The following is a 68,910-nucleotide window of genomic DNA, read 5'->3' on the forward strand; positions in this document are numbered from 1 at the left end:
GATTGTGTTAGGGCAACTGAAACATGCAAAACAATAAACTTGGATTCTTATGTCATATACAAAAATTAACTCAAAGTGGATCAAAGAGCTACAAGAAAGAGATCAAACTCTGAAACTCTTGGGAGAAAACAAAAGGGAAAATCTTCATGTCATTGGATTTGGCAAGGACTTCTTGGTTGTGACACCAGGAGCCCAGGCCACAAAAGAAAAAATACATAATTTGGACTCCACAAAAATGAAAGGCTTCCGTGTATCCAAGGACACTATCAACAGGATGAAAATGGAAACCGCGAAATAGGAGCAAACATTTGCAAATCATGTATCTGATAAGGGGTCGAAATCCAGAATATATGAAGAACTTGACTACAAAAAAGCAAACAACCAGTGTCAACCTAAAATAAGAGGTAAACTGAGGCAAGCTCAAAATTGTAAAATGATGAGTTTATTCGGGAATAGCAGAGAAATTGTAGTTCAGGACATGAAACCATTATAGCTACAGGCAAGTCGATTGAGGGTTTGGGGTTTATTTATGGGCAGGGGATGTAAATAGAAGAGGGAACATACAGTTAGAGTCTGTTAGAAATAAAAAATAGAGACCAGTCCTAAAATTGCCAAAGCAGACAAAACCAGCCCAGTATACAAAGAAAGCCCCATCCACCCTACTTGGTAAAACCCACCTGGCCTGGTCACTTCTTGTTTTTTCTGGAAACCATGAGCAAAACTTCCCTTGTGAAGTTTCTGTTTTCTGCAAAGCATGCATTTATAGACATCAGTCTCTCAGTCCTTACCAGTCTTTAAGTTTTATTTTCCCGAGATCACATGTGTGATACTGTATTTCTTCTGGTTGCATTTTAGATCGAAATTTTCTCTTTCTTTTAAAGCTTTATTTATTTATGCATACAAGAACTGGGGTGTAGGACAGAGGTGGGGGGGGTGAGAGGATTCACCAGAGACAAAGTGGGGAGCAGAACAGGCAGATATACTGAAATACACTGCTGAGGGGAGCAGCGGTCGAGTCAGGAGAGGTCTGCTGTGCCCTGTGGGTAGCTCCCTGGCCGAGGATCAAACTCATGCTGCAGTAGCTGTGGATAGCTTCCTAGTGCTGCAGCTTGACTCCTTGCATCGCCAGGGAGGGCCTAGATAGTCCTGTGATTTCCCAGGCCTCAATGATCTTCCTCTCAAAGTTGACATTGTACCCAAGTCAGGCTGCAGTGCTGGGCACAAGGACTGAGATTTGAACCTCTGGGTTTCCTTCCAGCTTGCAAGTGCTTGGGTTCTAGCTTGGTCTCATCACCCACACGAGAAAAGAGTGACTTGATGCAAAAAAAACCTCCCAGGAACAATAGAAAGAACCTTTCAGGTGCACGCAATGCACAGATGCATTTTTGCCTTGCTTTTCTCGGACGAGCCACACTTGATGCCAAGTGAAGTGGGCAGCCCTGCCTCTTGGGCAGGTGGATGAAAACGTGTTGATTTGTAGCTTTGCTAGAGTGGGAACAGTTCCTCCCAGAAGCCCTGGGTCTGGGTCTGCTGCCCCAGAGGGGAAATACCGGGCTTCCCAGCGTGCCTTCGAGAAAAGAGCTGATTACTATCTTATTACATATTCATGAGAATCTTGCTGCTGTTTTCAATTAATTTCTTGACAAATTCTGGTTGTCCCTCTTTTTTTTTTTTTTTTTTTTTTTTTTGAGGACAGTAGGACTCTGGGTGACTCATTAAGAAGGTGAAATTATGTGCCCAGTTGGGAGCTCTGGGGAGCTCTTGGTGAAATTAACTTGAGTGCTTTGGAGCGAGATTTACATTGCAGAATGGAACGGGCTGCCCGCTTGGCAGGCGCTGCCTTGCCACCCTGGATGCTGTTGTAGTTGTTCCCATGGTGTGCGATGTCCCCCAACGCCCTCGAGCTTGCTCACCCCAACCCTGGATCCCTGTGTCCAGGGTGCCTCAGCTGTGGAGGTCCAGCTACTTTCCTTGGCTGTGGGTCTCACCAACTTGCAGGGGAACCCATCTAGCCACCCCCTTCTGACCCAGGTTACCAAACCTCCCCACTTGAAAGCACTTACACAGCATTTCAGAAAGAAGCTGCCTGCTGCCTGCGTTGGCAACCGTTCCAGACTCTTGAGCATCAGCTCACATTAGTCATGGGCACATATGGGCCTGGGCCCTGCTGATGGAGCCCCGGGGTCTCTGGTCTTCTGTATCCCCTGTGCTCTGGTTGGAGGTGCAGCTGGGCATTTGGATGGGGAATAAGGGTACCCCCTACTATACCATTTCTTGGGGTCCCCAGATTGCTTCTCATTCTCTCTAGACCCTCACTCTCAACAGAGGAGACCAAACTCTCTTCCTGGTACCATAACCCTCTGCTGCTGGCTGCCAGGCTCCCTGCACACAATAACTCACCAGCATGAACACAATAGCCCACCTTTCTCTTGTGAGTACTGCTCTTCAGGTGATGCAGGGAGAGGCCTGTCTCAGGGAAGAGAAATCATCTGTCTCAGGAGGCCAGTAAATGGGACAGAACGAGCATGTGAGCACAGTTCTGCATCAGCCCAGCCTCAGGTTCTATGCTGTTCTTCTCATTTCTGCCCTCTTATAATCATTTTAAAATAACATTTACTTCATTTTCAATTACAAAAGGAACATATGCTCATCCAGAAGATTAAGAAGGTTTAGAGATATATGAAGACAAAAGAACCACCCAGACAAACAAAGCCAAACCCAAGGTCATTAGCAATTCCTCTCTGCCAGGATAAATGCTAACATTTCAGTTCCTTTCTTTTCTATCTTTTCTCTGTGTGCCTGTGCATGCACACCCTCCCCCACCCCTTGCAAAATGAATTACATTGAACACTTTTTTGTTTCCAGTTTTTTCCACTTAGCAATATAATGTTGACATTTCCCCTCATTAATAAATGATCTTCAGTCTCATGCTCATTAACTCTCATCCAAGTCCTGGTCTACCCGACTTGGTATTTTCTGTGTCCAGTCACATGCTTCCTGGGCTGCACCTCTGGGGAGGCAAAGCCTTTTCCAGCAGATGAGCTGGTTTGTGAGTGTCTGTGAATCAGCCAAACTCTATTCAGGTGGACCTGTTGTCTTGTTCAAAACCCCTTGGGGGGAGAGAGAGAAAGAGAGAGAGAGAGACACACACACATTCATGAGAGAGTGCCCTTTCAAGGATGCTCCAAGGCCCCCTCCACCACCATAGTCAGTTTCCAAACAGAGGGGTCTGTGTGGAGGATGAGCCACTTCCTCATAGGAGGGCTGAGCCTTTGCAGCCACTTCAGTCCCTGTTTCCGACAGGGAGTAAGTTATTGACCTGTAAAACAGTCAAAGTGCACTTGTATAGAGATGATGGGAACCACTCACCTTAACACCCAAACCACTGACCTTGAGATCTTGAGATGTGAAGGTGCCAGGTATTTTGTTCAGAGCTGAAAAGAGCTGCTTTGGGAGGGTAAAGACTAAAATAACCGACAAAAATAACTGAAGAGTATTTCATTGTTTTGGAAAATTCTTTGAACCTATAGGAATCATCCTGACTCCAAGCATACATGACACACAGCCTCTGCTCGGGATGGCCAGGTGGTATAATCACCTTCTTGATCCTAAGCCTGTGGTTATTTCATTTGTATTTTCAGTACAAATGGATAGTGAGTAGAGTTGCTGGTTAGAAAATAAAATGGAATGAGTGCCAGTATTTCCCACCTTGTTCTCAGGGCAGACATCACCAATCAATCACTGCATCCTTCATCCTTTCCCATGGAGCCCAGGATGGCTTCAGACTCAATCTCAGCACATTTCTTGAAGAAGCCATTGTGAGCAATGGTCTGTGGAATGAAAGCCTCTGTCAATCCTGAGTTAGTTTATATTCACAGACAGGAATTGTTGTCAGATTCTGATTGGATAGAATACTTAAGAGGCCTTCAAGTTTTTGTTTTATTGTCTTTTCTCCATAAGAATGAGAGCAGGAGGTGGCTAGGGGGAATGGGGAGGAACTTGTAAAGAGAAGTCAAGGAGTCTTTCCTGTGCTGTTATTTTCTGATTCAAGAATAAATGTATCTCTGTTCATACTGTCACATGCTGCCAAGCCCTTCTTCCTGGGGCCAGGGGAGGGGCAGAGCTCTGTCCTAGTGCCATGCAGCTGGTCCAGGTCCTTGGCTCATGCAGTGACCCCAGTCTCAATGCTTCCGGAGACCCCTCGTCAAAAATCCAGCCATACTGCTCCAGGATCCTCCTCCTCAAGGAAAGGCACATTCAGCTGCTAAATCCTATGTGGGGCAAAAAGAGGGAAGCAGCTAATGTCCCTGTGCTGAAGAAGGTCCCCGATCGGCCACCGCGAGAATGATTTGTTTTTAATTTAATTGCTTTTACTTATTAATGAAATATTTCAAATGCATCAAAGAACATGCGTTCAAGAATAATATTAAATCAATCACCTACATAAGAACTTTGATTAAGGAATTGAAGGATGTGTCTTTGATGAGAAGAGCATGCTGAGCCCCTGAACTGGGCCAGAGGTTCCTGGGGGTTCTCCCGGAAGATGCAGCTGACTTATTTTAGTGGAAATTGGCCAGCGCAGATTTATCACCCAATATGAAGCTCAGGCTGGCCGGATTCCCACAGCAGCTTCCGTTTATTGTCGTGTTCAGTCAACACCAAGTGGAGAGAATAGCCCTGTTCTGTTGCTGAGCCCGGATGCCCCCCGACCCGCCTCATGGGCAGGCAGGTCCGTCAACACCGTGATCTTGGGAGTTATGGATTGTCAGTCACAACCCCCACAAGTGTTCCTCCTGTGTGGGGTTTGGGGGATTCTGCAGCTCGCACTGTGCTGCTCTTTGCCACCTGGCGAATGATTTGTTTTCATCTGGCAACTCATAGATCACAGTCCCCTGGTACATCTTTTGGGGGTGTAATAGCAAAGCACAGAGAGAGCAGGAGCCCTGGAGCTTGTACTGGCTTTTCCAGGGGAAGAGCTCCCAGCAAGAGACCGCTGGCTGCATGTTTCTGAGAGATAAATGGTTCTGGGCGGGCTCCCCGAGGGGTCTATCTTCCTCAGCGCCCAGGGCCCTGGGCTTTGCCCCTAGTTTAGTGGGCTGGGACCTCGCACCCATGTGCAAGTATAATGTTGCACTCCAAGCTTTAGTATCATGTTTGTTGTTATAACAACCATCTAGATGCTGCCTACTGGATACCCCCGGGTTGCTGTCCACTCCAAAGCACAGCTGCCTCTGCTCTGCTCCTGCTCCACACCCTTCAGAGGCCCTGTCACCTTGAACTTGGTTACAAGTTCAAATTGGGTCTCTTGGGTTCTCCATGAACCTGCTCACCTCTTAGGTCTGGCCCCTTGCTACTGCCTTTTTACATCCAGCTTTAATGCCAGACACTAAACTGGGTTCATCTCTGCAACTCTCCCTACCCCTGTCCCAGTTCTCTGTCCCCCAGCAAAAAAATTGGGGTCTACTTATTCCCAGGATACTTTCAGTTTCCCCACCTCCCAATCTGCCTGTGTTTGTAATAATGCTGACCCTGCGATTGGCTGTCACCCACATAACCGAGGGGACAGATGCTGGGGACAGATGCCTGGGACTCACGGGGGCCGCGATGCTGCTTTTGGTAATGACCCGCACGTGCTGGGAAACGGAGGCCCAGGAGGAATCTGGCCTGGAAAAAGGTGGGTGACTGAGGTCACACTCTGGGGTGCATGCGGGGAGGAGGAGGCACGCTGGGCAGAGGCCGCAAGTCCTGCCCTCAGCGCTCATGGGCTCTGCGCCGGAGCCCGGCCGAGGGTGCCCCATGTCTTGTGCTGGGGGCTCCGCATTGCTGCTCCAACGGCCTGTGGTTTTCAGAGGGGCGTCCTGTCCATTCTGGGGCTGTGAAGCCAAGGGCCAAGGAGGCCACTGAGAACCCTGGGGCAGGATTAGGGTTTTTCCACCCAGCCGCTTCCCCTGACCCTTTTTGTTTGTTTGTTTTTGCTCACACTCCCACTACGCCTGGGAGGAAGCCGGTGTAGACTGGACGGATGGCAGCTGACGTGAGTACTGACCCCTGGGAATCCTCTCCGAGAAGCCCCTTCTCACCTGTGCAGAGGGGGAGTTCCCTTCCAACTGCTCAGGAAAGGGGTCCCGACCCAGTACAAGTTTTTTGTTTCTGCTTTTAACAATTGTGCTCCTGGTCTGCCAACTCTGGGGAACTACCCCCGCTTAGCTGGGAGTCATTAGTGCAAAGAGGCTGATGTCGTCTGGCTGTCTCCATGCTGGAGACCTCCCTGTCCTGTCATTAGTTGGCGGTGCCAGGACTGTTGATGGCCGCTGCCACTTCAAAGGCATGGCTGGGATCCCACAGAGGCAGGGCTTTGACATTTATAGGGGAACCAATGAGTTAATGAACCAGAGAAGTTTCTGGTGCCTGGGGGATCATCTTACTGGAAGAAAAACCCATCCCAGCTAGGAATGCCCAGAAAGTCGTTGGAAATACTCAGCATGGGCTCACCCTTGCCCCACACTTTATGTTGATGTGACCTCATGACTACACCGGCTGAGGCTCTGAGTGTGTCCTGGGACAGGAGACCAGGGAAGGTTGCTTGAAAGAAGGGCTCCACCTTAGCAGGACTGGCTCTGGCACTGGGCTTGCCTTTCTGGACCCACCTTCAGGGCCTGGAGGGAAAATTCCAGACCAGTCACCTGGTGGTTTTCCAACAACTCATAGCGCAGGTCATCTGAAAAGGCGGACTCACTTGGAGACCAATACATAAGGCAGCTGATGGTGGAGTTGCGGTTAGACAGGGCGGGGGGCCCTTGGCTGGACCTCATTAGCTGTGGGAGGTCCCCCTTCCTTGCAGGACAGTCCCTGAGGCAGTGTCTGAAACCCTTACTTTGTAGAGGAGGAAAATGAAGTCCTGTGAAGTCGAGTGGCATCTTGGCTTGGGTTCCCTGGAAGCAGAGCCTGAGGCATAAGCTTGGTTGCTGGGGTTTGGGAGGTGATTCCAGAAACTAGGAGGGAGGAGTAGGGAAAAGGAGGGAGGAAAGGAAGGAATCCCAGGAAAGAATATGTTCTCTGGGTTGGGGGCTGGACTCTTCCAGTGCTTTCCAGGTTGGAGTGTTTACCCTGTCCCCCTAGTTGAGGGGTTTCCCAGGGGTTAGGTGGGGACTAACTGCATATGCAGGCTGAGCTCCTGCAGTGCAGAAAAGGCGCTGGGGCCTCTGGTGGGGAGAAATGACCTTGTGCAGGTAGAGCCCATCAGCACAGGTAAGTGGGTAAGTGGGAGCTCAGGTGGCCTAGAGCCCCTCAAATATGAAGCTCTGTGTGGATCCCACCAAAGGGCAGGACATGGGGGCTGGACTGGAGAGTAAGAATGAGCCAGGTGTCTGGTTTTCTAGGGCCAGGTGGGAGGGCCCCAGAGTGGGAGAAGAGAAAGGGGTGGGATAGTAATGATGGGGTGGGAGGAGACAGTGGGGTTTATCAGTGTCCTCTTGGCCCCTCCTTCCATCCTGACTGGCTGATAGGCCAGCCTGGGGGTTTCGAGGTGAGCCCCGTCCTGTGCTGCACCTGCCAGGGACTGGAGGCCCAAAACGAACTGCTGGGCCAGCTGCTGGGTCTCCTCCCTGGCTCTCTGCCAAATCAATTTCCTTTATGTATTTTTTTAAATTTATTTTTTATGTATTTTTTTTTCCTTTTCAATTTTAGAGCTGAATGGGGAGGGCTCAGGTGGGAATTGGCCTTGGATTTAGGAGCAACTGGGTGCTGCGGGGTGATCTCGTGTCAAGAGCCTTCATTTAGTTGCATTTGTTAAGACCCTTTATCTGATCAGGTGATGCCCACAGGTTGGCGCGGGATGGTGACATGTCTTTTGGGGAGGCTTTCAACCCCCTCCAGAGTCTAAGACTCTGCAGTTACGTCCTGTGCTACAGGGCACCCGGGGGGAGGGTATTCTTGTTTTTAGGAGAGAAAATGGAGGTTCAGAGAGGTGTGCTGCTCCTCGCCCAGGTTAATCTATCGGGGAGTGGCTGGACGGATGGAGCAGGGAGCTTCGGGACTCTGGGAAACTCGCAGGCTCCCAGCTGAGCGTGTGCTGGTGCCGTGTGCTGGTGCCGTGTGCTGGTGCCGGTGCCTGAGCAGGGCCGCAGAGGAAGGCTGTGCAGCAGGCAGCCCAGAGGGTCCAGCTCTTCCCTGCGCTCGGCTGGCTTTGAGCCAGTTATTTCCCAGCCTGGCAGAGGGCACAGGCAGCCTTCCCTGGTAGGATGAAGCAACACAAAAAAAGAGCCTTCCCCCTCCCAACCCTCTCCCCCCACTGCCCTGGATGGCAGCGGGAGGTCTGGCTTGGGTGGGGGGGGCTTCCTTCTTGTGCAAGTCTGCGGTGTGGTTCTGGGTCCTGGTGCTCAGCTCCATCCTGTTTCCCAAGACCCCAAACAATTCAATGCCCCACTTAATAGTCTTCATAAAATTGCCTTTTTGCTCAAGGTGGCCAGACTGGACCCTGTCATTTGCAAAGAGGAAGCTTGAACAATATAAATGCACTCGGGGGTGAGGATGATAAAGGGATCCTAGAGAAAAGGGGTGTTTGGAATTGGGGTGCCAGCAGAGTATCGAGCCAGCGACATCCAAGGGGCTATCGGATGTAGGGTCAGGAGCCTGGAGGGGCCTGGGACGGGCACACGATTGGGGATCTGCAGCAGCTGGGTGGCCTTGAAGTTCATTGGGTGGAAGGATAAGAGGCCACAGAGTGTGTAACCCCAGCAACAGCCTCCTCTGAGGGATGGAAGGGAGCAGAGGAACCAGGGGGAGATGGAGAAAGCGGGCAGGGCCAGAGAATCCATGTGATGAAAAGGCAGCGATGAATATAAAGAAGGAGCAGCTGCTTGAGCCAAAAGCTGGAAAAGTGCTAGCCAGGTGAGGCTGGGCCCCGATGCTGCCGATACTGTGGTTATGTTATAGGGCAGCCCTAACAGTTAGAGGGATGCAGGTGACAGGGAAAAAAACCATGTCGCTGGTGTGCTGACAGCAGAGGCCAGGAAGGAGTGGGTTGGGGACAAGACAGGAGAGGGGCAGTGTAAACTCTCTTTCTAGAAACTTACTGAATAGGAAAGAAGAGGAATAAGGTCCAGCTGCAGGGGGGAGTAGGGTGAGTGGCAGGAGTAGCTGCAGGGGGGAGTAGGGTGAGTGGCAGGAGTAGCTGCAGAAGGGTGTAGGGTGAGTGGCAGGAGTAGCTGCAGCGGGGAGTAGGGTGAGTGGCAGGAGTAGCTGCAGGGGGGAGTAGGGTGAGTGGCAGGAGTAGCTTCAGAAGGGTGTAGGGTGAGTGGCAGGAGTAGCTGCAGCGGGGAGTAGGGTGAGTGGCAGGAGTAGCTGCAGAAGGGTGTAGGGTGAGTGGCAGGAGTAGCTGCAGCGGGGAGTAGGGTGAGTGGCAGGAGTAGCTGCAGCGGGGAGTAGGGTGAGTGGCAGGAGTAGCTGCAGCGGGGAGTAGGGTGAGTGGCAGCAGTAGCTGCAGGCAGGCATGGGGGTTGGAGCTGTGTTGGGATGATGGGGCAGTCAGGCCCAGGTGCTGGGGTGTTTCCTCTCCTGTGCTTGACTCTCTCAGATGCTATTATAATGGTGTCCACTCACTACCGACCTCACCAGGAGGCAGAGTACAGGGATCTTGCCGAGGCTGGAGACCCCGTCACACCGCTGGGGTCAGCTAGCTCGAGCGGGGCCTCAGGTTTCGGCACTGGGAGGAAGAGGGTCCTCAGTGTTTTAAGACCCAGAGTTCTGAAGGTGGGGTTGCTGAGGGGAGACATTTTCTCTGGGTCGCGGGACCCAGGACCCTGGGGTGGAGTCTACCGGATCCAGATTAGCAGCCAGTTTCCAGGGTGCCCCGTTTCCAGACGGGCCCCACCTCCGTCGGTCTGGCCCAGAGACCGTGCCCGCCTCCCTGTTTAGTTTGCTGCTGCTGCTCTCTGGGGCACCCCCCTCACACATGTCAGCTCTGGGCTTCTCTCTCTGAGCCACACGGGCCTGTGGCCTCACACCTCACTTTCTCTAAGTGTCCCCAGTTCCCAGCTGTTCTTGTGCCACGGGCCCCGCCGAAGTCCTTGAATTCTGCTCAGAAAGGTGCGTCTAAATGCAGAAAATACATAAGATCGCAAAGGAAGCCAATTATATTGAAATACGGTTATCAAATTTTATATTGCAAGAAATTTATGGCCATAGACGTGCTTCTTTCTTGACGAAGGTAAGCGCGGCCGGGCGGCGGGTCTGACACCGCGCTCTCAGGCAGCGGGGAGCAGAAATCTGATCTGCAGCCTCCATAAAAGGATATTAAAATGCCCGTCATTTTTCTTGGTGACAGGACTCACGCCGCATGAGAGCTTCTGTGCTTGTGACCGACACAGAGAAGAAACTGTAAAATTCACTTAGAAGTGCGTGAGAATAAAGAAGCAATTCCTTTCTCTACCCAACTCGGTGAATCTTCTGAGTTTTGTTCATGAGCTCCGTAGCGGGGCGTGCCTCTAGGTTAGGAGCCCCTCGTCTGCGTGCTTGTGCCCCCTTCGTCACCAGCAAGGGACCGCAGTAACACGGTCACCTTTTAACATGCGCTCAGCCATCACCAGGAGAGGGTCAGGTGCCCACAGCCGGCGGGCCTGGCACGCGCTGCCTGTCTAGCTTGCGAGCCAGACCTTGTGGTGAGCTGGAGGGGCCTCGCACCCCCTGGGAGTCAGACTTCTCCAAGTGTGAAGGTGAGGCGTCTCAGGGAGCCAGCCAGGTCGGGGCTGAATGAGCCTGGGCCTCCCTGCGACTTTGCCCTGTGTCTGGGAGACTCACCACACACACACACACACACACACACACACACACACACACACACACATACAGACACACACACACAGACACACCCCTGCAGGAAGGTGACGTTGGCATTCACGAAAGCAGAGAAGTAGCGGGGGGCCGTCAGGTGTGCCCTTCGTGAATCCCTGCATCCCAATGCCCAGCAGCAGGCTGCCCCTGACCCCCACAAAGAGTCGGAAAGATCCCGGAGCACCACCTCACTAGCTCGCCCCTCCCTCACGGGGAGCCAGTATGACATCAGCACTGGTCACCATTTCCCCACTTGTCACCTTTCACGTTGCCTTGGACTCCTTTTGTCGCCTCTGCTTCCTGCCTGCTTGGTCTGGGGTGTTTCTCTCCTTTTCCTTTTCTGCACATTAAAGGCACCGTAATTGAACTAAAACATGTCGGGGTCACTGCTGACCTCCCCCTGTACTCAGGAATGGGGGATTCTAGAGAAATCAGACCGCATCATAGAGCGCCTGCTGCTGACACATGGAAGGCAATCAATGACTATTTGCTTCGTTGAGTTATTTGGCTGAAGCACCCCTAAAGCTCTCCAAAGGGTCTTCTGGAATTTTCACCAAGTCACCATCTCCCTGGCCTTCCTTCTAATTAAACTGGCTTTTCTTCAAGCACCAGCATTCAAGATAAATGAAATGCTTTCAATCAACGTTATTGGTTTTGTTTGCAACAGTATGTCTCGCGTCCATTCTGCACGCAATTGTGTGGGATTATTAGTTTTGTGTAGGGTGCAGGGAGGAAGGGGTGAGAATGGAGATGGGAGCAGAATGGGGAGGCCTGCTGGCTTGACAAGCAGCCCCTCCCTCACGCTGTCCCTGCTGGGGATCTGTTCGAGGAGGCCGTTGGCCCAGGGCACACAGAGCACTGGCCGCTTCTGAGAGCAACTCACAGCTCCCTGAGCCTTCTCCTCCAGGAGGCCCCCGGGTCGGGGAGGTGTCTTGGTGCACCTGGCTCAGATTCAGTGTGCAGGTGAGCTGTACAGAATCATAATTTTGATTGTCATTTTGCAGGAGAGTTTTATATTCAGGTAAATAGGCTCTTTTTTAAAAAAAATTTGTTTTTATTGACTTGTCAATGTTTTCCACCGTTGTTGGCATTTTGGAAGTATGGGGTCTCCCCCTTCAGGTGTTGTCCCTGTAGTGCACTCACCACCAAAGCACCTACCAACAGCCATCCTGCTCTCGTCCCACCCTGTTGTCACCCCTCCCACCTGCCCCTCTGGATGCCTCAGATCTGTGATCAGCTTGTAGGGATTGTCTTTGTCTGACCCTTTTTTCATGTCTCCATATTCCACATGGAAGTGACATCATGTGGTATTTATCTTTCTCGTTCTGGTTTATTTCATTTAGGATAAATGAAACTGTTCTAGCTCCATCCATGTTGCTGCAAGTGGCATGAGTTATCCTTTTTGACTGCTGAGTAGTATTCCACTGTGTGTGTGTGATCTTCTTGAACCACTCATCTGTTTGGGAGCATTTAGGTTCTTTCCATAGCTTGGCCATTGTAAACAGTGCTGCAGTAAACATAGGAGTGCTGCAGGTTTCCTTTTGAATTAGTGTTCATCTTTTTATAACAAATATTGCCAACAGTTAGCAAACATTATGTGCCAAGTATTTGTGCATGGCACTTCACAGACATCATCTCACTTAATTCGTCACATGTAGCCAGAGAGATCCTTGCAAAGTGTAAATCACACCGTGTCCCTCCTCTGCTGAAAATTGTCTGAGGACCTGTCACGCTTGCAGTCAGCCAGCCACCACGTTGACAGGGCAAGGCCCTGGCTCCTACTCCGGTGCCGGCCCTCCTCTCCCCTCCCCTCCTCACGGCACTCCTGGAACTGTCCAAGAATGTGCTGCCCCAGGACATTTGCCCTGGCTCTTTCCCGGTGACTCTGCCCAGCTCACTCTCGCTTTTTCAGTCTTTCTCGAGTGTCTTGTAGACTCTCAACCCATCTAAAATACCACCCACTGTCATGCTCTGTCGTCTCCCCTGGCCTCCTTTTTACTAGCTCTCAGTCCACCCGGGCATTTCATTAAATCTGTTTGTTGATTAGCTGTCTGCCCCCAGGAGCTGAAGTTTCCTCCGGGCACCACCAGGGACAGCAGCTGCACTGCTGTAATCATAAGGAGACGTACAGGACGCCTCGTTTAGTTGTGCTTCCCTTTATTGTACTTTGCTGAGAATGTGTTTTTAACAAGTTGAAGGTGTGTGGCGACCCCGCACCAGCAAATCTATCAGCACCGTGTGCTCACTTCGTGTCTCTGTGTCACATTTCATTAAGGTATGTTCATTGCACACTTACTAGACTACAGTAGAGTTTACAGTAGTGTAAACTTTTTTACACTATACTTTTTACACTATACTGTATGCAGTATAGTGTAACTTTTATGTGCACTGGGAAACAGAAATATCTATGCAACTCCTTTCATGTGGAGACCTGGTACCGAATTTGTAAGATCCCTGAGGTGTGCCTGGAGAGTCAGTGAGTAAATAATAGACAGAATCTTGCACAGCCCCCTGATGGACGTACTGCCATCACCCCGGGTTACAGATGAGAAAACTGAGGCTGAGCAAGAGTCAACACTATTTCCAGGGTTCTAACGCTCATGAGCAATCTGGGATCAGGAGTCAAAGTGCTTGCCTCTGGGGTCCAGTAGTGGCCCCTGGGGTCCAGCAGTGGCCTCTGGGGTCCAGAAAAAGCAAATGTGAATAAATTTGGGAAATTCTACCAAATGCATCCCCCCCGCCCCACTTTGGTGTTTCAAATGCTTGCTAGCATAGGAAAGTCCCTACAAGGTGCTGCAGTCCACAAGCTGGGTAGCTTGTGTCGTATTTCCCGAAGCTTTGACCGCAGGGAATCTTTCACGTATCCGTGTGTGCAGTAGCTATTAACATATTGCAAAACGCACTTTGGGAAACAAAGGCCCTCCTGCTCGTGGAGAGAAGCTGTCTGACAATGATCCTGGGACCTTGGGGCTCCCCGCTGAAGTTGACTTCCCATGAGGCTGGTGTCTGAGCCATTCCCAAGCTCACCCCGTGAAGCAGGAAGGCAGCAGCGTGGTTCCAGGCACCTCGGAGCTGGACCCCAGCCTGAGCTTCCACCTCTGCAGGCACCTGAGTGCGGCTCAACTTCTGCGCTGCGCTCCTGCACCAGGAGCCTGTCCTGAGCCTGACAGAGAGCACCTGCTCTCCTGCACGCTGCAGGGAGGACCATTCCCACAAACCTGGCTTTGTTCCTCACTACCTCATGTCGCCCCTCAGAATTTTAACCTTCTGGAGGGCCCGGGTCAGCGCCTTTCCCACTCAGGTCCTCTGAGCAGCCCTGTGCCGAGCGGACGGTGAGCATGCAGCAAGAACGCAGCCGGCTCCCGTGGCTGGGGTGAAGGGAGCCGAGCTTGGTGCATGGTGCAGGATACAGGGCAATGATGTAAACGCCTTAACTCATTCCCAAAGCCCTCCCCCTGCGCGGGCAGAACGGGGTGCCCCAGGGGCACAAAGGACTGTGCAGGGAGATGCATATAACGGAGAGGATCTGAGTTCCTGGGAGAGTCAGGGCGACTGTCCGTCCACTGATGTCTTTCTTTTTATTGGCTTGGGTGGTGATTTGAGGCCATTAGGGATTCAGGTCTCATCTTTGGCGTGGAGAGCATCTGAGTAACAGGGAGATGGGCCAGGGGGGAGAGGAGACTGGCGGCCACAGGCAGCCGGGATCGGACATATAAATCTGGGAGGAGAGAGCGGCAGGCGAGTCTGGCCTTCCCAGCTCACAGGCACGCGGCTGAGCGGGAGGCAGCGGGTGGCAGCGGAAGCAGCGCAGCACCCGAGGGACCATGCGCGGGGCCGTGCGTGTCTCGGTGGTGCTGCTCCTGGTGACGGTGTCGGACGGTGCGGTGATCACGGGGGTAAGTCTCCCACCCTCTCAGGGACAGCAGGAGGGCCAGGAGGCACCCCGGAGGCAAACTGCCGGCATGGGGAATTAGCCTGGGCGGACTTCACAGAGGGGTTCCATGTGATGCGAGTTAGACCTCACTCTGCCAGCCAGGCCTGCCTTGGAGCAGCTGTGCATAAATCAAATCCTATGTTCATTGTGTTGGGAGAGCGTTGAAAATTGTGAGGTTTCGTCCCTTGGTAAAATGAAGATTCCTCCGGTGGACTGAGGGATTCCTTTATAAAGTGGATTAGCACCCCCTATTTTATCTTTTGTGTAAATTTTGGTTTGCATATAGGGGCTGGTCCCCTCTCACGTCTGCTTTCTTTACTCTGCAGAAGCGTGTCTTGAAACTCTTTACGTTTATGTTTGCTCGCTCCGTGCCCAGTTTCGGTAGAAATACCAGGGACACCAACACTGGGCTGCGGGCGCCCAAAGCAAGCGTTGCCCACCAGATAGAAGTGGGGCTCAGCGCACGGGCCCCACAAGGCTAGAATCCCTGACACTCGGGCTGTGGTCTCTGTGGGGAGTCTGGCTTTTCCTGGAACCCCCTCAAATGCAGCCCACAATGCGCATGGTGGTAAGACCATTCTTATTTTTTTTTAAGAATTTATTTATTTATTTATACATACAAGAACTGGGTAAGTGTAGGCCAGAGATGCGGGGGGTGAGAGGATTCACCAGAGACAGAGTGGGGAGCAAAACAGGATGATTAACTGAAATACACTGCAGTGAGGAGCAACAGGTGAGACAGGAGAGGTCTGCTCGCCATGTGGGTCAGCTCCCTGGCTGGGGATCGAACTCAGGCTGTAGAGGTGACAGCGCTGAGACTTAACCCCTAAGCCACCAGGGAGGCCCGGGAATAGCGGTTCTACCATCTCCACACTCCCCTCTCCCTGGGCAGGGGCCACCTGATTCAGGCTGAATGGTCCCTCCTCCCTGAGCAGGACAGCAGCGCCCCACCTCTGTGGCCTTAACCCCGGGCGGTCAGGGTGGCTGGTGTGTGAGATGTGCTTTCCCTGGGCTGGAGAGCAGCAAGCCCAGGTGACCGGCACCTGCGCCTCCCTGGGTGACAAGCAGACTCGACATCCCCCAGCTCCCCTCCCGGGGCAGAGTCCGGTCTTGTCAGGCCTCCCCGGCCTTGGTGGGAAAAGAGCGAACCAAACCCAGAAGAGCCGCCAAGCTTTCTCTGGAAGCAGAAAGTTTGGGGGCTTCTCCATTGGGGTCCCCCTTGAGACTTTAGAGGGTCACAGCCCTGTTGTCCTCAAGGCAGGCTTCTATTTAGAGAGGCTTGTGTGGACTTCTTTACAATGGCACCTTCCAGAAACCAGATGGGGACACTCCCTACACCCCCTGTTCTGGGAGCACGACCCAGACGGCCCATCCCCATTTGGGGGTCAGGCTGGCCAGCACAGAGCACTGGGGGGACATCTGCTGCACTGCAGGTGAGGCTGGGCTTCTGGTGAAGCCAAGGGCAGGGCAGCTTGGTGAGGGGAGCACAAGGTACCAGCCTCGGGCCGGGCAGAGAACCGCACCCTGACCACCTCGGGGCTCAGGCTCTCCTTCCCCTTCTAGGAATTCAGATTAATTCAGTCTCACCAGCATCCACTGAGCATTTATGGCTGCTAGAAAAGCCAAGTCTCCCCCCATCAGACGGGGAGCACCGCCTCCTCATGGAGGGGCCCCAGAGCTACTTGCCGGTTCCTCAGATCCACTCTGAGACCCCGCTGAGCTCCGAGGCCCCTGCCCGCTCAGGGGCAACCAATGCACAGGTGATGCTGAGGCAAGGGTGCTGCCTCAGCTGCTGCCCCCGAGTGCCTCTTCCCTCCTGGTTTCTCTCTGGCGGCACTAGTGGGTACTAATGGCCCCTCTGTCTCTCCCTGCAGGCCTGTGAGCGGGATGTCCAGTGCGGGGCAGGCACCTGCTGTGCCATCAGCCTGTGGCTGCGTGGGCTGCGGATGTGCACCCCGCTCGGGCAGGAGGGAGAGGAGTGCCACCCTGTCAGTCACAAGGTACTTCTCAGCCTGGTGCCCTGTGGGGGTGCACAGCCCTGGGCAGAAGCACCCCGCAACTGCAGTTTTTAGCCCCAACCCTGACACTTCCCTGGTGCTGGACACTGCCTCCTGGCTCCTGGGGGCAGCTGGGGTGGCACGGGGGCACTGATCATACTGCCTGTTAGACCCCAGCTTGTCGTTTGCTGCGGGGGTCTTGGGCAAGAGCAGTTCTGGCCCCCAGTTGCCTCATATGTAGGTGGATTACCCTAGAGTCTCTTCAGATCTGACAAACGCGCTTTGCTCCCAAGAACTTTCCAGGAAAACGTGAAATAAAACCTGTAAAATGGGCTTCCAGCCAGTCCTAGGCTAGTGGGTAGGAAGCCAAGTCTAGGGTCAACACTGCAAGGAGGCGCTCACTCTTCTGGGCCCTGGGCACTGAGGCCCCGTCCTGCTGCCACCCCAGACAGCCAGTTCCTGGCCCAGAGTGCACAGACGGGTCACAGACCTTTGTTCCAGAATCTTCAAGTGGATGCAACTGCTGGACCTCAGCCTAGGGGACCTCGGTGGGGCAGGGCGGGGCCTCGGTGCGGCAAGGCCTCAAGGGACTAGCAGAGAGGCCTCAGGCTTGTGGGGCCAGGATTTGAGACCCGTTCCCCAGCCTCTTCTTTGGCAGCTCCCTGTGGTTCAGGAGCCCCTCAGTCTCCTCTGTGGATGTGCCTGCTACTAGGAGCCCTGTCCTCAGAGCATTCTCTAGACCCAAACATGGTCCACCTAGGGGATGCAGAGGCCCCAAGGAGGGGGGGTGGTGAAGGGGTAGGCAAGACAGGCCAGCTCAGGAGTTCTTGTCACCTTGGGGTGCTGAGGTAGATCAGCTGCAGTTCTATTTTCCCAAAGTGCCAACAGTGGCCATAGAAGGTAATGCTGAGTGTTTACTGTGGGCCTCTCCTCAGACTCAGTGCTTTTTGCAAATATATAGTTTAAACTTCTTTAAAATTTACAGGTGAAGTTGAGGCACAGGTGGGCTAAATAACCTGTGAATGCCCTCTCAGCTGGGAATTGGTAGAGCTGGGATTTGAACCCAGGCAGTCTGACCCCACCTGTGCTCCCAGCACTCCCATTCAGACCCCCCTGAGGAACCTCCTGGTTCAGCACTGCTCTGGGGGTGAGTCACAGGGCAGAGATGGGCTGTCCTGCCCAGCCCTACCCCCGCACCCACCAGTGTTGAGCCGTAAGGTGCGTTTTGTGTGTGAGTGTGTGTGCTCTGCATGCTGGGTCAGTCAGGGGACCCCTGGTAGGCAGTGTTGAGGTCTCAGGGTTGGCGGTGGACACTGCAGCGTCTAGCCTGATCACAGTGCTGAGAGCCAGGTTGCCTGAGTTGGGTCCTGGCTCCTTCACGCATTGGCTGTGGGGTCTGGGTCTGCTGCTCAGCCACTCTGCACCTCAGTTTTCTGCTGTTAGCTGTCAGTGTTGTGTTGGGGGGCCCTGTCAGAGCTCCACCTCTCTCTGGTGACGATAGCATGTCTCTTCTTCCTCCCCAGGTCCCCTTCTTCAGAAAACGCCAGCACCACACCTGCCCCTGCCTACCCAACCTGCTGTGCACCAGGTACCCGGATGGCCGGTACCGGTGCTCCACAGACTTGAAGAACATCAACTTTTAAGAGCTTGTGGGCCCTGGGACCCGCCAGGCCTCTTCCTGAGCACTCCCAGGCCTGTGGACTCTCCTGCTGCATGGCCCGTTTCCTCCCAGCTGCCACCTCTGTCCCTCCCCCCAGCCCAGCTGGCTCCCTCCCGCCTAGCACGCAAACACAGGCACCTCCACTGACATGGCCTCCAGGCCACGTGAGGGTGTCCCAGCTGCAGCTGTGGCCCTGGAGGTGGCCTGCACAGCTGCCTGAGAGGCTGCAGGGAACAGCAGGTGTGTCTGAGCCCTGCTCCCCCCGCCTTGTCCACTCTTCCTCTCCTGGGAGGCCTGCCGTCCTCCTCTCTCCCTGCGTGTGCCCTCCCCTCTCCCCAAAACCTGACCACAGCCCCCTCCCCCTGCACCCCTGAGTCACAGGGTCTGGATGAGCAAGACTTACGGAAGTTTAGAGCAGTTTGTCTGGGACTGGGTGCCACTAGGCACCCCCCATCAGGACCCCACCGGAGGCTCACCCAGGCCCTGAGGCTCATCTAGGGCAGGGACTCGAGTTGTGACCAGACCTGCCTGCTGCAGAATAAAAGCATGAACAAGGTGCTGTGGCCCTGGTGTTTCTGCCCTGTGGCTGGGGGGGTTCCAGGGCAGCATGCCAGGACTGGCTGAGTCTGGTTGGGGGGCGCGGATTGGCCCTCCTAGCTCTAGGGCCATTCTCTGGAGACAGTGGATTTCAGGGTGTGTTTTTTTTTTTAATTTTTTTTTAAAAGACTTATTTTATTTATTTATACAAGCACTGGGTACAGTCAGAAGCGCGGGAGGGTGAGAGAATTCACCAGAGCCAGAGCGGGGAGCAGAGCAGGCAGACTGACGAAGTACACTGCTGAGGGGAGCAGCGGGCGGCAGGAGAGGTCTGCGCGCCATGCAGGACCCTCCTCCGGTGGCTGGGGAGCAGCCGGGGATCGAACCTGTGCTGCAGAGGCTGCGGGCAGCTTCACAACCCAGCGCTCAACCGCTGCGCCACCAAGGAGGCCCTGTTTTTTTTTTTTTTTTAAAGATCCATTCATTCATATAAGAACTGGGGTACAGGCCAGAGGCACGGGAGGGTGAGAGGACTCACCAAAGACAGAGCGGGGAGCAGAACAGGGAGATCTACTGAAATACACTGCTGAGGGGAGCAGCGGGCAAGACAGGAGAGGTCTGCTGCACCCTATGGGCACCTCCTTGTCTGGCCGGGAATCGAACCCGCGCTGCAGAGGCTGCAGACAGCCCCACAGTTCTGCACTCAATCCGCTGCGCCACTAGGGATGCCCCAGGGTATTTTTTTTTTAAAGCTTTATTTTTTTTTTTTAAGATTTATTTATGCATACAAGAACTGGGACACAGGCTAGAGGTGCGGGGGGTGAGAGGATTCACCAGAGACAGAGTGGGGAGCAGAATAGGTGGATTGACTGAAATACACTGCTGAGGGTAGCAGCGGGCAAGTCAGGAGGGGTCTGCTGTGTCATGTGGGTAGCTCCCTGGCCGGGGCTCAAACTCATGCTGCAGTGGCTGCGGACAGCTTCATAGCTTGCGTCCTAACCCCTTGCGCTCCCAGGGAGGGGCTACCAGGGAGCGCTACCTGCTCCCAGTATATTTTTGAATGAAGGGTGGGAGGCAGCTCTGCAGGCTCTGGATCAGGAGCCAGAGGCCCAGATGGGTTGAGGGCTGGAGGCAGGAAAGGCCAGGGAGCCATCGGTGAGCTCTGGATGGGGTGCAGCTCCCTTTTCTGCACTTGACTCCCTTTGGCTTAGTGTCAAATCCTTGCTCTAGAAGCCACGGATGGATGTGTTGGCTGAGGAAGACCACGGCCGGGTGGAGCCAGTGAGGCCCTGAGCTGGATCTGCATCTGTAACAGGGTGGTCCCCCTGCCCAATGACAAACCCGGGGGCCAAGAGCTTCTCTACGAGCCAGACCCCCTGTCACCTCAAGGCCCGTCTAGAAAAGCCAAGTGTAAGATCAAACACCTCCTGCTTCTCAGGAGCCTCCAAGAGGACTGGTCTGGGGTGGAGTCTGGGGAAGAGGGGAGCTGTTCTGACTGTCCTTGGCCCCACCGAGCCTGCTGGGTGCTCAGGACTCTACTCCAAGATCTGGCCGGCCAGGCTGCACCCCACTAGGGACCGTCTTCCTGTTCTGCTCCCTTGCAGCCGCTGCTGCTGGCTCCGTGGCCTTTGCGCCTTCTTACTGCTCCTCCCCAGGTGCAGGGCGTGGAAACTGAGCTCCCTTTCCATGCAGGAGCCCAGCTCGCGCCCCCCTCCTGTGGGTCCCCAGGTGGCTCCCACGACGGCCAGGTGGTGCAGTCCTGTGGGCCCCTCCTAACCCTGGCCCTTGTGGGTGAGGCAGTGGCCACACCTCAGTGCTGCAGAGAAGAGGGGACCGGGCAGGGCGCCCCCACCCTCTCCCATTCCCACCAGGGGGCTGGCCTGTCTGCGCACCTGTCAGGGGCCAAATCACCTGATCACCCTTGCAAGCAGAATCTCGAGGACTGTATCATCGGCCCTTTCCCCAGCTCCCTGCTGGTTTTTCCCAAGACTCAAGAGCAGAGGAGAGGCTGCCGGGAGGGGGTGAAGGCCAGGGCGGGGGTGGGCGATTGATGAAATTGTATTTGTGAAAACTCTTTATAATCAGGAATATATTCCTCGTTATAAAAAGAATCTACCTGTAAGAATAATATGTCCATGATAAGAACGTATCTTAAGAGAATAAAATGAGGGACGAGGAGGCCTGTCTGGATGGAGGCCCCTCCAGGGAGAGCCTGCTTGGTGCTTGCTTGGCCCCAACTGATGGAGTCTGGTGCCACCTCGTGGTTAAAGGGGGGCAGTGGCGCTTGGTGGGGGTCAGAATAAGAGGGGGGATGCTCCCTTCCACCTTTGGGCCCCAGGACACAGCAGGAGGAGCCACCCGCCTCCCCAGGTCTGCACTTTCTCTGCCAGTCATCTCGGCGCCCAAGTTGGAAGTTCAGGTCAATTGGGATTTTTCTCTCTCTGAATATCTCTTCTCCCTGATCCCCACATCAGCCGACCCTCAAGCTCTGTTTTTCCCTCCTACGTATCCCTCAGTCGTCCCTCTAGCATTGTCTGCGTAAGCCCTGAACATGCCCACCACTGTCTACGTCCACCGCTTGCAACTTATTCTCTCGGCCTCCAGTATGCCCCTTAAAATCCGCCTCTGCGTGGCCTCTGGTCATCCTCCAGGTGACACATTTACCCTGTTCATTCTGCATTAAAAATTTCCCAGTGGCTTTAATGCCAGGGAGGAAGCCTAGCCCTCAGCAGAGTGCCAAGCTCTGGGGCCCTGGGCCTGCCCACCCGCTGCCCCCGCCTCCCTCCCTACCAGGCCTCCCTCCTCACCAGGCTTCCTGCCCCAGGACTGTCTACTGCTGTGGACAATTCCACGTGTGTCTTTGCCTGGGCTGTTCCCTCTGTGGGAAACACTCTCCTCCCCCTCTGGTGTCTGGTGACTTCTCTGCATCCCTCAAGGTCAACTCAAATGTAAGCCCGTCCCCACCTGTGTCCAGAACACCTGCACACTCAGGCACAAACTCGTGCTTGCTTTGGGGGAGCACCCAAGTCTAGTCTGCCTCCACCTGGGCGAGGCAAGGTAGCGCCTAAGTCTCGCTTGTGCCCCATGTTGAATGGTGTAGGGTTGGCTGGGCAGCTGCCTGGGGACAGATACGGCCTGGGCTCTCCTCCGTGGCCTCACTTCCCCAGTACTGGCCTCTTGGCCTGGCCCAGCACAGCTCTAGGCCCTGACCTCTCCCTGCCATCACTCTAGTTCCGCCAGCTTCCCCTTCATCTCGGAAGCAGCCCAGGTGCATCTTAACATGTTGCCTGGCGCATGGAGCACAGTCCTGGTTTCAGACTCATGGCTGACTGACCTCCAGGTGCTGAGGCCCCGGACCTCAGAGGGACCAGGCCTGCAAGTCATAGCAGTGAGGGAGAGGAGGGCAGGCAGAGGGAGGCTCTGGGCCCAGCCCCTCAGCCAGGTGTGGATTGTTATGGGATGAGATTTATATCATGATAAAGTGGTTACAAAATTAAAGTCCACACAGTTAATAAAAGAAAGCTCTCCAACTTCAGTTCAAGGATGTGGCCAAGGCCCCCCTCAGGCCAGGATGAGGCCTGGCCTTGCGTCAGCACTGCTCCAAAAGGACAAAGTGGCCTGTTTTTCCCAAAACCAGGGCTCAGCTCCTGGGGTTTGGCTCAGGAAACCAGGAGGTCATTGTTGCCTTGAGCAGGACAGGACTAAGGCAACCCAGGCTGGCAAATGCTTTGGCAGCCCTTCATGTTCACTTAACCTTTATTTAGTGGGGTTGGGGAGAATGATGTATCAAATAAGGCTTTTATACTATAATATATGGTTTTCTGCAGCAGACAACTTCTTGAATGTTATGTGCAACTGTCCACAATTTAGCTTATGAGAGAAGTTCATCACTAGCCATAGGGAAGCACTGGTCCATGCGCTGTGCAGTTTGGGGGTTCAGTTTATGGTGGTTGCATCTTAAACAGGCTGCCCTCAGAGCTAACGGGGCCCTATAGCTTCCCCTTAGGCCTCATGTGTGTGGTGCAAAAGACATCAGTTCAACCAGGATGTCCCCTGCAGAGAATGTTTTATTTTTTCTACTTGGGGGCATGGCCCCCCACTAGTGCGGGAGCAGGGAAGTTCCTGTGTAGTGGCTGATTTAACTGGTGCCAAGTCTTCTATTCATTCTGGGATGTTTTGTGTCACTTTCAGAGTCATGCCCGCACAGTTGACCCTGGGTAGAAATAGGTTGAGGCCTGCCTGCTTGTTGCTGTTCCACCCTGGTGGGGCTGTTCCTAGCTTCAGAAGCCCAAGGTCATAGTCACTGTGGAGAGTAGTCTGGGGGGAGTAGGCGGGGGGCAGAGCCTGGGCTTCCCTTTTTCCCCAAGGCTTTGGGCTCAGAGTTCATAATGAAAGGGCCAGTGGGGGACCTTAGCCACATCTGGAGGCTCCCTTCTGTCTGGTCTAAAACAGCCCTCGGCCTCTATGCCCTGGATCCTGGAGCCTTGCTAGTCTCGGCCTCTGCCTACTGGGGAGATTCTGACCTCACATGTCAACGGGACTCACTTCATCTAAAGACAGTCGTGTGTCACTTACTGTGGCCTGAGAAAACCGTGTGACACAGCCCGTCACCCTGCAGGGCTGTGGGGTGTGGCTGCAGGGGCCGCTGTTCTCTGTCCCTACAGCACAGATACCAGTGGGCCCCTACAGTGCAGGCTTGGGTGTCGGGAAGAGAGGGCAGCCCTGGGGCACCTCACCCCGTGAGGGGCCCAAGAAACCGGCCTAGCCGGGTCAGAAGGGCCTTCAGTGGGGCTGAAGACAGTGTGGGGGAGTCACTGGGTCTAAACAGAGAGGAACGCTGATGAGTAAGAAGCCGTGGGCACAGTTCTGACAGAGATAAGTCAGAGAGGAGCTTGTGAAGTTCTGTCACAAAACTAAGCCCCAAAGACTAAGGACAAATCTGTCGAAAGGCAGCTTGACATTTTCTTGTCATTCTGTTTTGCTCGGTTGGCGTTTTTCATGAATTTAGCTGCTAGGCTGACTTTTTTTTTTGTTTCCAGAGACATGGAATGTGTACAGCGGCTGTCGAGGCTGCCCGAGTTAGAATCCGGGTTGGGCTACTAACGAACGAGGGGCTTTGGGCAAGTGACGACCCTCTGTGCCTCAGTTTCCCCACCTGTGAAATGGCAACAGTAATAACAGTAGCTGCCTCTTCGGGCTGCTGCGGGGGTTAAATGCTCGTGTGTGTGAAGGACTGGGGGTAGCTGGCACCGGAGGCGCGGGGGTGTTTTACATTTTGGCTTATTTAGGAGGCCCTCACCACAGTTCCCTCTGCCCAGTGCCAGTGGCTCTGGGGACCGGCTCACCGGCCCTTGTAACCAGGAGGCCTCTCCTCCATGGGCTAATGAATAAAACCACCAGGAAGAAGGGCCTGCTCCTCCTGCTTGGGCTGCAGCCCCCGAGAACTCAGGCGTGGTAGGGGAGAAGTCAGCTTGTCCAGATTGTGCCGTTAATGCTGAAGTTCAGAAGCCCAGGTTTCTGTAGGCAAAGCTCAATAAAACAGTGTTCCCGTTTGGGAACAGAGATATGCAAATCTTATCGAAGCTCCTCTTAATACCTCCTTAAACACGTGAGTCACCGTTTCAAAGGAAAACGGAATGTTTGTTCAATATGGCTATGATCTTAATCCTGGCGATTTCAGCTTTTTTTTCCTAGGGAAAGCATAAGGAGAGTGGGCTCTGAGTGCCGTCCTGGCTCTTCTCAGATTGTGTTCAAATTAAACCTGTCAAAGCCTGTACGTCCCCTGAGACAGGCATCACCGCGCTGGCGGCTGCACCCCACCCCCAGTGTGCAGCACCCCGAAATGTCATCGTACCACAAGCCTGCAGTTCCCAAAATGTGGAGTGCAGAGAAGCACCCAGGGGGTTGCAAAAGTGCTGCTTCCAAAGCCTAGGATTCAGGGGGCTGTACGGAGCCCCTTTCCAGTTATAAAAACGCGGGTGGTCTCCACTCCTCCCAGTCGGAGAAACAGTCTACCCCATCGCCCCCACCTTTAGAGGAAATAAAAACTCTAATTTTCTTTGCAAGGGCCAGAGGGGGTAGTTTCAAAGGTCCAGTCAAGCTAGAGTGTGGCCTTAATGTTAAAACAAGGACCAGCCAAGAAGGGGGGTACGGAGGGGGGCTTTGCCTGGCTCTGCGAGCATCCAGAATTAGCTTTCAAAGGGGGTGGGATTGTTCCTGGGAGAACCAGTCAGCCACGTGGCAAGGGGTATGAACAAAGAGAAAGGCCCGTAGTGCAGGAGAGAGAGGGGGTCCTCCTGAGGGCTGTAATTTCCTCTCCGCAGGGCGGGCAGCTGGCCGGCACCTGGAGCTAGAGGGCCCTGCAGGTGAGGAGGCGGTGCTCACTGCCCAGGCCTTCGCCTGGAGCCAAGAACGTCCTGTGTGCTCCTGGCCCCCATCTGGGGCGCAGCTGGAAAAGGGAGACAGGGCCCATCCCCTCCAGATGGGATGCTCAGCATCTGTGGGGGTGTTAGGGAGTTAGGGTCTGGGCCCCCTGTGCCGGGAGCTGGCCCCCTCCTGGAGCCCATGGGGGCGGGGACCTCAGTAAATAGCTCCAGGGGCAGAGGCAGCCTGACTGCATGCTGCAGGGCGAGGAAGAGGAACCCAGCATTGCCTGCCCTGCCAGCCTGCCTGCTGTGGCCCCCACTGGCCTCCGAGAAGGGGGGCCCACGATGTGGGATCAGAGGAAGTACTCCTTGAGTGTCTCATGGGAGCTCATGGGGGCATTTGGTTCTCAAAGGGAGTCCTCCGGGGCACCAGATGGCCCCCCAGGACCCCAAGCGCAAAAGGCAGCTGTGACACGACTAAGGGGTGCTCTTTCAGCATTCTGTTCTCAGGAAACTCATCTACCTCCTGTCCTTGGGAGCTGTGGGTGGCTCTGCCTGTGGAAGGGTGACTGTGCACCCCTCCTGGGCAGCCAGCACCCTCTTTTTCCGAGGAGCCCTGGACCAGGGCCAACTTGGGGGACAGCCTCAAAACATGTGGGTCAGGAGGGGCTTCTTGTTGCCCCAGAGATGCCCCGAGCTCTTGGGGAGCTGGAGACAATCAGAAAAGGGACCACATGGCTGCCCCTAGCATCTCTGTCCACCTTCCCAGACCCGGGCCCCACCACCTCCGCCTGCCTCCGCCCCTCCCCGGGCTGCTCTCCTGCCCTTCAGTCTCGTGGGCCCATCCTTCTGGATGGCACCGGCACCGAAGGCTCAGATTCTCACCCCAGCTCTTTGAGGGGTCAGATGGCTCCCAGAGTCTGTTTCCACCACTCACGGGGGCGGGGGTGTGTGAGGAGCACAACCCAACCTTCCAGCCGGGGCATCAGCGGGGGTACTGGTTCGGTAGCGGTGTCCTGTGCTTCATTCAGAGCCGCTGGATCTGAAATCCCCAAGGCAGGTCCTGGGAAGCTGGATGTGGCAGCTTGGGAAACGCCACAAAGGGGTCAGCAAGGAGACCCCAGAAACTCACTTCTCTAAGGGTTTGAATCCTGACTCTGCCCACCATTTGCTGCCGGATGACTTTGGGGAAGCAGCCTCTCTAACCTCAATTTCCTCCTTGGGAAAATGACATTCCTGCTGGAACTTACCTCCGGGGGCTCAGGGGAAGATTTAACCAGATGGTGCAGGCCCTGGGCCTGGCGCTCCATGAGCTCACAGCAAGAAGTGTGGCTTGTCTGACAGGGTGAGCGCCTGTCCCGAAAGCGCTCTCCAGGCTGATGGCATATTTTCCTTCTGTTAATACAAAGTGGGTTCTGCCGCCTTCCATAAAGACCCCTGTCTGCACAAATCCATCCCAAAGGACAAGTGTGGAACTTAGGGCTGAATGAAACAGCTGTGTCCAGTCCCACCTCTGACTGACCATGAAGTGGGCCAGGGGGGATTGAGGCTGACACCCCTTTCCCTGCCCTGCACCCCACCAGCAGGAAGCAAACCGGAGCCCCTCCTGGCGAAGCCCTTCCAGGCTTGCCCCCTCCGTCAACCTTGCCCCCCTACTCCATGCTGGCTATCTTCTCTTTCTTCTTTTTTTAATGTTTTAAACACTATCTCAAATAGACCCACCAGGACTTTATTGCATGCTGCAGCCCTTCAGTTCAAGGTGAAGATTTTAACTCGGGCTATTTATAATCCCTGCGACGGAGCGGGTGTCAGTTTCAAAGCAGCCATGCCAGATGTCGACTTGGAAGTTGAGAGGGAGACAGCATTATTGTAAATTATTGTGGCTAGTGATTAATATTTGATATTTTAAACATACATTCAACTCAGAGGAAAAAACCCTCTTTAATTAATGGGTAAGATACTGTACAGTCCTCCTGTTGGCGTGGAGTTACTGAAAGAGCTCTGGGTGTGCCTAACTTCAGGCAAAAGTCAGATGGAAGAAAGTGACCTCTGATGTCCAAGGGTCCTGCAGACCCCCCTCTGTCCTCTGTCCCTCCTGCTGGTGCTGGGCTGGTCCAGGCTGATGAATCCCTGGCAGGTTTCTCTTTAGTCTGGGCTCTGCTCACTCTTCCTAGAGACTGACATGTGGGGTCTGTTTTATCTCATCTACATAATGTAAAAATTAATACTTTGCCCTTATTTAAAAGTTGGTTGGTTTTCTCCAAATCTGCATTGCCCGTATTCTTGGCAAGCGGAGAGCCCTGGCATCCCTGGGTTAGGTTCCGAGGTGGCACTCACTAGCATTTGTAACCAGTTGGTGGTGATGGTTTTGACATACCTGAACCCCCTATTCATCGGGGTCTCCCCCTCACCTGCTGCTACAGGTGGCTGGAGTTTGCATCTGACCTGCATATAATTTGTTCTGCAGTGTTGGCCTGCGTTGTGAGAATTTTGGAAGGGAATTAAAAATTAATCTCATATTTCAATTTTTTGATATATCTTTTAATAATTAGAATTTGAGACATAAGCTCCAGAATCATATAGGTTCATGGTATGTTCATGCTTCGCCCTTAGTTTAGTAAGCATGGAGGCTATTTAGTAGCTGCTCCTTCAGCTATTTTTCTTAGACAGACTACCATCTACTTCCGCCTGGCCCCTGGGGGTGTCTGCCCCTGCTCCTCTTGCTCACTCTTTTCTCATGTGTGGAAGGCGAGCTGAGCTGGGCCGCACTCCTGATAGCGTGCCCTTGAAGGTGTCAGGATGATCCCAATCTTGTGAATAAACACAAGTGGAAAGTTCATGGATTCTGCACTCAAACTGGCCCTGCATTGAAATCCAGGTACACTGTGTTCTGATGAGGCAGCTGGTCATGACTTGGCCTCTTTAAGCTTCATTGGTTTTTATTTGTAAAATATGCATACTTCTACTTACTCTATATGCTTTTGGGGATGATTAGAGGCCAGGAGAATAAAAATAAAAGCTCGTGTTTGTGAGTGCGGCTGTTTAACACACACCTTACATGGCCTCATAATCAGCACAAAAATCCTATAAGTGGGAGATGCTTACAGATGAGGACCAGCCCCTCTCAGCTCCACCGTCTTGTCTCTACTCTCTACTCAGAAGAGGAAACTGAGGCATGAGAAGCATAGAGACTGACCAAGATTAGCCCAGCGTGTGGCAGACCAGGGTTCAAGCCCGGGATGCACTTACCCAAATCGTGCTCGCTGCCTGCCAGCCCGGGGCAGCAGGAGGGCCTGTGCCTTTGGGTTTTGTCCCACAGTGATCCTCACAGGTAAGGTCCAGACAGTCTGCCACCTGGCCGTGGGCTCTGAAAAGGCGAGGGGACGTCACCTCCATATCTGGGTCCCATGTGAGCACCTAGGAGATGCTCAAGAAATTGAATTCAGGCCTCCCTGGTGGCGCAAGGGGTTAGGATGCAACCTGTGACACTGTCTGCAGCCACTGCAGCATGAGTTCAATCCCCTGCCAGGGAGCTACCCACACGGCGCAGCAGACCTCTCCTGTCTCACCCATTGCTCCCCTCAGCAGTGTATTTCAGTCCATCTGCCTGTTCTGTTCTCCACTGTCTCTGGTGAATCCTCTCACCTCCTGCATCTCTGGCCTGTACCCCAGTTCTTGTATGTGTAAATAAATAAATCTTAAAAAAAAAAAGAAATTGAATTCAATTGACTTCACTACTGCCCAGTGAGAGTGGAGAATGTAAGTTTGAGTATCCAGGAGAGGGCTCCTCCAGCCTGGATTTGGTTTCAGCCACCTTTGTCCCCAAGGAATCTAAGGGGGAGACATTCTCACCTGGCACCAGGTAGCAGGGGATGAAATCTTATCGTGGCTTTTCTAAAGGTTTTTTGTAGTTCTTGGCTGGCCCCTGTTGATAAGCAGCCCCAGCACCCTGCAATCTGGGCCGCGCTCCTGATAGCTTGCCCTTGGAGGTGTCAGGACGATCCCAATCTTGTGAATAAACACAGGTAACCAGTGCCGGGGATCTGGTTCTTGGCTCTGAGGCTCAGCTTTCGGGGGAAGAGGTGGCTGAGGCTGACTTCCGGGGCCCATTGTCTGGGGGTGTTTGCCGCCGGGTCAGGCGGGTCACCAGTGACCTGGAGCAGAGTGGAGCAATGCTGCCCTCGGCCGCTGCTGGCCCAGGTGCTGCAGAAGGCCCACTGCACACCTGGACACCTGGAGGAGTGTCCAAGGGGTGTTGAGGGGTTAGGGAGAGTGAGCCAGAAGCGGAGCTGCCTCCAGACCTGACACTGTACAAGGATGAAGTCCCCACTGTGTGCCGGCCCCTGTGTGGCAGTGTGCATGTGACAGACCAGGAGGCTCCCGCCGTGAAGGCCTTCATTACCAGCATGTCCTTTAACCCTCTGAGCCTCCACGTCCTCATCTGCAGGACATAATAAAGGACAGTGGGAGGACCATCCGTTCGTTCATTTGCTTAACAGAATGTTTATTGAGAGTCTATTTTGCATGATGTTCTGTGCCAATGAGGAACACTTGCCACCCTGCAGTGAGGCCACCAGACAGGACACGTGGGCCCTGGCTGGAGCAGGGATGGCCTCTGGGTGGAAAATAGGAAACAAGTTGTATCATTTAGGGGTGATTTTTCTCTCTGCTGTGCTGGTTCTGGGGGAGGGGGTGTGCCACGAGCATGTAAGTCCAGCACCAAGTAGGTTCCTGCTGCAGGGCCAGGAGGAGCAGTGTCTTGGCTTTGCATGGCCACAGCAGGGGGGAAAAGCTGGTTGTCTTCCTACCTCCCCCCATTAAGCTCTCAGTTGCCCTGTGGATGGGCCTCCCGAGGGCCTTCAAATCGAATACAAGAAACCCCGAGTCTCAGCGATGCCCCTGACCGGAGCCCAGGCCAGTCCTCTCTGTCCCGGGCCCATGCTTTCCTGCCCCCCATCCCACCACCAGGCCTCCCTTGCCACACAGATGTCAGTCCTGCCTGGTGTCTGGTATCGGAGGCCAGCCCCATGAGACAGGTTTCTTGAGGTGACCCCACCTGTGTTTGCTCAAGAAACCCTGTTTGAAAGGGAAACCAGATCAGAGAGGCCTGTGTGACATTTCCTGGCCTGAAGATCAGGCACGTGAGCTCTCAGCTTTGAAGTCCCGGGAGTAGTGACATTTGCGTCCTTATCAGAATGGCCACTAGATAGTCTGGGTGTTACCTTAAGGTGTTGGTGGAGAGGCCCGCAGTCAGGGGTTATCTCTGCAGCCGGGCTTCCTGCCAGAGGGAAACCCGCGCCCTCTATAAGGGCTGTGGGAACAGGTACTGGCTACCCGGTGACCGGCCGAGGTCCAGGATGAGGTGTCTGGGGGTTCTTCTCGCGTTCCTCGCTCTCTCCCAAGGTGCTGAGATCATCAGGTGGGTAGCCAACTCCAGGGGAAGGAAGAGCGTCCCCTGTGTCCTCTCTAGCTGGATGTCTCCCAGGTCTCCCAGCCTTCGCTTCCCCAAGCACTTGTGGGGAGGTCTTCAGAGGAGCTGGGCAGCTTCCCAGGATCACTGCCCCTGTCCACCCTGTCTCTGCACATTGGGACTTTTCCTCTAAGGGTACCCTATAATTCAGGGTGCAGAGAACAAGAAAGGGCATCAGATGGGTGGCCTGGGAGAATAAGGGTATGGTTTCTGGGGTGAAACTGTTTGCAATTTGATCCCCAGCTCCTCAGTGGTTCCTCAGCACACAATTGGGAGAGCAGATGTATCCATCCAACCATGGGGTTGTCGTGAGCAGTGTGTGAGTTAATATTTGTGAGGTGCTTTGAATAGTGCCTGGCACATTGTAAGAGCTACGTGTGCATCTGCTCAGCAAAACTCTTGTACCAAGATCTGTGAGTGAAATTCTCAGGTTCTCCTAAAATAAAAATTGGTATTTCTTGAGCTGCTGGTTACTAGGTGCCAGACATTTAAGTAGGCCTTCAGCTATATGATCATGGATTAGGCAGCTATTATGATCTGCACATTACAGACAAGGAAATGGTTGTTTGGGGAAGCTCCCTGGGCTGCCTGTGTCCACGTGGTTAGTAATCGAGGATCTAGAACTCGGTCCCAAGGGGTCTTGCACTCTTGCCACAACATTGCAATATCTCCAGGGGCCCCGGGTCCAGGTCTGTCAAGCCTGAGTCTGTGCCTGGGAAGTTGGAGCTCTGGAAAGGGGTCTGGGCGCCCTTCACCAAGTCAGAGCGTCTGTGGTCCTGAAAGCGAGGCCTCCAAATCCCAGGCACCTGACAGCCTCGCAGCAGAGACTGGAGGCAGAGGTGGGGCCAGTGGGGAGGTTTTCATGTGGCTGGGGTCCCCATGTAGGGCTGCTCCCCCAGTTCTCAATGTGGGCATTGCACTGCTCGTGATGCTGCCTGCTGGCATCCCTGGGAGGGGGCCGCTCTGGGCCTTGAGCTGCAATAGGACAGCTCAGCAGGGCCACTGTCACCGCTGTGAGAGTCGCTGGGCTTTTAGCGAGGAGATCCTAAGCTGGAGCAAGCAGGCAGCGCTGGGACCTGGGACCCGGACCTGGGCTGCAGAAGAGGGCAGCTGTGGGTGTGGTCCCGGCACTTGGTCAGCCTCATTCCCTAGGGCCTTAAATCCTTTACTATCATCAGAGACAAAGGCTGAGAAATGTCCAAAGGGCCTTTTATTTATAAGTCAGGTCCCAGCTGAAGGCATGCGGGAGACCTGGGGTGGGCAGCACTGGGGGGCCATAGGTCACCTACGAGGCTGTTCCACATGGGCTCCCCTCGGGATGTGCACAGCATGCAATGGATGTGCACCCATTTGCTTTTGGGGTCTTAGAACTGCTGTCATTTGATTACTCTCAAATCCCTATCACATGTGCCGTCTCCAGTTATCCTGAAGTCAGCCCCGCAGAGCAGACTGCGCGCTTCCTAGAGCTGGAAGGGACGCTGGGAATCACCCAGCCCCATTCCCAATGCACAACACAGTGAACTGACAGGCAGAGGGATGAAGCCACTCGGCTAGTCAAAGGCAGGGCTGAGGCGCAGCCCTAGGTGGTGTCCAGCACATAGTAGGCACACAGCAAGATTTGAAGACCGAATGGTAATGTGCCAAGTGTCCCTCCAGCCTCAGTGTTGCGAAAGTCATTAGCAAGTCATGAAATGCATGTACTGAGTCACCACCAGCGTTAAAAACAGGGAGAGGAATGAGAAATACCAGCATGTGCTGCATTTAGTAAGGGTGGGCATTGACTTGCGAATTGATGTAAAATGTTTTTTACTTCGGGTTATGATTTTTTAAAAAAAAACAAGGGGGTGGTTTATAGTGCCCAGAGCCTCTGGACCCTTCTCAGAGGCTGAGCAGCCCTGGGTCGGTGGGGGGGGGGGCCACCTGTTTGTTCTCCCCCATCTCCCCAGGCTCCCTCTGCACAAGGGGAAGTCACTGAGAAAGAGCCTGAAGGAGCGTGGGCTCCTGGAGGACTTCCTGAGGACGCACCAGGTCACCTTCAGCAGGAAGTACTCCAACTATGGGGAGGTGGCCAGCGAGCCCCTGACCAACTACCTGGATGTGAGTGGCACTGCCCGGCTTCCAGTGCTGATGCCCAAGCAGAGTGTGATGCCCACGTCCTGCCCTCTTTTAGGCCGCTTGTCTGCCCGCTGCGGCTCCGCAGTGCTTGTTTCCGCCTGTGCTCCCGCCTGTGCTCCTGCCTGTGTTCCCTTCCGAATGTCACCTCTGCAAGGTCTAGCCTACGTGACCTTCCTGCCAGATCCCACAGGCGATGTGACCTGCTCCTAGATCCAAACTGACCCCTACCTTTGCCGGCCCAGGCCCCCATGCCAGGGATGGGCCGCTGGTGCCAGGACGCGGCAGGAATGCCCTTGTGCCCTCTACCTCCCAGGAGCCTGGCTCTCAGCTGTCGCTCTTGGCAGTAAACTGGCCTTTCTGTCTCCTCTGTGCTCTCGTTTCCCTATCTAGGCCGCCCTCACCCCGCCCCAGCCCTAGTTCTACCACATGGGAACTGGCGGGGATGTGTGGCAGGACAGCTGGGGGAGGGCTGGGGTCCCCAGCGCTGGTAGCCCAGGACTCGAGCTTGGGTCTAATGTCGGCGTCTGGGGCCGCGTCCAGCATGGTTGCAGGGCTTGTGGGAGGGACGGCAGGGCCTAGCTGGGGTGCGGTGGGGAGAGCCTGGGGGCTGGAGAGGAAGACCCTCCCCTCATCTGCCTCCTCCACCGCCCAGACCCTGGGCAGAAAGCAGGAGCCTCCCAGACAGAGCAGGCTCCGTGCCACACGCCGCCCCTCACCCCAGGCTGTTCCCCCACCCCGACCAGCGCTGTCTGTCCATCTGTCCACAGAGTCAGTACTTCGGGAAGATCCACATTGGGACGCCGCCCCAGGAGTTCACCGTGGTGTTTGACACGGGCTCCTCGGACCTCTGGGTGCCCTCCATCTACTGCGAGAGCGATGCCTGCCGTGAGTGGGCCCCTCCCCGCTCAGAGCCCGGGCCGCTCTGCAGCAGCCGTCAGGGGGCCAGCGTGGAGCGGCGGGGGCACCGGCAGCCTGCTTTGGCATCCCAGCCTCCCCGCTGCGTCCCAGCCCTTCCAGCTGGCCAGACTGCTGCGGGCCGCGCGGCCTGACACATGAAGGACCAGCTGGGAGTGAGGGACCCTCCTAAAGGGGCAGGGGCAAGAGGCACCTCAGTTTTCCTGTCTGTAAAGTGAAGCAGCAGCGCGCCAGGGGCCGGAGAATAAAGAGAAAGCATCTGCTCCTCGTGATCAGCAGCTGACATATGAAAATCCTTGTTGCTCTTACAATTCTGGGAGGTGGATGCTTTTTTTTTTAAAATCTCCTCTTCGGACTGGAAAACCAGATTCAGGGAGAGAGGCGCTTGCCTGGAATGACTCAGCTGGTGCAAGTGATTGTCCTTGGAAACCACAGGGGTGACCCACGCTTTCTCTCCTCCCTTCCCTTCCCCCACCTTCCCCCTGGCCTCACAGGTCGCACTGGGAGTCACAGAGTCGGGTCCTCGAGAGCAGGTTCTTACTGTCAGAAGAGAGGCTGGCCATTGCGCAGACCTTGTTCTCCCACGGCCGGGGAAGGTTCAGCCCCGGCCGACATTGCCAGGTGGCGAGAACATTCTGCAGGGCCCACTAACCCTGGGTCTGTCTTCCAGAAAGCCACCGCCGGTTCAACCCGTTCAAGTCCTCCACCTTCCAGAACATGGGCAGGCCACTGTCCGTCCAGTACGGCAGGGGCAGCATGCAGGGCTTCCTGGGCTACGACACCGTCTCCGTGAGTGGGATCCGGGCCTCCCCCCCCCTTGCCGGCTGCTCCCAACAGTCTCTCCGGTCAGCACTGACCGCCCTTTGGGTCCTGCCCCGGGTGGCCTGGTGGTTTGGATTCTGAAAGGGCCGTGAGGCTGAGGCAGCAGCAGCTGTGGGCGTCTCTCCTTCAGTCCTCTCCTCCCAGGTCATCCCTCAGAGCCCAGGCAGAGGGACTTCTCTGGGTCCAGGTTTCCCTCTTTCCAATTCTTTTCTCGTCTGTCCTTGGCCGTCGTTGGTTCGGCGTCCCGGGCCAGCCCTCCCATGGGGCTCCCTTCCCAATTTCTGCACATCGAGGCCGCGGTCTGTGTCCTGGCTCGCCGCCCCTCCCCCTTTGCCTCATTGGAACTGGCCTTCCAAACCACAGCCCTGGGCTGGGGAGGGGCAGGTTTCTCCCTTCAGTTTAAAGAACTGCCTATAGGAAGGGGTGGGCAGCAGAGGCTGGCACCGATCTGGCTTCTGACCTGGGACTTTTTGCTGGGGCTGCAGGGACCCAGGTGGAGGTCAGCCTGCCTCTCTTGCAGGTCTCCAACATCGTGGACCCCAACCAGACCGTGGGCCTGAGCATCCAGGAACCTGGTGACATCTTCAGCTACTCCGAGTTCGATGGGATTCTGGGCCTGGCCTACCCGTCTCTTGCCTCCGAGTACTCGGTGCCCGTGTTCGACAACATGATGAGCCAGGGTCTGGTGGCCCAGGACCTGTTCTCGGTCTACATGAGCAGGTGGGGCTACACCCGGCCAAGGCTGGCCGTCCACGGCCTGGCAAGGACTGAAGGTGTCCGCCCCAGGGCCACTCTGCAGGCCGAGGGTAGCCGCCTCAGCTGAGGCAGCCCTCTCCTTGTCTCCAGGCACAGCCCACCTCTTGTCCTGAGCCCCCCAACAGTCACTGGTGCAGCCAGAGACCCCTGGCCAAATTTGTCTTCATTTCTGGCATGTAAAAAACGAAACCTGATCCATCTGCATAGGAGTCTTTCACTGCTTTTTCTCCAGGGAGGCAGGGATCGGGAGTCAACTGTTGACGCTGCTGAGATTCACAGACTTTTAGAGCAGAGCGTAAAGGGGTTTAAATTTCTCCTTTCACTGTGGCGGACACTGAGGCTTGGAAGGGACAATCACTCTGGGAACCGGTGGCCAAGCCATGGCTGGAGCCCAGGGCTCCTGACTCTTAGTCCAGTGCTCCTGCCTGTCTGTCCGCCCCTGTGCTGAGCAGCTCAGCGTGGACAGATGGGTGGGGACAGGATGGGAAGAAGGGGGTGAGGTCAGGGGAGCCAGGCCAGGGGTAAATTGGCGCATTCATTCATTCATTCACTTATTCAAGAGATGCTCACTGGCCCTTCTCAGGTGTAGGGGCTGTGCCGGGATTTGGGGCTACCCAGGCAAACAAGACAAACTGGGAGCTAACCCGTTGGCAGGGGAAACCGCACTGGCTTACATACACAGCTGGGACTCGGCAGTCGTGGTCAGGGCACACACTGCGGGGAGAGCTAGGTGTGCTGCAGGCTTAGCACTACACAGAAGCCTGCTTTAATGGCACTGCGTGGAGGGTGGCCCGCCGAGGCACACGTGGGGGCCCGCCAGCTGAGACGAGGACAGCTTGGTTAGGCAGAGGGGACAGCTGGAGCTAGAACCTGGATGGCACGGGCGGCCTGAGGAGGTCTGGAGCGCAGAGCAGCAGATAACACTGGTGTGCCAGTGCCTCCTGGTGGGGGCCCAGGAGGAAGCGGGGTTGGGCTGGGGTGGCAGTTTTATTTTTTTTATTTTTTATTTTTTTTAAAGATTTATTTATTGATTGATTGATTGATACATACAAGCACTGGGTACAGTTAGAAGCGCGGGAGGGAGAGAGAATTCACCAGAGCCAGAGCGGGGAGCAGAGCAGGCAGAAGGACTGAAGTACACTGCTGAGGGGAGCAGCGGGCGGCAGGAGAGGTCTGCGCGCCATGTGGGACCCTCCTCCCGAGGCCGGGGAGCAGCCGGGGATTGAACCGGCGCTGCAGAGACTGCCGGCAGCTTCCCAACCCAGCGCTCAACCGCTGCGCCACCGGGGAGGCCCTGGGGTGGCAGTTTTAATCCAAAGTGTGTGGAGCCTGTTGAACGCCCCTCTTCGATTTGTAGCCCAAGGGCCAAAGCAGAAAGCCCTGGGTAGTGGAGGTGAGGGCACAGGGAGACAGTGGGGACTCCAGGGGTGGCTTGAGCAGAGCCTGGCAGTCAGGTGACAGTGGCAGCTTCCTTCTGGCCTCCCTCACACATTCAGGGCGAAACTGGGTGCTCGGAGAAAAGGCCGGGGTATTGGGGAGGCAGGAGAGCTCATCTGAACTCAGGGGGCAGGTGGGGGCTGAGGAGGGCATCATCACATCTGCTCTCCAGTGGGGCTACCACACCCTATCACAGAATGGGGGGTTTAGAGGCTGCGAACACTTTCCCTTGGTTTCAGAAACGGCCAGGGGAGCATGCTCACGCTGGGGGCTGTCGACCCGTCCTACTACACCGGCACCCTGCACTGGGTGCCCGTGATGGTGCAGGAGTACTGGCAGTTCACCGTGGACAGGTGGGTGAGCGGCAGCTGCGGGTCTGAGGCCGACTGGAGTGTGGGGATGTCAGCCCATGAGGCTCTCCCTGGGCAGGGCCACAGCGTGGCAGCCAGAGCGTGACAGCACATCAGCATCTGGCTCAGACACGGCCAGACCAAAGGCCTTTTCAGCGAGAAGCCTGCAGTCATCCGCGCTTTGTTAATAAACAGTGGCGCTAATCAAGCCCCTGCTGCCAGCACTATGCTGGGAGAGGCTGACTGTCTTGTTTACGTCTCACTAAGCCCTGCAAGGTGGGTGTCATTACCCTCAGTTTATAATTCGCTGAAGTTGAGTTTGAACCTCACGACCAGCCCTTGAACAGACGAGAAGTCTCAGTATAGGGAGCTTGGCTACTCACCCAAGACACGCAGCGAGTAAACAGCAGGGAGAAGACGTGAAGCCAGATCTTGAGGTGGTTAGTGCGCCCTCAGCCTCCTGCTTGACGCGAGGTCTGACGCCAGGCCACCCTGTCTCCCTGCTCTAGCGTCACCATCGATGGCGTGGTGGTGGCCTGCAACGGCGGCTGTCAGGCCATCCTGGACACGGGCACCTCCCTGCTGGCCGGGCCCACCAGTGACATCCTCAACATCCAGCTGGCCATTGGAGCCACCCAGGGCCAGTATGGCCAGGTGAGGGCAGGCGTGTACCCTCACCTCCCCAGAGGCCCCTGAAAGAGGGGGCCCCAGTGCATGCAGGAGAAATGACACAGGGAAATGGTGACCGTAAGTGGGATTTCTTGGGAGGCCTTTTCGGCGACCTTTGGCTTTGGCCCACAGTTGCTACTGGAGCTCCCAGGCCTCACCCAGGAGGTCATGCATCCCAGACTTGGCTGAGCTTTGCCCTGCCCTCTTGCTCCTCCTTTCCCTGTGGGGCAACCCTTCCTCCCTGCTGCCTAAGTGCTCCTGGTATCCTTGGCGGCTCTGGCTGGGTCTGGTGGGAAACACCAAGGCTTATCCCTCTTTGTCTGTCCTTGCGTTAGTGGACACACTGTCCCCTTCAATGTGATTCTTGGGGACACACCCCGGCTGGGGAGCCTCTCTAGGGTCTGGTGCTCCACTCAGGTTTGGAGGAGGGTACCCTGCCCGGAAGCTTCTCTGTGCCTTGCAGTCCCATCTGAGAGGTGCGCCCTCTGTTCTTTAGTTTGACATCGACTGTAGGAGACTGAGCATCATGCCCACGGTGGTCTTTGAGATCAATGGCAGAAAGTACCCTTTGCCCCCCTCTGCCTACACCAGTCAGGTACGTGTCTCAGGAGAGGAGCTCTGGGCTCACCTAGCACCCCTCCTCTTTTTTGGGGTGACTGGTGATAAGAAGCGGCACAGAATAGAGGGAGAACACAGGACGCACAGGTAGACCAGCTGGCCCTTCTGAGGGAGGCTGTGTTGTCCTTGGCCACTACCGTATCACCCTGGAAGGGAGGAGGCAGATGGGAGGACAGTGCCCAGAAGTCTGAGGGAGGGATGAGGGGTGGGGTGGGATGAGGGGTGGGGTGGGCAGGGCCACAGCTGGCGGGGTAGGGATGGGGGGGTCATCCGCTCCAGGGCCTAGAGCTTGGTCTTAGCATTTCTCAGGGCTTTGTGGGGACCCAGCCTTTGACCCCACTGATCTCCTGGCCTCAGTTTTAGCCTAAACTTGAGCACTCAAAATTGACCCCAGGGTAGTAGGTGCTGGAGCAGGAGAGGGGAACACCGTGAGGACAAGTGGGGGAGAGTGGGGTGACGGGAACCCATGGGGTGATCTTGGATTAAATCATTTTATTTTTGCAATCTCAATTTCGTCATCTATTGAGTGAGATAAATGTGATACTTTGCTTACCTTTGAAGGGGATTTCAGGGGTGACACAGAATAACCGATGAGAGTAATGGGGAGAGGGAGGAGCCCCTTCACCTCCATCTGGTCTTCCCCAGGACCAGGGCTTCTGCAGCAGCGGCTTCGAGGAGGATGGTGTTTCCCAGCAGTGGATCCTGGGGGACGTCTTCATGCGAGAGTACTACAGCGTTTTCGACAGGGCCAACAACCGTGTGGGGCTGGCCAAGGCTGTCTGAAGGCGCCGCTGCCCAGGGGCCTCGAGGGCTTAAATCAGGTTTTCAAGCAGATGGGTCTCAATAAACACCACATCTCTGCAGACCTTAGTCTTTTTTGGGGGGGCAGAAACCCCCTGCACCGTTGTGGGGTGGGCATGCCTGCCACCTGCTGTAGGATCTCGCGGGGAGGGGAAGTTTGGGGACACAGGCGAGGTGGAGACTTTCACAAGGGAACTGGCCATTGCAAGCTTGGTAAACAGAGATGTGTCCTGTGGCCCACTGTCCGACTCTGGGAAAGGAGAGAGTCGGGGTGACTTGTACCTCAGGAGTGAGCACTGGGAGGTGTAGGGCTGGGCAGAGAACACTGGACAGATGGCGGGAAAGGCCCATCCAGAGAAGGATCTGGCTGCCAGCTGGAGAAGGCAGATAGTGGAGTAGGCTGAGGAGGAAGACAGTGGGCCCGGGGTTGCCATCCTGGGGAGGAAGCACACCTGAGTCCCATCCTCACTCTCAGAGGCGCCAGCTTGGCCCTCCCGCACCAGGAGAGCGGCCCCATGCCTAGAGGACGCCATCATCACCTCCCCGGCTCTCAGAGGCTCTGGGTCCAGATGCCAGAGGACAGACCCCTCTGCTCCCTGACTCCTGCTCCCCTGGGGTGGAGAGAGGCCATGCAGGAAATGCAATGAAGCTACCCTGAGGATGCTTAGGGGCCAGGTGGGCCACCTGCGGGCCCACAGTGCTGAGAGCCCCCCGCAGGTCTCTGGGTAGCGCTGGCTGGAGCCCCACATTAGCCCCCGGGGCCCTGTGGCCTTTCCCTTCACACTCGTTTCTTTTCCTAACAGGGGCCAGGGCTTCGGTCAGGTCACAGCCATTCTTGCCCGGCTCCACCCCCGCCACAGCGTCACTCTTCTGTAGCAGGTGAACGCTCAGGAGGCCGTGGACGGGGTGGGGGTGTCACCAGCTAGTCCTACCCTTGTCTTATTGGCTTGCGGGCTTACCCTGCCAACAGCTGAGCAGAGGACGAAGCAGCAAAGAGCCTTCACAGAGGAGACAGGTCTTTACAAAGAGGAGTGTGTGCGCGTGTGTGCGTGCGTGTGTGCGTGTGCATGTGCATGTCAGGGCTTCTTCTAGCAGGAGACGGAAGATGGGTCTGTTGACAGGTTCATCTCGGGGGCATGATTCTTAGCTGTGCTCAACAACCAAGATGAGGGGCCTGGCTGGGGGCGGCTGCAGGGCTTTCCCGGGCCTGCCCTATGGCTGAGGGGCCAGCTCTGGCCAGGGAGGCTCCGGGCTGCTGGGCAGGGAGGAGCAGCAGCGCCGGGAGGGCCCTGGGTGTCCATTCCAGCCCTGGGTGGCTTCTCTACATCTTGCCTTTCTTCTCCGAGCCCAGTCCCGCCTGTTTGCCAAGAACGAGACAGAACTGGGCCACTTTCATTATTTTTAGTTTTCTTGTAGATTAAAAAAAATTGCCGTGCAGGCTTATGAAAACTGTTATATTTCAAGGGTTTACAATTAGCAAATTATATTTTAAACATCCAAACCTCAGTTGGAGATAACATAGAGAATCTAAATATGATGACTTCTACAAAGGGGGGGACGAAGTGCCCCCCGTCCCGGCCACCTGGCCCTGGTGGCCACCCTTGTCGTGAGAGGGTAGACATGGTGGGTGACTCCTGGGGCCCTGGGACGTGGGCCGCCTCACATCCTGTGCCTGGGCTTTCTCCTCACTGCAGAGAGCATTCTGCCTGGAATGTTCTCTACACCCAAACCTGTTGGCTGACTTTAAATTGTCCTTCAAGCCTCACTTCCAAATCTCCTCAGGGTGCCGCTGAGCAGGCTGGGTCTGGTGCCCTCCCGCATGCTCAGAGCACTCCTTGGCGTGGTGCTTATTATTCTAACACTGATTTCTTAGCCTCCCTCGAGGGCCCAGGGCTTCCTGAGGCAGACATGGCGTGCCTCTCATTTTGATGTCCCGGGAATGCCCTTGTCAGATACTGTGGATTGAAACAACACGTCAGCCAGGAGGGCCTGGAGAGCCCCTGCTTGCTGCTGGTCTTTTCCTGTAGGATCCTCAATCAGCTGCCCCCCCCACACACCAGGCCCATTCTGCTTCTTCTCCCTCCCATTGCCTAGCCCACACTACTCCAGGCCCCCCACTGTCTCTGGGACATGACTTGGTGCATGTTGGGAAGTCTCTGAACAGCAGAGACTGCTGCTCCCGGGCTTTAAGGTTCTGTCAAGGGGCCCACCCTGGTCCAGCTCCTGTGGAGTCTGCAAGGAGTATAGGGGCTTTGGGAAGAGGCTGTCAGCCCATCTTTATTTGCTTGTGAAGAGGGGAACCTGGAGCCAGTGAGCTGTGAAGTTGGGGGGCCCTGCATGGCCAGGTTGTCACTGCCAGGTCTCCCACCTGGCAGGGAGAGGGCAGCTCAGGAAGACTTGGTGGCCACTGGAGCCCACCCACCAGGTGTTTGCTGTCATCTATTGCTGCCAAGACCATACCCAGCAGCCTGCAGGACTGGCCCCAGGGCCTTTTCTTATGCTGCAGCTTTGTCTGTCACGCTCTCTTCCATTATCTCTATCGAACCTGACTGGTTTCAGTATCCTCTTCAGGGACACCCCCACTGCCAGACTCCCACCAGGCTCCTTATCACTCATGGGAGATCTTTGCACAAGATTTAGCTTGTCCTGGTTGTTCACTTACAGGTCTGTCCTTGACAGACAGCACCTGGTCTTCTCTGAATCTCAGCAAAGTGGGGGCTGAGCAAGAGCTGGAGGAGGCTTCTGCCTTGTGAAAGGAGCCGGGAAATTTCTGACTGAATGTCATGAGCGCTGAGAAAAAGGAGCCCCCTGCCCGCCTCCCTTGGAGACCTGGACCTAGAGCTTTATTTCTACCTCTTCTGCTTTCTACCCTTCACTCATTTTCCTGCCAGTTCTTCTCATGCTAATGAGAGGAAGCTTTGGCCAGAGAGAAGCTTGGAAAGGAAGTCTTTGAAATGGAAATGTTATGACAAAATGATGGATTGTTTTCTGAGCTGTGCAGCTTGTTTCTTGCTTGCAGCAGAAGGGAGATTGTAACTGAGACTGGTGGTGGAGGTTGCCCCAAGTCAGGAAGCCCTAGACAGCAAAAAAGGCCAGTTAAGCTATCACCAAGAGCAGTAAGCGGGTTTCCAAGGAGCCACAGGCTGAGGGATCTCTAGGGTGGGCAGAAGTCCTTGGTGTGAAGACTGCCCAGGAGCCCAGGCCCTGGCTGGGGCTGGACGGGCCAGAGCATAATGGAGTTGCCTGCTGGACCATGAGAGGCATCTGGTCTGTCCTGCAGGGTCACATCCAGCACCCTGCACGGCTGGCCTCTGGGCCTTTGCGCATGCTGGCTTCATTCCTGGGCCCCTTCTCACTTTCCCCAACCTGGGGACTGCTCCTCATCCTTTGAGACCAGCTCACATGTTCCTCATTCAAAGGCGCCCTGTCGCAGGTGTGCTTGATCACCGACTCAGCCACTTAATTTCTTGGGGCTAATTAGGATTGCCATCTGTCTTATTTATTAAAAAATATGTTGAGTTCCTACTATGTGTTGCTGTTCTATGTGCCATGTCTCTCAGGAAACCTCACAGAACCCTTCATCCTCCGAGTTCTGTGGGGACCAGGAGGATGGAGAGACACACGGTCATGTGGGTGGTTTTAAGCACCAAGGGAGAAAGAGGAGCAGGGTGGAGATGACTGAGAGGCTGCAAGGACTTGAGCTTTAAAATGCAAGAGGCTGAGTTGCAGCACTTTGAAGCAAACTGCAGCCACTGCAGCAAGAGTTCGATTCCCAGATGGCCAGGGAGCAACCCACATGGCACAGCAGACCTCTCCTGTCTCTCCTGCTGCTCCTCTCAGCAGTGGGTTTTAGTCAGTCTGCCTGTTCTGTTCCCCACTCTGTCTCTGGTGAATCCTCTCACCCCCCCCCGCCCCCGGTCTGTACCCCAGTTCTTATATGCATAACTAAATAAATCTTTAAAAAAAATAAAAAGGGGTGGGGAGGCGAAGCTCCCTGGGACGGTGACATTCAAGCAAAGGCACAAAAGGCCCAAGGCAGGAGGTTATGAGGGAGGAGCCAGTATTATAGATTGAAATAACAGCTTGTGAAGAGTAACCCACACTTAATACATAGAAATTACTGGTGAAAATGAATACATAATTTTTTGCTTATGCTTCTTATCTTTTTTAATGAGATGGACCTTGTTTTGTGGGGCAGGAGTCACATCTCAATCCCTGTAACCTCCATAGCACTTAGTGAGTGCTTGGCAAAGAGTAATTGTTCAGTAATTGCATGTTGAATGAATAAATGATCTCCAAACCAGGTCCCTCCCTAAACCCCTGAACTTGGTGATGACAGTCCAGGAGCGCCCTCTAGTGGCCAAATCTTACACACCACCTTTGTACACCTTGTTTTCTATCCTGCAGCTTGCCGCCCCTCCAACTCCTCCCCTACCCTCAGCTACTCTGGGTGGGGAGCGAAGGCCAGCCAAACAATAGAATTTACTAAGTGCCTACTATGTTTGGGGCACAGTTCCAGCTTCTATAGGAGGCAGCCAGACACAGGAGTCGTGGCTCCTGCCCTCAGACCCCTCCTCTCTGGCCTTCTTGCTGGTCTGGCTAGCTTTTCCCTTCCCAGTCTTTGCTCTCTGGCATCCTTCCTCTCCAGTCTTTCTGAATCACCTGTAATATCAGAACTGCATTTTGAGCTAGGCTGGCCAGTCAAGGATGTGCCTGTTGTGTGTGCCCAGGAGACTTGGGCAGAGCACTGCGCCTCCAGGGCACCAGTACTCCCCGGAGTTTAGGGGTGGGGGTTTGGGTGAGATGCTCACCACAGTTTTCTCTGCACTGTGCCTCCATTTTGGGGACTGCTCAGGGTAGGGTCACTTCCTCCGGGCTGGTGGCCTTGATCTTCTCAAAGTCAAGGCTGAAACTCCATCTGTAGGTGCTGAACCTCCCCCACTATTGTCCTTGCCTTCTCTGGTCTGAGTTGTGAAATTCAAGAGCCCTGTTTTTTCCCAGGGTTCTGTTTAGCATCGAGACCAGAATAACTGTGACCTTGGAACTTTATTTTTAGGGTCTGTGAGAGACAACAGGAGCCTTCAGAGATAGCCTCTGTTGAAAGTGTCCTTGGCTGGGGAGTCGGGGGTGGGGGCAGCCCTACCTCATGCAGCTTTGAACTGTTGCCTGGAAAGTGCTGTCATCTGGGCCATCCCCTGGGTGCACCAAATCCCAGTCGCGCACCTCGTATCAGCCCTCCGGGCGGTACTTCTTATGGAAAGCATCGTTTATAAGCAAGGAGGCTGATCGTGGACAGATTGGTTGTCCAGATGCCCTGGCTCATGTCCCCAGGCTCCCTGAGTCCTCCCAGCAAGTCTCCCGGGACAGCGAGGCCGGCAGCCTAAGCTGGGCCTTGTCAATGTGAACTCTAACTCTCTCTGTCCTCAGGTACTTATGCAGCACACCTAGCATCGTGTACCAAAGCGAAAGACCATCTTCATCCTTGGAGAGGCAAGCCCCATCAAGGGTTTTATCGTGGCAAGATTTGGCCATATGATATTTTAGATTTCAAATCTTCCGTTCCATTGTTTTCTCAACTGATTGCAGTATCCTAAAAAAACCTGGTGATTCTGAATCAACTCCATCTGACAGACTGTTTCTTATGCCAATTAATGTCCAGTTTTCAGTCCAGAAGGTGTGGCTCCTGTTCAGCCTGTACCTCAGAGCCCCTGGTGTTGGGCCTGGTTTTGAATAGGGGAGAAAGAAGCAGGCCCTATCCCAGGAAACCCTACAGTCAATGGGACCCCAAGGTTTGCTCCGCTAGCTTGTGAAAGCTGGGGCCTCCCTGGGACAGGCCTATGACCAGCTCCCTTGGTCACTCAGTACCCTTGATATTGCCACCCTCCAGATTACCTACAAAGGGTAATGATGAGATGTGGCCTTCATGGTCCCAACAGCATCAGCTTGAGAGTCTGAGAGCTGAAGCTTGAGGGCAGCAGAGAGTTGTGACATGATGGGGTGGTGCAGAGAGGAAGTTGCTGTGAACTGGCTGCAGTGGAGGTTCAGCAGGACTCCACAGGCAGATGGGGCCTGGCAGGGAAAGAGACATAGCTCTGTAAGGTCCAGGCAGCTTTGACTATCTCATTAGATCTGTTGGTGGGCAGCCCCCAGGGTCTAAGGCCCTGGTGATGAGGACACACATTAGGCCTACTGGCCACTGCAGAAGATTTTGTGGAGGGGACTTCTTTTCCCTATTGAAAAGATCTGTTCCTCTAGGGTAGGAGGATCTCTCTGGGTGGCAGAGGCTGGATGTTGCAGTAGAGTCGCCTCCTTTTTGGGGGTCTCTACTAACCCCACAGGGTATCCCATGTGCTGCTCCCTTTAACTGTCTGAGTGTGTGATGCTAGTACACATAGGCTAAGGACAACTTTAAAGGGAATTAACATAGTCACACCTGGAGGTCAGGGGGCAGGACTAGAAGTACTTCATTTATATTCCTTCAAAAAGTTAAATACCTTGGAATTAACCTGACAAAGGTGGTAGTAAGATATCTATACAAGAACTACAAGATGATATTAAAGGGCTTAGTAACATAAAGAGATGGAAGGAAATCCCATGCTCATGGATGGGAGAATCAGTATAATCAAAACAACTATCTTGAAGTTTAAATGACACAGCATGCAAGTGGAATCTTTGCACAAACCTCACAGCACTAACTGCTGTGGCTATTCCTGGCATAGAGGGAATTCTGAGAACAACATGGAAGTGTGTCAGGGGAGCATGGAGGTGGACATTCCTGCTTCATGGGAAAATGGGGTTCTGTCCTAATGGGATACTGTACAGCCCTGCCCCAAGTTCAGGTATGTTGCTACCAAGTGGCAGCAGGGAGTCTGCTTAAGTTTTGAATCTTTATTTGAGGGACCATCTTGGGGGAGAATCTATTTATTTAGTGCCAGAACTAAGAAAGAAGTCTGATACTTGACATCCCATTTAACTCTTTGCGCAGCTGTAGTAAATATGATGAATGACGAAGTTCGAGTCACATTTAAGAGAATTGAATCTCTGAGTTTGAATAACTTGGCTTCATTCTCACAGCCAAGCTGAACTTTGAACCTAACTCTTAATGCAAAATATAGTTCCTTCCACAGACGGAATTTCAAGATTCAATATAGTGACTTCTGCTTATGCTTCTGTAGCAAATAAAGTGCTCTAAGCCTTATTTGAATAATAAAAAAGCATCTGCCTGTCACTAAAACAGTTGAACTTGAGCATTTAATGTACAGATGACACTTTAGAACAAATGATAACAAATCTAAGACATCTGAACCCCTCTCTCCTCCCCAAGGAACCACTTTCAGCCTTGTCTTTCCTCTCATTCTCTCCCCTTTATCCAACTTCAAAGAGAGTGTTGCAGCTCTTTGTTCTTTCTACTCACTTACTTGGGCTTAAAAAAAAAAAATCCTTCTGTATCCAGCATTCTTGGCTTCAGGCCCTGGACCACAAGCCTTCTCTTCCCAGATCTGGGCTATGCCTCCTGGTTATCCCCAGTCCCAAGCAGGAGAAAGAGAACTGCCCCTGCTTCTATCCATCCCCGACGTGAGGCCTCCACTCTTTTCCAGAGAAGCCTCTACCCGCTTCAGGGTTCACAGGGGAGCATTTTGGGGCTTTATCTTCAGGAAATATCCTTCTCCCTCTGCTCTCTGGCAAGAGCTCCCCGCCCCCGATAGAATCTGTGTCAGTGCTGGGTGGCAGGACCCCCTCCTAGGCTTCAGCTTCTTCCTCAGCAAATATGACCATTTGGCTGCCAAAGAACCAGCACACTGTGGGCGGGGGTCAGGGGGTGAGCTTCTCTCATTGCTTCCTTACCTCTGTGAGCTCAGTCCCGGGGCTGGTCAAAGGGGGGATTCACAGAGCCAGATCCCCTTGAGTTTGAATGAGCCAAGGAGTGGGAGGACCAACGACTTGCTACTAATTCATAGGGAGAGCTCAGGAAGTGGGTAATTTATCAGGGGCGAGTCCTGGGGCAGCCCTCAGGGAAGAGGCTGTTCTGGGCCTTTCTGAAAAACCCATCTCTGCTCCCTGGGGAGGAACCCTCTCTTGGGAGAGTTTCAGTAGCCTCAGAGCCAGTTTCAAGGTCTGGTCCATACCAGAAACTTGGGGGATGTTTGAGGGGAGAATGAGCATGCTGTGTGTATCCTGGAGATTGTTAGTGTCACACGCTGAGAATTGGTTGTCACCTCCTGCTTGGAATCTCAGAAAGAATAGACAATTCAGGGACCACGCAGAAAGCTACTTCAAGCCAACTCTCCAGATAAATGGCTCCCAACGATCATCATTGGGGAATGAGAGAAGTGTGTGTGTGGGCTGGGCTCCCTTCTGCCTTGTATTCTCTCTCTCTCCTTCCTTTCTTTCCTTCATTTGCTGAGTATTTATTATGCACTGGGATTACAGCATTTTTTTAAAAAGATTTATTTATTTCTATACAATAACCGGAGTATAGGCCAGATGCGCGGGCGGATGAGAGGAGTCACCAGAGACAGAGTGGGGAACAGAACAGGCAGACTGAAGAGATACACTGCTGAGGGGAGCAGCGGGCGAGACAGGAGAGGTCTGCTGCGCCATGTGGGATTCTCGCCAACGGGGATCCAACCCGTGCCGCAGAGGCTGCAGATCCAACCCGGACAGCTTCATAGTGCGGCGCTCAAACGCCTGCGCCACCAGGGAGGCCCAGGGATTATAACATTAAAAAGGTGCAGCCATGACCTTGAAGGGTTAAATCCTTGCAGAGGAGTTTTCATCTCAGGCTTCATCCATCTCCATCCTACTTTGTTTTATTCCCTTTATCTTTTGCAAAGAAATTCAAAATACTGTCAATGAATTCCCACTGTAAGATTTTGGGAGCTGGGTAGTATTTATTATTCCTGTTATATTACCTTCCCCCTGTTATTCTTTACATTTATTCTTTCTGTTAACAATAGGGCCACGGAATGGGAAGGGGGTGGCGGGTGGCTCGGTGGAGGCCGCTCTGGTTGGGAAGAGCCGAGGATCCCCCTGGAGCTCCTCCCGAGGCCGGTTGTCATGCTCCCCGCACGCATCTCGCTGACGCCTGGGAGACAGCGAAGCAGCATTCATCATCCGGTGACATTTCGCAGGCAGCTTTTTACCTCCGCTTCCCCTGAGACGCAATAACAAAAGTTTGTCTGATCTTCCTTTTACCCATCTCCCTGCTCCCTGCCACCCCCACTTCTTTTTCATCCTGCGTTTGAGGCCCACATTCCCCTGTCTCAGGACGTGCCGGCAGGGCTGTGGGGCAGGCGCCCTGGTCTCTGGGGACACCGGGGTGTCTTTCTTCCCGTCACTTCAAAGGCCTCTGCAGCGCTCCGCTTCATGGGTGGGCACGATTTATATTCTGGAGAGTGGGTTCAGCTGCTGAGCAGGGCTGGGGCACCTCGGGTGCCCCCTTCCCATCCTCAAGACCCGGCAAGGAAAGGGGGGGCGGGTGTGTGTGTGTGTGTGTGAGAGGCGCCCTGCCTGCGGGAGGGGCTGTACTCCTCCCTCACGCCTGGCCTGGAGGTGGCCTCGGCCACCTGGGGGGAGGTGGGTGTTCCAGGCAAGGCGGGGAGCAGCCCGGAGTGACTTATTCAACAGGGTGGTCTTCCGAAGAGCTGGGTGGGTGGTCTGCAGGAAAGCCCCGTAAGGTCTGCAAGGCAGGGCCACGGGGACCTTCCCAGGGGGGCTTTGGAGAGAGGGGATCCTGAGTCCCTTGTCCTCCTCTTATCATCCCATCCCCTACCCCCGCCCCTCACCCAGCCAGGGCAGCCTTGGGCCAGGGGCTGGAAGCTTTCTCTAGAGCTGGAGGAGGAGGGCCCAGGCCACAGTCCTGGGGGGCTGCGACTGCTTCCTTCTCAGGTGACAGACACTCCTTTCCCGCAGTGCTCAGTGTTGTGTCCGGGAGGCAGACAACAGCTTTCAGGGAATCAGCCCATAAAGGCAAACTCCAAAGTCAGAGTTAGGGATTCCCTGGGGTGTTTGCTGGCCTTGTGACTCTAACCTCCCCAGCAGGCTGGCGGCCCCCACAGAGGGCTTGTTAACTCCCAGCGGGACAGTGGTCCTGGGATGTCCCCAGGGCTGGCAGGCCAAGCGTCAGGGTCGGGAGCCCAGAGGGGGCAGTGAGTGGTGTCCTGGAAGCGGTTTCCAGCACTGAGATCACCCAGAGCACAGAGACCACACTGCACTGGCAGGCCTGTGCCCCGGGATCTTCAGAACTTCTCAGCTGAGTGACTGACTCCTCCAGGTGGCCTTTGCACAGGTGTGGACTGGAGGGGACAGTGGTTGGTTCCAGCCCCAGCCTTGCTGATGCACCGAGTGTGACAGAAATGGGGGCTGGGTGTCCGGCCAAGAACATAGGACAACTGGAGTGCCGTCTATGTCTGACCACCCTGACTTTGTGCCCCCTTCATTTGGGGTGCCTGTGATGACTCCCCCACTGCCTGTCACAGGGAGAGTTTACTTATCCTCTTGACGCTTCAATTTCTTTACCTGTCAAGTGGAGATCATGTCTGTCTATATTACAGTGGTTGTTTAAGATGAAATGAGATGAGTGTAAACACCCCAAACAGGCAGTCATTTCTGGAACATGATGTCACCCTACCTCAGCTACTTTCCTGGCCCTACACCGTTAATTTCTATTTTTATGCTGTCTTTTAAATCGCTTGCCTTCTGCTTGGGGTCCCCATCTGCATGGCAAAAGCAAGTTGTGTGCTTACTTGGGCAGTGTTAAATGGCTCAAAATGACAATTTTGAAAGAGGAATAGTTCCTTTCATCTGTGTGGTGCTTTATAGCCACAATTACTTTTAATAACACCCCTTCGTTGATTCCTCTCAACAGCCTCATGAGGCAGGTATAATTCTGTGCATTTTTTTAGTTTTGTAAGTAAGCTCCAACAGGGTGAATACAAGTAGAAGACTAGCAAAGTGGGGAGTCACAAAGGACTTGCCTCTAGAGGGCAGGTCCTCTGCAGCCACTTTGGCAGTCTTTGGGGGTCCTGAGGATCTCTACTGGCCAGGTTGGGTGAGGGGCGGTCTCTGGGTCTGCTCTCTGAGGGAGAGAATGCCGCCACATTTCTTGCTGGGTAAGTTTTCTTAATCTCCATTTTCCACTTAAGGAAACTGAGGCTCATTGAGGCCAAATTTGTGTGATTTATAAAAACCCAGCCACTTCCTTTAGTCAAAATCAAGAGAGCGTTCCGCCCCAAAATCCAGAACTTTTTGAAACACTGATGATTTATGGCTTACAAAGCATTTAAAGAGTGTGATGAATAGACTCAACCTTTAGTCCGACTAGCAAGGTTCTTTGCAAAGATAGCCAGCATGACGTGGTAAGAAAGAAAATACAAGATTTTGAAGCCCTATGCAAATTGTATCCAAAAGTGCTTGTTATTTTGCTTACATTATTTGCACATTTTTTACTGTGACTATTACAAAAGACCCCTTTGTTCCTTTTGTGTCTTTATTAGTGCCTGTAAGTATCTGTCACAACGCAGGAGCTAATAAATAGGGACACACTGAATGAAGCCTCAGGTTGTGCTCTGCTCCTCCTCCTTGAAAAGGCAGAGGGAGTCTCTGAGCTTGGTGCTGACAGGTCCTTCCCTCCTGAAGCTCGTGGGGGAGTCTTTCCTCCTGTGTTTCGTGTTAGATCCCGTGGGCAGGCCTGTCCTGCCGCTCTCCTTGCCCTCTGTAGGGTGTGCGCCCCACACTCAGGATCCCTTGTCTTTGCATAAACCATGGAGACGGGGCAGGTGAAAAGTACTGAGGACTGTTTCTGCTTATCCACTGTCCAGGGAGGGGGCTGGGGAGCAAGGCGGTCAGGCTAGCTCTGCTTCCACGGGCTGCAGCAACATGCTGGGGCCTGCAGGGAAGAGTGTTCCTATCTAAGCATCTGCCGCCAGGGTTTTCTGAAAGATAGACTGACCCCCTAAACTCCTCTCTTTCCCTCCCCAACCCCATCACACATCCAATAGTGGAAAGAGTGCTAGACTCACAGGTGGGAGATTTGAGCTCCAGCATCAAACTATGTTGTTGTTTGTGGGTGACCGTAGGTAAGTCACTGTCCTTGATTTTTCCATCTGAATATGGGAATAATAATCAAAGCAGTTCTACTGGATGTTTTGAGATGCAGTGAGATGATGTTGATGATAATGGTTTGGAAAATGCATGCAATGCTCCCCACGTGTAAGGAATTATTATTAAACAACTTGGCTCACCTACTCATTGCTCACAGCAATCCCTGGTCTTTCGATGTGCTCCTCTAGGGAAGACCAAAGCCAGAGCTTCTTCATCTTTGATGTAAACATGAATCACCTGGGATCTTGTTAAAATGCAGATTCAGTAGGTCTTAGGCGGGTCGACATTCTGCATTTCCTTGCTCCCAGGTGATGACCAGGCTGCTGGTCATGGGGACCTGAGTGACCCCCTACCCAGGAAAAGAGTAAATCTTTCTAGAGCTGATTAAGAAGATGCAACTTAGGGGCCTCCCCATGGTGCAGCGGGTTGAGCGCTGCGCTGTGAAGTTGTCCGCAGCCTCTGCAGCGCGGGTTCAATTTCCGGCAGGCCAGGGAGATCCCCACATGGCGCAGCAGACCTCTCCTGTCTCACCTGCTGCTCCCCTCAGCAGTGTCTTCAGTCAGTCTGCCTGTTCTGCTCCCCACTCTGTCTCTGGCGAATCCTCTCACCCTCCCGTGCCTCTGGCCTGTACCCCAGCTCTTGTATAAAAATAAATAAATCTTTAAAAAAATGAAAAGAAGACACAACTTAGAAAATACAGCAGAAGAATGGGTTTATTGTTCACGAAAGAGGCGGGGATGGGGAGAGACTGGCGGGTGGGACACGGGGAGAGACGGGGAGCCCTGGCCAGTCACTTCCTGGACTTCTCCGCCGAGCACCCACCGTTGGTCTTGCTAAGAGAGTCCGTGCTGCCCGTTCTTGACCCCACGCCGTTGAGGATTTTGTCAATTTCTCCCGGGATGTTTTGCTTCTCCTCATTCTCGGTCTCCCGATGGTAGAAGTAGTTAAAGTTGGAGACAATGACTGGCACCGGAAGGGCAATGGTGAGCACCCCGGCAATGGCACATAGAGTGCCCACGATCTTCCCCCCGGGGGTAATGGGGCACATGTCGCCGTAGCCCACAGTGGTCATGGTGACCACCGCCCACCAGAAGCCATCGGGAATGCTTGAGAAGTGCGACTCGGGCTCGTCCACCTCTGCGAAGTAGATGGCGCTGGAGAACAGGATGACCCCGATGAAGAGGAAGAAGATGAGCAGCCCCAGCTCCCGCATGGACGCCTTCAGGGTCTGCCCCAGGATCTGCAGCCCCTTGGAGTGGCGGGAGAGCTTGAAGATGCGGAAGACCCTCACCAGGCGGATGATCCTCAGGATGGTGAGGGACATGTTCTGCTGGGCGATGGGCTCTGTCTCCTGGACCAGCTCCGTGATGAGGGCTGCAAAGTAAGGGATGATGGAGATGATGTCGATGATGTTCATGATGCTCCGAAAGAAGTCGGTCTTGCTGGGGCAGACCACGAACCGGACCACCAGTTCGAAGGTGAACCACACGATGCAGGTGGACTCCACCAGGAAGAAAGGGTCGGTGAGCATGGCGTGCGAGAGGAGGGTCTTGCTGCTGTTGAGGCTGGGGACTCTCATCCCCTTGAGCTCCCCATCCTCCCGGAACTCCGGCAGCGTTTCCAGGCAGAAGATGGTGATGGAGATGACCACGACAAACACAGAGACCACGGCCACGCCGCGGGCGGCGCTGGAGCTCTCTGGGTACTCGAAGAGGAGCCAGAACTGCCGGTGGAAGTCATTGGTGGGGAGCAGCGGTTCAGGGTCTTTGATGAAGCCTTCATCCTCCCGGAACTGGTCCATGGCCTCGCTGCCCAGCTCGTAGAAGGAGATCTCGTCAGCAAAGACATCGATAGGGACATTGGCCGGGCGCCGGATTTTACCCCCAGATTGGTAATAGTAGAGGATTCCATCAAAGCTAGGTCGGTTCCTGTCAAAGAAATACTCGTTTCTCATGGAGTCAAAGAACTGCATCCTTTTCTCCCGGTCTCCCAGGAGGGTCTCGGGGAACTGATTGAGGGTGCTGAGCTGGGTCTCGAACCTCAGCCCGGCAATGTTGATGATCACCCGCTGGCTTCCTTCATTCAGGGCCACTGGCTCGGGGCCCGGGGGATCCACGTAGTCTCCGGGGAGCTTGGAGAAGGCCGTCTCGTGAGTGGTGCTGTCACTGATGAGAATCCTCCAGTTGGAGAAGGGGCTGCTCCCAGGCCTGCCCTTTGGGCTGCTTGGGTCAAAGTCTGTGGCATAGTCTGGTTCTTCTTGGATCTCGTCTGAGTTATCAAAGTTGACCAGAGCAACCTCCATTTCTTTCCAGCCACACACATCCATCCTAGGGGGAGCTGAGGAGCAGCATGAAGACCTTCAGTCTTCCCGGCCTGCTGCGAGCTGTGGGGAGGAAGAAGCACATGGCACAGGAGTTAGGACAGGGTCCCTCTGGCTCTTGGTTATCCAGGAGAGTGACCAAGTGGACTTATGTTTAGCTCACGAAGGAAACCAGTGTTTGTTTTGGCAACGCTCTTTCTTTGGAATCAATTTGCACCGCCCTGAGTTTGTACACGCTAATCACCAGAAGAAATTGCAAGGAAGGAAACTGGCTAAGAGGGGAAAGTTTTTTCCAGCCATACACGATGACAGACAAGGCCCCAAGGAAAGAGGAAGTCAGAATTAATTTTTTCTGGGTGAAATACTTTGGTTTATTCAATATTTTTCTTGCCTGCTCTCATCCCTAATTCCTTTCTTTCTCACACCTGACACCTAGTTCCTCACAGATACTTTTGGTGATGTCGTCAAAACACATCGAGAATACAGCCATTTCTCATCACCGACTCTACTTCCCGGCACCAGGTGGTGGCAACAAGGCGATTCCGTTGGCAGTAGGAGCGAGAGGAGGCAGCTGAGGGGGCAGTCGGCAGTGTCCTCTCCAGCAGTGAGCCAGCTGTGCCTCAGCCCCCTCCCCTGAGGCGTCTTGAGGGTACATGAAATGAGGACATTGCAGTATGCCTGGCAGAGAGCTCGTTAAACTATAACTGTTATTGTTTTGCCGGCCCCTCCACACAACAGGAGCATTAGAAGCCGACATTGGCCTAAGCCCAAGGTGTGTACGGGGAATGATTTTAGGATGCTAGAAAGCGTGTGTGTGCGTGTGCATGTATATGTGTGCATGGCTACCTACAGTGCCCACATGCACTGCGTGAGCATGTGTACACACATGAATACGTGTATGTCTATGTGAGCATGGATGAGTGTCCCCACGCACGTTTGTATGAACACATGTACTTTGTATGAATGCAATACATACATATGCTCAAGTATCCATGTGCATGTGTGTTCTGTGCATTGTGTGCACGTCCACACGTACACACATGTATGCACCTATATGCACATGTGTGTTGTATGTGTGTGTGTGTGTATGGGGATACTTTGCAAACCACATGGGTCCCATGGAAAGAGGGGTTACTGTTATGTGGCACTCTCTAGGGTGCCAGTACCCTGCCAGCTCATGCTGTAAGACTCTGGCAGATGGTTTAGAGAGAGGGAAGGCACCCGGGAGCCAGGGCCACCCAGCCAGCCCCATGCCTCGGAAGTAGGCAGTGGGAGCTGCCCTCTGAGCAGTGCCCACAGCGCCAAAGCAGCCCTGATTCTGGCCGGCCGGCCCCACCCACTTACGTTTGGCAGGAGAGAAGCCGCAGCCTGCACTGGGAAATGTCAGCTCCTCTAGAGAGGCTTCATGGCTCTAAATTAGTCTGGTGATGACCGTCTCACAGAAGTCAAGATGGGAGTTGTTTCTGCCCCAGAACCACCCTCCACACCCATCCCTGTCCCCAGGAGCTGGTGCGGTAGGCCCAGTGGGGTGGTGATGGAGCTGCGGTGCAGGGCTATTCGGGGCCAGCTTGGCTTGTAGAGTGTGGGGTTCTGGAGGGCTCTCCCAAGTCTTGCAACTTCTCGTCTGCCCAATGACCAGAGCTGAAGGGGACAAGCATCAAGTCTTCTGCAGTGTCTGGTTCTGGCCTCCGAACATTTGTGTGCTGCCCCCGCCAGGAAATACAGGTACGGATTCTGTCACTTGCACATCTTACTTCCGACTTCACCTGAAGGGAGGCTTTCCCCGAGGAAAAGTTACAGGTGTTCTTGCTTTCCCAAGATGCGCCTAGACGGGGCTTCGGCACAACAGTCTATATCTATGTCTTAGAGGCTAAGGGCACTGTCATCTTCAGGTCCCCTGGCATCATTGCACGGAGGCAGGCTGGCCCCTTCACCGGCCCCTGCTCATCATCTGCCACCCCTGCCCCTGCTTCTGACCTTTGCTCACTCCTGTCCCCCAGAGGGGCTACATGTTGTAAATAATGCACTTGGCACATAGTAGGCATTCCTAGGTAGGAGGCGCTGTCATTTCCTGTCCTGCCTATTCTGAAAGCCTCCCCGAGTCCCCTTGTGTAGAGCGCAACAGCTTCCCTGAGCTTGAACACTTCACATTTGCCATGTGTGGCTTTGTGGTGCTGGGGGACTCTTCTGAACTGGCCACTTCCTGCAGGCAGGCCTTGTGGGGGCTGCCTGATGCCTCTCCCAGGACAGTTGTTGCACAGATGATCTAGAGACATCTTTGGGAGCCGGGCTGTGGGTCACAGAGCCTGACTGAGCATCGTGTCCTGAGCCCATCCCATGGCCTTTCCTGTGGCTTGCCTTGAGTTGCTGAGCAACCACAGCCACCTCCTACTCATCCTGGTGGATCCTGGGTCAGAAGATGGCTGACAGATCATCTCACCATCCAAGTGAAGACAACTGTGAGCACTGGGTGCGTCCGAGAGCCCCAAGGACAGGATCGCAGAGCTCAGGCGCAGGTTGGGCAGCAGGTGGGGAGACCGGAGAATGGCAGGCGGGCCTGGCACAGCGCGGGCTCACGAATGAATGGTGCACAGGGAACCAGTGGCTGGAAGCAGAACTGGACGCCGCTGATGGCTGGACAGGAGAGGGCGTTGTTGCTCTGCTGGTCACAATCCCTGGTCCGCTCTAGCTGTCTCTGTCCAGCGTGGCCTTTCCTTCTGCCTGGGACACGCCACCGCCTCTCTTCATGGCTTCTCTCCAGCCAGGCTTGTGATCTCCCAGATTCTCCCCCCAGGTCACTCTCAGGCCTGGTCTCAGCCCCACCTTACTCCAAGCCTTATTCCAAGCTTTCGACTGCCCCCAGCCATTGCCTCCACTCCCGTAGAGCCCAGGAGTCCAGAGGCTGTTCCCCTCTGCCTTTCCAGTGGGACTGCGTCACCCCACCCTCCGAGGGCCCGCATCTCCCCAACTGAGGGACTGTGGAGAGCATCTTCAGTAACACCTGTTGGCGCAGCCTCTTCCCTAGCCCTGCTGTCCCCAGAACTCACCAGCAGGATCAATTGCTTCGCCACAGGAGCCCTGGGTCTCCAGCCAGGTCAGCAACCCATGCCCGAGTGTCTGCTGGCCTCAGAGCACACAGGAGCACTGACAGGAAGGAGCTGCCCAATGGGTGCTTGGGGTTCGGAAATCCTATCCCTCTGTGAAACAGGATCGCTGGCTCTGTCTCTGGAGGAAGCTCAAGAGAGAGAGGATCTTCCTGGTCAGGCCTGGTGGGCAGGGGCAGAGTGCAAGGGCAAGCCAGACAAAGTGAACGCAGGGAGGGTGACCCTCCACCTTGTGATCACAGCTAAAGGTCAGATAAGACACTGATCAAGGCTGAATTAGCCACTGACTCAGGGGACATTTCCTAGAAGTTGGTGATAACATGTAGGCACAGAAGGTGGCGGTGGTGGGCACCAATCTCCCCATCCTTAGCCCCAGCTTGGAGCAGGTCTGGTCCATAAAAGAGGCTGTTAAATCCAGTGACTGACCCCTGGCCCTGAGGGACTTTAGACTACCTGGGCCTCCCCACCAGCCTAGGAGAAGGGCCAGGGTAGCTACAGCGTAAGAGGTACCATGGACCTGGGGACAGAACTTTGGCCTGACCAACCAGATCTCCTGCCCTGCACCTGTGCACACCTGTGCACACCTATGCACACCTGTGCACAGAGGTTAAGTCTGCACACCTGGATTCTCATTTCAGCTCTGCCATCACAGGTGCTCCTTAGCCTTGAGCGAGCTACCCCTTGGTGACTTGGTTTCTCCAAACTTGAGATAAGAATGTCCCCTCGACTACTGCTGGGAGATCCAATGAGACAGTACACCTTGTGCACTAGACCCTGAAATTGCACAGAGAGCCCTGATCTGAAGAGAGCTAATGTTGGGGGATGCCCCTTCCTTTTGCCCCCATGGGGCCATGGGATGAAAGGGAACTGCCTCAGCTCTCTGCCTTCATATCCCAAGAGGCTCGTGAACAGGAGGGGCAGAGAGGTAGAAAAACACTGCTTCTGTGTTAGAAGACTTGGTGTTGAGTTTTACTACACTGACTAGCTGGTTACCTTTAGTGTATCCCTTAATCTCTGTGAGGCCAGACAGCACAGTGGTTCAGCGCGCAGGCTCTGGAGCCAGCTGCCTGTATCCAAGTCCAGGTTGTTAACTGTGTGACCTTGAGAAAATTGCCTAACCTCTCTGAGTCTGTTTCTTCATATATATAATGGGGGTGAGAATATGAGCACATCTGTCACAGTATTGCTGTGGGAGTTCACCGATGGGTATATGCACACACATATATGTAAATATACATTTGCCATCTATATATGAAACATTTCATACATATATTTCACTGTGCCAGGCATTGCTGTACTATATATACACCATTATATATTTGATATATATCACACAGAGCTCACCTATCTATATATATAAAAACGATGCCTGGTGTAGGAAAATGGCCTATAGAAATTAGGGATTTTTCTTTCAGGGATGCTGGACACACGCACTTTATTCCCACAATGGGTATTTGGGGTCATCTTGGGGTGCTAGGCCTTTCGCCTTTCCTCATTGGGGATGGGCTCATTTTCTGACGCACAGGCCGCCTGGTGCTTCGTCCTTGTTCTGCGGGCCTCCACCTTGGTAGTTGCCCTGCCAGTTCCTTGAGCCCAGACCTGAGTTACAGCTTGGGAGGTGTTTGTGGCCCGCCATGAATGCCCTGGGCCCACACAGCTCAGCTCCCCTGAGTGGGCAACAAGGCCAGCCCAGAGGCCTTCGTCATTAATAGCTAATGAGCCCATCAATAAAGGATGCCCTACCGCCCCTCAGTCTCTTCCATGCTATTGCCCCCATCAGAGTGACTCAGTCTGCCTTGTCTTGTGAGGAGTGCAGGAGCGACTAGAAATGCAGAGGGCCTGGAACTCAGAATGCCTGGCGATTACCCCCAGCCTGGAGGGCAGAGTGCCCAGGACAGTGCCTACTCCAGGGAGACTCCATGGAAAGGAGTTCAGGTCTGCTGGGGGAGAGGAGACTTCAGCTCTGCTCCGGGCCACCCCTTTTCTCCAAACCAGGATGGGGGTTCTGAGCAGCCTCTGATATGTCCTCAAAGGTGGGGAGCAGGAGCTTGGGGAGCAGTAGGGAGAGGGAGTGGTTAGGGAGTAAGGAGAATGCGGGGCTCTGATAGAGGTGGGGGGTGTGACCTCCCCTACCTGTTGCAGTCCTGCACCCTGTGGATCTTTGGGAAGATGCCCATGGCCGGTGCCCTCAGAGGGGATGTCCCCCCACCCCCTCTGCAAGGCAGCCTGAAGCGCGTTGCAGTGATGGGGGTCACAGCTTAAAAATAAATGCCACAAGCGCTGGGTGAGAAGCCGGCTTTCTATGGGTGGAATAAACAAGACCCTCCTGATTGTTTGAAAACTATAGCCATGTGAATTGTATGACAAACCACATGTGACGGTGGTCTCGATAGGCTACCGTGGGCGGCCTCTGTGTCTCCTAGACTGGACCTTCCAGGTTTAGGAAATTGTACCCTATGATAGTCACACAACGATGGAGTCGCCTAAAGAGTTTCCCAGAACTTATCCCCATTGTTAAGTGATGCCTGACTATACATATAGATATATAATCATCATTTTCTTTTCTCTTCCCCACATTGCTACTCTCCTCTGCTCCCATTGGCACAGAAACATGTCATTCATCTCCAAAGAGCCAATTAAGAAGAATATGCAAATACACTTGAAGGCACAGTACTTGAGCTGTGAATACAAAAGATACAAAAGTCATGGTTGGGAAGAGGTGTAGGAAGTGGAGCATGGAATTGGTCACAAAAATCCACCAAAGGTGGGAATATTTACAGCAATCATTTATCATGTATTAAGCACTTACTCTGTGCCAATTTCAGGGTCTAGTGCACAAGGTGTACTGTCTCATTGGATCCCCCAGCAGTAGTCGAGGGGACATTCTTATCTCAAGTTTGGAGAAACCGAGTCACCAGGGGGTTGCTCGCTCAAGGCTAAGGAGCACCTGTGATGGCAGAGCTGAAATGAGAATCCAGGTGTGCAGACTTAACCTCTGTGCATAGGTGTGCACAGGTATGCACAGGTGCAGGGCAGCAGGTGGGTGTGGGGTGTTGAGGGACAAACTGCTGAGGATGTTCGTGGGGCCAAGAAGACATGCAGGGGAGGAAGACACTCCATGGAAAGGAAAACTTTCAGTGCAATGGTGTAAAAGCCCAAAAGGGAGATTCTTTGAAGACTGGAATGTGGGGTACCCATGAAGAGGGGTTTTAGTAATGAGGCTGCATGGGCTTCAGAGAGCTGGACGGACTGTCACCAACTGGGCTAGTTGCTGGTAGTCTCCTTGCTGTGCTGGGCCTCAAGCTAGGTGACAGGGTGCAGGAGCTGCGGCGGAAGCAGGGCATTTCCAATCCAAGGCAAGGCTATCCCTCCTCCTTCTTATCATCAGCACAACCTTTTTACTTCAAAGGAAAATTTGCATGAAATTTCAATGCATAAAGCAGATAAAAGAGAATCTGCTCTGCTTGAATTGGGGTGGGGCATTCTGAGCCTGCTTGCTGGGGCCTTAATTCCCAGCTCCTTGGAGCCTCTCCAGCTCCCTGGAACACAACCTGACACCCACCAGCTCACGTTGTTGCTCTTTCCAATGCTGCCTAGTTGAGGTCCGACATCCCTAGTCACCCCAGCCCCTTCTCCCCAGGCTGTAGCCAGCTGATGCCGTCTGCTTTGGTCTTTGCCCAAGAACCTGATCTTCCTGCTCTCCACCTTGACCTCTGGTTCTATTACCACTGACAGCGCGAGCAGGGCCAGGGGCCTCCATCCACACAACTGGACACTCGTCTGTGGAAACAGAACCCCGCTATCAGAGCCTGGAGCCTCTCAGGCTTCTGACCTAAGCTGCCTGCTCCAGTTTCTGGGGCAAAAGGATGAGCAGGTGTGTGTGCATCTCAGGGGAGCCTCCATCACCCCAAGCGTATACTCTGGGACTAGACTTGGCAGGGAGGGAGAGAGCAGCCCAAAGACGGGGAGTGTTAAGTCAGAGGGTGGAAGTGAGTAAGGACCCATTTCCTGCAGGTCAAGGGGCTGAATGGTACCGGCTCACCTTTCTGTGGCTCGCACCTGCTCCACTGCACCTGAGTGGAGCAAGCAGGTTCTCTTCAGCACAGGATTCTAAGCACCAAATGTATATTCCAGTGTTGTGTTCAACACAGAAGACAGAGAAGTAGTGGCGGGAGGAGAGCAGAAAGCAAAAAGATGTTGAATGCATGCCTGGAACATGGAAATAGCAAGAGCCACCTTATAGGATGCAGAGGGCCTGGGTGAACACTGCATGCAGACCCCTAGCTCTAAGCCGACTGTCTGCTAGGCTTTCAAGAAATGGTCCCTATCCACCTAGGAGGTAAACGGGAACATAATAGAAGTATGTGCCATGGGATCAGAGAGAGGGGGAGCACTTAGTTTGGGGTGGAGGAGGGAGATCATGAAAGGGAGGAGGAAACGAGCCCTTCTCTCAGCTGCCTGAGCTGAGTCTTATAGGATAAATGGGCTCTCCCCCAAGCAGGGAAGGGGTTTATTTGTGAAGCGGAAGAAGGGGTGTGGAGAAGCATTCCAGGCACAGGCGAAATAGCATCAGCAAGGGATGGCCTGGGTGCAGGTGAGAGCCGAGTTTATCTGGCAGACTCCAGGCTCAGGATGCTCCGCCTACGGCAGGCTCCCTTCGACAGAGCCTTGTTCGGTGGACAGCTGTTCTGGACCGAGACAGACTTGAATTTAAATTCGAGTAGCCCCGGGGCATTTCCTAACCTTTGTGAGGCTTAAGGACTTAATTGCAAAGAGGCGATTACTGTCTACCTTGCTGGACTGTTGGGAGGCAAGAGTGAACCATTTCACAATGTAATCATGGGACCTGGCCCATGGGACTTTGTCCCCCTCACTGCTTCCATGAGGTGCAGAACTTGGGATTCTGGAATGAGGGGTGTCAGGAGTGGTCTGCTCCAGCCTCTTCTCAATGCAGGAAGCCCCTCTACAGCATTATTGCCAGGTAGCATCCGCTTCTGGGTTGTGCCAAGGTCGCTGTCCACCACAACCTTGGCTGTAGTCATTCACTGCATCCCGCCCTGATCCTGTCTTAGTGGAGAGATAAAAAGAGGAAGAGAGTGATTAGGAATAGTGACCGCTGGTTCAGAGATGCAGAGGCTTAGGGGGACCTTAGAGGTCACTGATCCTAACTTCTGAATTCTGCTGATGTAGAAAACTAGGTCCCCTAGTGAATTACCAGCTTTCCCTAATTCCCTCGGCTGGCCTGATGGACAGCAGCCTGTGGCTGAGCCGGCTCCTGCCTGGTGACATCATGGGGAATCTATTATCCCTGGAGATTCTGCCCCTGGGATCTAGGGCTGTGTCCTTGGTGGGTTCTCCGTGTCTGTCACTCTCATTGTTGTTACTGTCCTGAACCCCTAGAGGAATGGGATGGACCATGCAGGACTGAGCATCGTGACTGGGGTCTTGCTGGCAATCCTGTGGTTTGTGAAGGGCAGGTAGGGAGCAGGCTGGTGGGACTAGACCTACCCACTGGGGTGAGCTAGGCGGCCAGTAGTTTTTGGAAGGTTGTCAAGCTGAGAACCCACAGGGCATACATCTCTAGCTAAGAAGTTGATGTTGGAGGCTGGGTACTGGCGGACAGGTGTCCCCAGAGGAAAGAGCCTGAGACCTCATGGGAGCCTGGTATAGGTGGAGCCACCAGGTATAGGTGGAGTCATCAGGCAGGAATCAGCATTGGAGTCTCTCACACCTGTTCTTGGGGCAAGAACTGGCAGGGGCAAGGCAGAGCCTGAGACTGGAGGCAGAAGCCACTATCTAGGTGTCCAGGTGTGGGCTCAAGCCCTGGGAATCAGGTAGGGTTAGCTGAGGCCTGGCTGAGGCTGCTGTGGGGTCAGATGACAGAGGCTAGAATACAGGTCACTGTGGGTCTGCTCTGATACTGCCCTGCACCCTGCTGGATGACCTTAGCTTCCCTGAGATTCGCTTTTTCATTTGCAAACTTTTATTTTTATTCTTTTTTTCTTGCAGTAAGATTGGTTTGCAAGGTCATATATGATTTAGGGTCTAGGGTCAAACTACCCCCACCACCAAGGCACCCATAGTCCTCCACCATATTCCACTGGGCAAGCAAACTTTTCTCCCTAAGGCCATGTGTCCACCTCACAGGTTCTTTGTGGGTTAAAATGAAACTACACAGTACTGTCTGAGGGACGAGCTGCCTCCCATCACATCACGAAGTCTTTCCATCTGCAAGTCCCCCTCCTCCGTGTCCTGGCCTCTGGTGTCCTCCATGCCCTGCCCCCCATGTCCCCCCATGTCCAGGACAGGGCTGTGGCCTCCTGGGTAGAAGCGGTGAGAGGACGCCACAGCTGAGGCCAGCCTGCGGGGCCCTGGCGGCCAGCAGGGCTGCTGAGGAGGGAACAGCCTGCTGATGGATGAGGCTGCCAGCACTTGCCCATCTGGCAGCTCGAGCGATTTGCATAAAAACAAAGACAGCTCCAGCAGCATGAAATATTGATGCGCTGAGACTTTCCAGAGTGTCCTCTGTCTGTTCAGTGAGGGCCAGACTCCTGGCCCCCTTGGCAATGATGCTTCCTGCCTGTTGAGGTTGGTTTTAAGGGGCTTCAGGAAAGAGAGTGCCCTGGACAGGAGAGCTGCTTGGGGGTGTTTGTGAACATGTGTTATTCTTGGGGTTCAGGTGATTCGGCCTTTAATCAAAGTGGGCTGGTAAAAAACAAAAACAAAAAGCAAACCATGTTAGATCAGGTTCTCAGCAGTCCAGTTTCTAGTCTGATGTAGAAGCTCGGTCCCCCCAGAAGGCCTCACCTCTCTGTCTGACCCTCACAAAACACTCCAGTTAGAAGCTGGGCAGCCTTTCCAGGGTGACTGCTTGCATAGTGCAAGGCCAGTCCCCCAAAAGCTCTTAGATGCGCATGGACTTGTCTGTGAGGCGTGCATTCTCACCTGCGCCCTGGAGGGGGCGCAGTAGTGGGAAATATCCCCGCAGTTAGGGCCTTGTAGGGCAGCCCCTGACTTCTTTAATTCACAGAAGTGAAGCAGAGAACCAGGTTGGAGGGAGTGGGGCTTCCTGAGTCCCAAGGTGGAAAGGAGAGGGGGCTTTAGCTCCAGGCACAGGTTTGGGGTCTTTGTCCTCAGGGCAGGAACTGGACATGGTGCGTCGCTAGTCTGATTTCTCCCAGGAGGTGGTGGTGGTGACATATCTGAACTCCCTTCTCAGCTCTGTCTCCGCAGGCACTGCCTTCTGGCCCAGACCCCTCCATCTCCATCTGCCAAAGGAGCGCGAACAGTCAGCTCCAGCCAGATTCCTACCGCCAGAGCAGGCCAGTCCTAATAGGTCTCTCCACGTGAGCGCCTCCAGGCTGCGGGCCAGGGCTTACTCATCCTTGTATCCTCTGCTCCTGGCACACAGGAAGCTCCTAAAAATTGTTTGATGAAATCAACGGAGTTTTGGAGCAAAGGGCGGGGCAGGGCCAGGGGGGATCCATAGGGCGCAGGGAGCTCACCCAAACCAATAGCAGGACTTCGCTGCTGAGGGGAGAAGCCAGTGGGGGCGAGGGGTCTTCTGTTCTACGGTGGCTGGTTGACAAGAATGAATCATGTCCCCCCTGGCCTTGGTTGCATTGATGATCAGGGCCAACATTTAGGCTGTTTCGTGTGTGTGCGTGTGTTTAAATGTTATTTTCTTTTTATTTAAAAAAATGCACATTCATAATAGAAAAACTGTGAAAAATAGAAGCGTAGAAAGAAAGTAATGATGATGTTCTCATTGTTTTGTTTCTTAAGAGTTTATTGTAAATATGGCTGGCTTGACTGGGCCGGGGGATGAAGTATTTGCCCCCAACCCCTCCATTCTGTATTCAGGTAATATCGTCCTGCCCTCTCCTTGGCTCACGGAGCAAAGGCCTTGACCACTGTCTCCCACGGCGCCAGCAGCTCTCTGCAGATATGGTTTAAGATGATAACTGCTTGCCTGTTCTGGGTGGGCTTGGCAGGTCTTTGCGAACAGTTGAAGAAACTGAGATCAGTTTGGGTCACTCTCTACCTGTGCTGACCCAGCGCAGGCAGCACGGCACCCAGTCAGGGTCAGGACACTGAGCCGTACTTGGAGTGGGAGGGGTTGGGAGGAGGGGAGACACCTCAAAGAAGGTTGCCTTGCCCTGTAGGAAACACTACAATGAGAACCTGGGGCTTTTCCTGTGGAGATTACACAATCATCTTCTGAGTGGTGGAAACTGCTCCAAGATCCTGATACTTAGTAAATATTCATCTCTTTACTCCTTCACAACACCTGCTCATTTAATTTTTAAAATCTATTTGGCACTTTTTTTGAGCATTACTGTCATAAGTCGGAGCTTGGATGCTGGACTCCCTGTCATGGCTACTGTCTCTTCTAAGCAACCACCACACCCTTCATTTCCACCTTGCTGGGATCTCTCCTCACTGCAACCCAGGGCCCCAGCCAAGGCTGCCTGGCGTGGCCTTAGTCAGCGTTCCTCCACCATTTCCCTTTCAGTCTCTTCTCCACACAGCTTTCTGAGGATTGCTCCAGTATGCGACCAGATCTGTCACTCCCCTCCTCAAAGTTCTTCAATGACTCACCATCTGCTCCAGTGCAAAAGCAAAATTCTGGTTGTGATTTGTTGTTGCTGAATATTGGTTCTCTCTTCTTCCTTCATGGCATCATTTTTGGCTAGATGTAAGGTTGCAAGAACAAAATCAGTAGTCCCCAGCCTCCCTGGGACCTGGAGATGTCATGTCACTAAGGAAGTTGGGGTGAGATGTCATCTGGTGGCTTCTGGGGGGTCCTGTTTGAGGAGTCAGCACTCTTCCCTGCTGCCTGAAGTAAGATGTCCCTTCTTGAGTCTGAGGGTGGTCTGTGATGTTAAAATATCTGTAATACAGTAGTACCTGTGTCCATGAACTCTGATGCAGGAGTATGGTTCCTCTGCTTTCCAAACGTGGCAAATAGGTAGTGGCAAATTACATGATCACTATATGATGGACCAGAGTGGAAACACAAGGATAACCTTCCAGAAAGAGAATGCCGACAGGGAAAAAAAGGCCTAATGGTAGATGAATTGAAACATACACACACACACACACACACACACACACACAGAGAGAGAGAGAGAGAGAGAAGGAAAGAGGGAGAGAGAGAATATCAATTAGAAGAGAAATTGGTAAGAAACTGAAACAAGAGTAGGAATCAGTCAGGTTAAGGCAGCAGAACCCATGTAATCCCCACGTTGGTGGAACTTTCCTGGCAAGTGTTGGGAGGAGCCAGTCTGCTAACAGATGCACCCCAATTGTGGAGATGGGTGTGGCAGGGTAGAAGAGCCTATGCCGTTGACAATCAAATAATTTAATTAACTCATCTTGGCCAATTCCTTGATATGTCTATAATTTGGCTCTCATGGAGATTTTGTGGTAAACTTGCGTAATTGTCTGATCCAGTTGACAATTATATTTTTAATTTTGATTTACTGGCATTCTGATCTTCTTCATCAGTCTTCATGTGAGGTTTGTCAGTACACATCAGTTCCCCTAAATCTGATGAGATTTGATCTGGGCTCAGGATAGCATTTGAGTTTATCAGTCTGAAAAGATGCGGGCTAAACTCTTGTCGGCAGTGAGCCCATCAGAGAGAGCTGCCTTCTGCTGTCCAGCCAGCGGGCCTCAGGTAGCCTCTGCATTAACCCACCACCTTTCCAATTTTATGGTTGATGTTGTTATCTAGCTACATCAAGTCAGGGTGATTGAGGGGAATGGCTGTTCCTGGTTTGTAGGAAAAGTTGGGGGAAGGAAGCCCTGAGCATGACCTACAGGTTCAAAGAGCCACCATCGGAATGGTAAATTCCCTGTCTTCTATATCTCACTTGGCAAGACAATCCTGGGACGGTGATTCAGGAAGGGTTTCCAGACCACACAGTCCCGCTTTCTCACTCTCCAGAGTGAGAAAGGTGTTTGTGTACATTGTCCAAAATTACACAACCCCCTAAATCCTGCATCTGGGAGGGTCCACATTTGGGAGAGTCATGGATTTGTTCTCGTGTGTGGCTGATTCTGCAGAGATCTGGCATACTGACCCGCTGAATCTTGAGGGGAGAGCTTTGTATGTGCTTCACATCAAGAAACCAGTCGTGTGTGTGTGTGTGTGTGTGTGTGTGTGTGTGTGTGTTGGAATCTCAACATGTGCTACCCACTGGCTGAGGTCTGGATTAGGGAATGGTCTCTAAACCCTGTTCCTCGGTCCTGGGTTTGGCTGGCTGGGGCTTCTCATCTGCTGTACATTTTCTCAAGCTGTGATCTTGGCAGGAGGAATCCACTTACTTTTGCTTCATTACCTGCACTCTCTTTCCAATTGGTCGCACTCCCAGAAGGTAATAAGAAAAGTGTTCCTGACTGAGGAGCCATGGAGAGCTCTCTTTGCTTTGTATTTTCTACTTTCTCCCCTCCCCCAAATGTATTCAGTCTCAGTTGTTAAAAGACCCGAGTTCTGGTGTTCAGACACTGGGATTTGAAGTAGCTCACTTGATTTCTTTGGGACTCAGATTCATCTATAAAATGAAAATGCTAAGTTGTTTAATTGCCTGCAGAATTAATATATTGTGGATTCATTTTAAAATTGCAAAAACATTTTCTATGGAGTTGAGATACTGACATAACTCTCTGATTGAGTTCTGTCCTTGGTGCTGAGGAAAGCTTCAAGAAAGAAGAATCAACTTTATAGAATGGGGATGCCATTAATTTTGTGATGACTTCTAGGATCTGGATCCTAAATATTGCTCCAATAAACAAGTCATAGACCTGGGACTTGAAGATTTTTCATGGACATGTTATTACAGAATTTGACCTGGGTTCTGGAGGCCTGAAGGATGACTGAGTAAAATGCCTTCCATGAACAGTCTGGATTTTGACCATGAATAGCCTGGATTTTCAGATACTGTCCAAATTTCAAATATGGGGTCATATTGTTTCTATAGATCATAGTAATATATATTTAGTAATATATATTTAGGATGATTGCCTGAAATTCTACTATTTTCTACTTTTACAATACTGCTAGGCTGTCTTTTGGTTATAGAACTATTTTGATAATCTTCGCTCCAAGAAATGTTTAGATTTCTGGATTTTTGAGTTTTTAATAGAAACAACATTGCAGTATAACATTATACAAGTTTCAGGTGCTCATCATTAAGAATCAATTAGATTTCTGGCTTTGAAAATGAGACCCTGACATGGATATAGTTTGACCTCTCTTGTGCCAAGAGTCTTCTTTTTCACAAAAAAAAGCTTTTGTGATTACAGTGAACACCTAATTTATGAAGTGAGGACTTGTTCTTACTTAGATAAGAAGAAAAAGAACGGTCATTTCTGCATGGATCATACCTATTCACCATCACATAAAAGTTGATAAAGTTAAAACATAAAGCTAGTGAGATTTAGGTATCGACACAGCACCAGAAGACCTGGCTGGCCAGTCCTATGCTCCCATTTACTCGACCAGTTTCTTTCATACTATGTCAACGCAATAGTGGTAACAGATCAGATTGTCACACAATGAATGAGTCAGTCTCCTGATGTTGGGTGGAGAAATTAGACAATGGCAGGAGGCCATTGAGCAAGAGCAATCTATATGTTTGTCTGGAATGTTTCTCAGAGACATGTGGACAAGGGTTCTATGTCAGCTTGCCTCTACATTCATCAAAGGCTTTGGTTTCCTGCCTCTGTTGGGATTGAGTTCCTCACTTTCCATGTTAGAGATCCCAAATAAAAATTGATACAGGATATATTTACTGAGCACCTACTGTGTGCCTATCATTGTGCTTCAACCCTGAGGTAGGTAGAAGCTGAGGGTTGAGTGGCAGTGAGGGCTTTGGTGTGCAGAAATGGCTGTCCATCAAGAAAGTGCTGGGGGAGGTCTGGGAGGCAAAAGAAGGATGATTGCCTGGAAACCTCGAGAAGGGAGGCAGTGGAATGGGATCATGATTGTGGATTGTAGAACCTGTTAACCTCAGGTTCAAGGCTCAACTTAGCTGCTTAATGACAGTGTGAACTTGAGGTCAACTAACTACTCCTAAGCCTGAACACATTAATTTGCAAGTG

General features: G+C 53.5%; 3 protein-coding genes across 4 annotated transcripts; 2 read left to right on the plus strand and 1 right to left on the minus strand.

Annotated features, from left to right (window-relative positions):
- Positions 1-14,654: 14,654 nt before the first annotated feature.
- On the plus strand, positions 14,655-18,404 carry PROK1 (prokineticin 1). Its single transcript, XM_037501201.1, has 3 exons — positions 14,655-14,726; positions 16,639-16,764; positions 18,285-18,404. Exons 1-3 carry the CDS (start codon positions 14,655-14,657, stop codon positions 18,402-18,404), a joined length of 318 nt encoding a protein of 105 aa, XP_037357098.1.
- A 12,276-nt stretch (positions 18,405-30,680) lies between these two features.
- On the plus strand, positions 30,681-39,294 carry LOC119236017 (chymosin-like). Of its 2 annotated transcripts, none has more exons than XM_037499633.2 (9): positions 30,681-30,742; positions 32,740-32,890; positions 33,676-33,797; positions 34,498-34,612; positions 35,166-35,365; positions 37,078-37,191; positions 37,698-37,842; positions 38,354-38,452; positions 39,121-39,294. In XM_037499633.2, the coding sequence occupies exons 1-9, from the start codon at positions 30,681-30,683 to the stop codon at positions 39,256-39,258; spliced, it is 1,146 nt and encodes a 381-aa protein (XP_037355530.1). In that variant the 3' UTR covers positions 39,259-39,294. The 2 variants fall into 2 exon arrangements, with proteins under 2 accessions (XP_037355530.1, XP_037355531.1); XM_037499634.2 differs by having other exon boundaries at positions 33,676-33,793; positions 34,494-34,612.
- Positions 39,295-52,162: 12,868 nt separating this feature from the next.
- KCNA10 (potassium voltage-gated channel subfamily A member 10) lies at positions 52,163-53,728 on the minus strand. Its single transcript, XM_037500428.1, has one exon. The coding sequence runs from the start codon at positions 53,702-53,704 to the stop codon at positions 52,169-52,171; it is 1,536 nt and encodes a 511-aa protein (XP_037356325.1). The 5' UTR covers positions 53,705-53,728; the 3' UTR covers positions 52,163-52,168.
- Positions 53,729-68,910: the final 15,182 nt, after the last annotated feature.

The sequence above is a fragment of the Talpa occidentalis genome, unplaced genomic scaffold (genome assembly GCF_014898055.3).
Source record: "Talpa occidentalis isolate TD23 unplaced genomic scaffold, MPIMG_talOcc4v2.1 talOcc4.9, whole genome shotgun sequence".
In the NCBI taxonomy this organism is placed as follows: domain Eukaryota; kingdom Metazoa; phylum Chordata; class Mammalia; order Eulipotyphla; family Talpidae; genus Talpa; species Talpa occidentalis.

What these genes read in the sequence shown, in the direction of transcription:
- PROK1 (XM_037501201.1), top strand. Translation starts at nt 14,655, where the DNA reads ATGCGCGGGGCCGTGCGTGTCTCGGTGGTGCTGCTCCTGGTGACGGTG. An exon ending in ACGGTGCGGTGATCACGGGG is followed by an intron (nt 14,727 to 16,638) that starts GTAAGTCTCCCA and finishes CTCTCCCTGCAG; the next exon opens with GCCTGTGAGCGGGATGTCCA. An exon ending in GCCACCCTGTCAGTCACAAG is followed by an intron (nt 16,765 to 18,284) that starts GTACTTCTCAGC and finishes CTTCCTCCCCAG; the next exon opens with GTCCCCTTCTTCAGAAAACG.
- LOC119236017 (XM_037499633.2), top strand. Translation starts at nt 30,681, where the DNA reads ATGAGGTGTCTGGGGGTTCTTCTCGCGTTCCTCGCTCTCTCCCAAGGT. An exon ending in CCCAGGGCCAGTATGGCCAG is followed by an intron (nt 37,843 to 38,353) that starts GTGAGGGCAGGC and finishes TCTGTTCTTTAG; the next exon opens with TTTGACATCGACTGTAGGAG. An exon ending in CCTCTGCCTACACCAGTCAG is followed by an intron (nt 38,453 to 39,120) that starts GTACGTGTCTCA and finishes GGTCTTCCCCAG; the next exon opens with GACCAGGGCTTCTGCAGCAG.
- KCNA10 (XM_037500428.1), bottom strand. Translation starts at nt 53,704, where the DNA reads ATGGATGTGTGTGGCTGGAAAGAAATGGAGGTTGCTCTGGTCAACTTT.